Consider the following 72,089-nt stretch of genomic DNA (forward strand, 5'->3'; position numbering starts at 1 on the left):
ACATCTCCAAACAAACTTTACAGGAGATAAAATGGAGGTGGGGGAGGGGCGGGGGACCAGAACAATGCTTGAGAGCTTTAGAGTAATTTGAAAGGCAGCCTTTGGAACTGTATAACCTGCTTACAACAACAATTACGTTTTCTTGCATCATGGCTCAATTTAAAAAGTAAAGATTTGGGTCTCTTGCTGTAGGTGATACATTCATTTTATTTATTCTGGCATGGAATTTACTGTTTTAAATATTTTAGTGTCAAACACAACAAAGGAACCGGTGATCCAACAAACTTTTTCATAAAAGCTCTTCCGTCAAAACAGCAGATGTTTTGTACGTCATAGAAAGAATGACGAGGAAATGTTCTTGAGACTTGGCGTCCTCGATACAAAGAAAAGTCATTTAAAAACTCCCCGGAAGAAGCTGCGTTTCCGCAGTGAAACACCGGCCGCTGTCGGGGCGGACTAAAGTACACCAGTTGACGGGACATAATGCAAAAATATTAGAACACCGTTTGGGACGTACAGTTACAAATATTTGTTAAAGATTTTGGCATGTCGATTGGTTTACAAGTACTGTCATCCAGCCGCAAATGATTGGCAGTGCGGGCGGTTCTGCCTCAGAAGACGCCGCCAGGCTTGCTGATGCGGCGTCTTCAGGAAACTAAGAATGTCCTCGTCATTCCTTCTATGACTTACAAAACATCTGCCTTTTTGATGGAAGAGCTTTTATGAAAAGGTTTGTTGGATTACCGGTTCCTTTGTTGTGTTTGACATTTTGATTGTCTGGAATGTGGGGGTTTTTTGGACGTTAAGTATTTTAGTAACAGAAAAGCTGCTGTTAAAAGTGATCAAGCTTGTTCTCAGTGTTCTGTAGAAACCCAATATGCAGAGCCCCACCAAATGCAAAAAGGAGCTTGTTCTTCAATGTGTACTTTGTGCTATGAATATATCTAAAAACCTATTCAGTCGCACAACAATGGTCCCAGTTCTTCCCTCCAAACTTCCCTAACTGTTCCGCATGTCATTAAGGAACTGTTTCCTGTTTCATTAAAGCAAATATTTACAACTACCAGGAAAAACACACTTCTATTCACTCTTCCAGTGAAAAATAAATAGTAATAAAATCTCTGCAAAATACGGTACAGTGAATTACTGTAAACAGATCAGATTGCAAAACAATTCAGAATGCAGTGTCTCTTCGGATCAGGTCTGGATTCACCTAGGGCGGCAAAAATCGGGGGGGAGAGGGGCCGCAGGCCAGCTGAAGATTTGCTGCCTTCCTATTGTGCTTAATCTTGCTCAGTAGGGAACAGCCTTCTGCTTCCTGATCCAGCCCCTCTCCCTCCGTGCAGAGAATAAGAAGGATGGGGGTGAGGCTGGAAAGGACAGAAAAAAAACTGCTCTATCCCAGCTCCTCCCCTTCTGTACTGTGCAGGCTTGAGGCCAAAGCGCACAGCAGCCGGCAAAGAAAAGCCACCCTGCTCCCCAATTCAGCCCCTCTCCTCCTGTCATTCCGGGAAGCGAGACAAGGAGCTGATTCTGGAGCAGAACAAAGACGGCTGTTTTTACATCGTCCGCTCTGTTCTCACTTTTCTGGGGTGGGAAAGAGGGACGACAGCCCCATCAGTGCCCAAGCGAGCAAAATCCTAAATCCATCACTGCTTCAGGTAAGTACGAAATGTGAACAGTTTCCCCAAGAACAGCGAGCATGCCATAAGCAGGCGAAGTGGAAAGGAAGGATGTCAGCGTGATGGAAGGAGGTCATAAAGTTTATTATAGAACAGAGAGCAGATCGGAATGCAGCAACAACGAAAAGACCTTTAGCACAGTTAGGTATATCTAAAACTGATATTTGCATATACCTGACCTGTAACTTCGGATTAAAATTGTACTTCTAGCAAAACATATAAACAGTGTGCACAATCATTCTGTGTGAGCTTCATCGGGCTTGAAAACAGCAGATCATCCGAACTCTTTAAACTTTGCAACGTGCCATAACAGTTTTAACCTGCGATCATATCATTTATGCTTCGCCTTAGCTTTTCAGCTTTAGAAACGCTCCCCTAGCACAAGGCGATCTGCTAAGGTCCCGCAACGCGACCCTCCCATGCCAAAAGCCGCGGCGTATTAGCTGCATGAAATACCTGGCCGTGGATCGTACTTTGCTTCTTCATGTAGACGTGCGGTTCGGTCGCCAGGGCCAGGATGTTGCCGACCAGCGGCAAACCGGTTGGGCCCGGGGGGAAGCCCTTCGGGCGCCTTTGCTTCAGCAGCTGCCGGGCCATCGCCACGCAGAAAAGCAGCAGCAGCGCGCAGCCACCCAGAGCCGCGCACAGCTGCCCCGCGGACCACATACCACCGCCGCTGGCCCACGTGTGAAATACGTTCCAGGCGCTCTTCCTGGTCCGCACTCATTGGTCCACCAAGTGCCGCACCCTCTCCACAGCGGCGTCTGATTGGTGGAGCTGCCGCTCAGTTCCACCACCAAGGGCGATTGGGGCGGGGGAGAGGGTCTCAGAGCAGCTGCAGGTTCCATCGAATTTACGAAAAGGGATTTCTCGTTTCTGTCTATTGGAACGAAAATACTTGACAGGTGGCCTTTTAGCGCAAAGTACGATATCCAGCTTCCTTGCCCTTTCGCCTGCTATAATACAGCATGGACATCAAGTGATCCCCCCTTTAAGCAAGGAGATCATAGGCAATGTTGGATATCTGCAACCCCATCTTGGTACATTATCGTACCTGCTGCGCTGATTTGCACTTGTACCAGCAGAGAGTACAACAAATAACACCCTGCGCGGGGATGAAAGTTCAAAAACCAGGAATGGCTAGAAATGTCCCGCCTTGAACTGGAGCCTCTTGTTATATTGTTTTAAAACAACAAAGGACTTCGCTCCTGGTAGTGCAGACTTGGGCCTGGGAGAATCCCACTGGCAAGAAATTGGAAGTATGTCCCGTACAGCAAATAATTGCAGGAACTTAGCACCTAAAAGGTCTATTCCCGTTGCACTATATATATAGTTAATAAATATAGTGGTTAAGGATGTTTTCACAATTGACAAAATATTTACCAAAAAAGTCCTATTTATTTTTTTATTTAACTTCTTTTACTATACCGATACTCAAGACCAGGTCTTATCGTACCGGTTTACAATAGAACTGAGGGGAAACCAATTAACATCTAGGTAGAAAATAAAGTTACATTAAACAGGGAGCGAAAACATGGGAGATGGAAAATAGGACAGGTTTTACATTATAACAACTGGAGAGTGATAAATATAATCAACAAAAAACAATATCTACAAAAACAATATGTTAGAAGATACATAAGTGGAGATTTATCTTAGGCGATTATTAACATGGTAAGACCAATGTGAGAGGGAGAGGAGGAGAGGTGGGGAGGGGGGGAAGGGGGAGGGGGAATAGGAGGGGGGGGACAAGGGAGTGTGAGAGTCAGTGATGGTTGGAGGCCTCTTTCCTTTAATCAAGGAGACGTGTAGAATCAAATATTTGATTCTACACGTCTCCTTGATTAAATTTTGAAAAAGACGCTCTTGTGGCATCCTTTTGTTTGTTGCTTACCTACAAATTAAAATGAAGGACATCATATTGGCTCTGTATCGCTCCATGGTGAGTTCGCACCTTGAATACTGTGTGCAATTCTGGTTACCGCATCTCAAAAAAGATATAGCTCTATTGGAGAAAGTGCAGAGAAGGGCAAGCAAAATGATAAGAGGCGTGGAACGGCTGCCCTATGAGGAAAGGCTGAAGACAATAGGGTTGTTCAGTTCAGAGACGAGACTACTGAGGAAGGATAAAATGGAGTGGAGGAGTAGCCTAGTGGTTAGAGCAGTGGGCTACGAACCAGGAGACCAGAGTTCGTCCTACTGTCGCTCCTTGTGATCTTGGGCAAGTCACTTTACTTTCCATTGCCTCAGGTACAAACTTAGGCCTTATGAATCCCATGCTGATCAGCCCCGCTCTTCGGCGTCAGCCGTTTCCGACGCCGTCGTTGCCGCTGGCCCCTCTAGGCACATGCGTACAGCTCCCTTGGATATCGAAAGGGCCAGGTGGGGAGTCTTCCCACGGCCCGACCGATGACGTCAGGTCAGGGGACTATATAAACCCTGCCTGAGCGTCAGTTCCTTGCCTCAGCCACAGGTCCTGCTCTTTTAGAGTCGCTGATTGCTTCATGTGCCTGATCCTGCTCCGTGTGTTCCTGGTTCTGCCTGCTCCTGCTCCGTGTGTTCCTGGACCTTTTCCATGTGTTCCTGTTCCCGCCTTGTCTCTGGTTCCTGGTTCCCGCTCCTCTCCTTCTCCTCCGTCACTGCTCTTCTGAATTCTGACCTTGGTATGTCCCTGGATTCCATCTTGCATGCCGCCTGCCCCAACTATCTGCGTGTTCTCTGGTTCTTCCTGCTTGCTGCCTGCACCTGACCTCTGGTATGCCCGACTCCGCCTGCTGTCATCATGGGATTCGCCGTCTTCTGGAGACACGCACCTATGTCCAGCCGACCCCGGCCCTGCGGGGAACGAGGGCTGGTAATGGTGAAGGTCCAGTTGGGTCTCCACACCAAACGTACCTGCCTCCGACAACAAGGGCCTACAGGAGGTCTCCTTCTATAGGTAGCGCCAACCTTGTCTTGGCCAGGGTTCCACCGCATAACACTAAGGCCCTGGGAATGATACATCTATCTGTAATATCAGTCTATCTGTAATATCAGTCATCACAGGTTTCATGGAAAAACATGAAACTGACCTCTTCCCAGGAAAACTGTGATATCTCCCTGTTCCAGCACTTCTTTACTGCGAAGGCTTCCTGCGCATCTGCACAAAAATAAACTTATGAGACGTCAGACTGAGCGCCCAGTCTGGAGAACTTACTCTGGAAGCAGGACAATGGAGATCTGCTCCATCTGAGGCACACACCACTTTTACCAGTCTGCAAGTAGGACAGGCCATAGATTTAGTGGGAGTGAAAAGATTTTGTTTCTTTCTTTGGGCCTGGGTAGAAATCTCCAAAATGTTACAATTCTACAGCATCTTCTATTTTCTTCACTATTTCCAACATGGAAATAAAAGTCAGACAAACCAAACTTTTTAAATTGGACTTAATGAGGCTGATATTCATCACCATTTATTCAGCTAAGTTCAGACTTTGTTAGCCGGATAAAACTTAACTGGATATCTTGGTGACATTTCAGGGTAGAGTTCAGTTAGCCAGATAAGTTAGATAGCTAACTCTGATCATACTGTACAGCACTCCGAAATTTTGTTCTGGGCACTTCCAGCTGCAAGAATAAACACTGAATACATACAGTCAGCCAAGAGAAAAATCTTTATTAGTAAGATATCTTAAGAGCAATGTAGAATTGCCACAATAGTATGACATGCAGGACTCAAGAGTTCCTCGGCTACAAGAAGTTATATATATCACATCAATGGTCTAGTGTGTTTGTAAGCATAACATTTTTCTAGCTGGTAATATTCATCATATTTCTTATATGCTAATAATACTGCATTCATGTAAGTCATATGATTTCTTTAAGTTTATTTATTTAAAACATTATTATACCACCTATCAGAATTTCATAATTTATTGCAAAAATGAATAACATATTAAAACTAAATATTACATAGATAAAACAGTAATTAAAAATGGTCTGAATATGGAAAAAAAATACAATAAAACACAAAAGGTAACATTATAAAATACAATAAAACGAACTCGACTAAAACACAGTAACAATAGGACTGTCTCCAGGATTATAAATAACAGTTTAATATGGCCTACTAAACATTATTTGCTTGCTCAAATAATGATACTTCATTTTTAATGACCGGCAGGTTATGTGTTCCATAAAAGAGGACCCTGAATGCAAAAAAAGCTGCTTGTGAAATTCGTCAAGCCTAATCAACTTTAACAGAGGGGACAGAAAGTAAACTTTGGAATGCCGATCTCATGCTTTGCACAGGCTGATTAATTTTCAGGGCAGCCCAGAAGGCAGAAGCAAACTTAATGTTGACCTTTGACATACTTTAGCAGTCTAACCTTCAGTATACTTTATTAATCTTACAGCTTTGACTATTTCCACAAGTCTGATCAGTTTGATCGTATTATTTTTTTATGATCTTTCTGTTGTGAGCAGACTTGAGGCTCAATTATCAGGAAAGTGTGAACCCTTAGACCACAGCACAATCCCAAGCAAGGCTCCAAGGTACGCACCGTGGGTAGGCGAGTACATCTGAGCATGAGCTAAACAGAAGATTGGAAGGAACACTCGGAGACTGCTGAACCTGCACGCACAGGAATAAGACCCAGCAATGCAATGTTGGTCTCTGGAGCAGCCCTCCAGCCACTTGAAAGCTCTTTTGAACCTGCCACTTGGGAATGGCATATGCAGCAGGACAGGCGGAGGTCAAGGACAGAAGATGACTCTGACGACAAGGACTAGACGAAGGCTCTGAAGACTTGGAACTTAGATGAAGACTTAGGTTCAGATTCAGGTACAGGATTCAGACTCAGACCCAGGTTCAGGTTTCAGACTCAGGTTCAGGATTCAGGAAGAGTCCTGTGCCACAGCGTGCCCCACGCAGCCCGTGGGCTGGTTGTGGACCACACCAAGTGCGGAACAGACTCTGGACTTATTACATGACAAAGACTTGGCCCTGGAAACATGACAAAGACACTGGGAGAGTCCTGCGCCGCTGCATGCCTCTATCACCACCATTAGTCACCGACTCAAGGACACATCACCACAAATCAGAAAAACTGTGTTTAAATTCTATGCAATGACAGATCATGGGTGCTTCCAACTTGTTCTTCAAACAACTTGTGTTCAGCAAATCTTGTTCTTAATGCCCTCATGCCACATGTTAGAGCAAAAGGAATAGTTCCCACAGTGATAATGGCCATTCGACCGTGAACCTTTTAAAGTACACAGATTCTTTTGCTTGTGATTTGGTAAAAGAGCAGGACTGACAAGCTCTTTGATGTTTCTAGAGCCTGTATATGAAGTATGAATGCTGAGTTCTTCAAAACAAGGATGTAATTTCAGAGTAAACATTATTGCACGAGAAGATCAATTGCTTTTTTGATCTTCGAAAAAGAAAATCTTCCTAAGTCCGAACATAACAAATAAATACATCACCAAGTAAAACAAATGTTACAAAAGCCAAAAACGCGGATTGAGTTTTCCAACCGGAACACGGTGCTATCAGGTGGTTTAGCGACCTCGTTTGTTTTCTAACTGCAAAAGGTTTGTCACTAATTGATTCACTTGGTGAATGGGAAATTAGATTCAAGTGCTGACTTCAGGCGGGATCTAGCCATGCACAAGTAAAAACTGCTTTTCTGTACACCCTCCGACTTAATATCATGGCGCTATTAAGTTGGAGGTCCCAAAAGTTAAAAATAATTAAAAATTTAAAAAAAATGTAAAATCGGCCCGCGGCTTGAAAACCGGATGCTCAATTTTGCCAGCGTCTGTTTTCCAAATCCATGGCTGTCAGCAGGTTTGAGAACCGACGCTGGCAAAATTGAGCGTCGGCTGTCAAACTCGCTGACAGCTGCCGCTCCTGTCAAAAAAGAGGCGCTGAGGACGCGCTAGTGTCCCTAGTGCCTCTTTATACCGCGGGCCCTCATTTGCATGCGGGCCGATACTAAATCGCGTGCACAGGAGAGCGGGCGCTCGCCCGCTCTCCCGCTCCTTTTACTGTATCGGCCTGAAGGTTAGGTTTATCTTTCTCTGAATACTCCGCAGTTCCAATGCAAGTTAAAAGAACTGTGCTTTAAAGACCAGGCCAGCCAGCTGCCAAGGGCACTAAAGTGATCATTTTATTTATTGCCCTGCCTTTGATTACAGAAGAAGACACAGGCGCCTTTCAAGTCCTTCTCCCATAACCTGATGCACTGTAGGCCTCAGCTCATTGTGCACTGCCCTTGAGCAGGAAACGCCCGCCCAGGCAAAGTCTGGCCTGGCCCATTCTCAGCAAAACGACGTTTACAATTTTACCTTTGAATGATGTCCGAGGTATCAGGGCTAAGCATCGATTTGGAGGCTATGGACTTCTGCAGGGACTGAAACCTGCTGTAAGGAAAGACTGGGGCAGGGGTCTGTGGGAAAAGCTTTCCTGCTTCAGCGCGGAGAGGCAACCAGGCCCCTGCCAATGTGGCTCCCAGCAGCCCATTAAAAGGAGGGGAGGGTGGGGGACGACTTTGGCTTTAAAGCCTGATCTGCACCCCCCCCCCCCTCATGCAGAAGGAGGTGGGGGCCGCAGGCGCATCGTCGTCCTGGGAGCAGGATTACCTTGTGCAGCTCGCCCCTTGGAGCAAACGCTCAAGTTGTGGGAGAGCAGGACGTCCCTCCCCCGTGAAAAGGCTGCTGATCCCTACCTACTCTGGGGCTATGAGGAAGGAGAGCCCGAGCCGGGGGCTGTTACGGATCAGGAACCAGGCAGCCGCGCAGAAGTGTTTGCGCTTTGCTGGAAATGCTGTTTGCGCGCATTTGATGCGGTTCGCTGCTTCCTTCCTAGCCAGAGCCACTCAGGTATGAATTATCGTGGCGCAAACAGAAAGCCCTCCACTTAAGGCGACTTTGTCGGATGAGCTCTTTCAGGCAACATCTGCATGACAGAGGCAGTAAAAAAGAAAAAAAAAAACAAACCCAAACCTAAAACTGGCTTTGTCCTGAGCTCCTTTCCTGCCGGATTCGTTCCGAGAGCTCTCTTTTCCATAGGAAACTCAATCCGAGTCCAGGTGTGCAAACTTCCTCCCGGGCAGAGGCATCAGAGTCCCGCTCAAGGGCCATCGCAGGCGATTATTTATGGCGCTTGGGTCTATTAACAGCACCCGGCGGCAGAGGGGGGAGCACGTCAGCCGCCAAGAGGAGCCCCGTGAACCGTTTACTCTGCAGCTCCACGCTATTCGGACAAGTCCTCGTCCTCCCCCGCAATTAAGTGGCTCTTAAACCGACCGCATCTGTAAATCATGCTCCCCTGCCTTAAAAAGCGGCCCTTGCCAAGTCCAGTGTTTGCTCACTTGCTCTTAATTCGGAGAACAGAGATGAAACTTTTCAATGGCCTCTTATAAACTGAAAACCTTTAAGAAATAAAGTGTTGCTTCTGTTGCACTTCAATTCAGCGGGGGCTTGCATTCCAGAGACTAGTAACGTTTATTATTCCCTTTATTGATGATGGAATTAAACAAATTCGAATTGCTAGGGTGAATGCAATGTGACTGGCATGGAAGACAGCAACCGAAAGCGAGTCGGGATCCGAGATCCTTCTTCTGCTGGAGCAGTAATAATAACCAGAGTGTCTCAGAATGGGATGTAACCTTTAGGCAGACACACAACCTTTTATTTCATTTTATACCCCCGGCCCGGGACACAGTGCGTTTCATTGGGTGCATTAACCCTTGGCCTTCCGGCCATTTATTTCACAAGGTCTTACCACCATCCACCCCTAGTGAGGGGGGAAAAAAAAGCTTAGTGAACCAGGCCCTTAAAGTAAAAGTTTAAATGGATAATTAGTCCTAAAAGATGGATTTTTATTGTAGTTCTGGTGACCAAATATTGGCTGTGAGAAATGTATTCCTGAAGGAGAATTTTACAATCTATTTCCAGGGGGAAAGGTATCTATTTGGTAGTGGTGGCTCTATTCGCAATACTTTTTCAAATTAACTCGCATTTATGTGTTTTTACTGTGAACTTTGGTTTTATGTTTTATCTTTGGATTGTAAACTGCTTTGATTGGCATTGCTGCCGGAAAGCCGATTTCAAATACATACATTTAGTATTTTTTCAGAAAAATTCCAATTCTATTTCCTCCCGAACTCTGCTCAATGCTAGAAGAGCAGGGCGCCTTAGGCAGGGGACCAGGGAGGTTTTTTGCCTCCAGAAATTACAGAGCAGCAGGCGGTGTCCCGGGTTTGTGGGCACCCTCAGAATTTGGGGCCCCAGGCACCTGCGTGTGTTACCTTCCCCCTGAATCCATGCAGTACTTCTGTGGTTCTAGCAGGAAAGTGAACCCTGTAGTTCCCGAAAGTGGCTACAGCAGCAAATATGCACCGGGCATGGAGCTGTCGACTTACTGTGCCTCGGTTGTCAACTGCTAGACTGGCCTTCCCCTTCATCCTGGAAGATTCAAGTCCCTGTTGCTGTAGGAGAGAATAAAAACATCGTGGGAAACTTGCACAGCAGATCGGAACGGCAGCCCGGAAATGAGGAAGTGTGGGGACATTAATCGAATACACTAGTCTGAAATACCTTGGCATTTGTGGTGGTGAATCATGTTGTAGAAGGTTTTTTTTTATTTTAATGGAGTATCCCTTTGACTTTGGCATGCTTGAGTTAGATGATGTAATGTCCTAGTCCTGCTTGCACATAATGCAATGAAATGTAGGACTGACAGCAAGTTCTCTGTCATGCAAAGTTGAAGTTAAAAAAAATAGATTACCAGCTGATATCAAACGAATCTACATTTACCTGAGGATATACATGTGTGTGACGAATGTAAGTGCATTAAACATCAGAACTTCAGTATTACGCTTGAAAATCTGTTAAAAAAAACCAAATTGTAGATTATGATTTTTTTTTTTTGGTAAAGTTTTACCTGAGCTCATTCTTTCTCTGCTCCCGGGGTCCACCCATCCTCAGCTTCTCTATGCTCCGTGGGAGGGTATCCTCTCTCTCTCTCTGGGAAGAGAGTCCCTGCCTCTGCACTGGCTACCTGAGTGCATCACCAACTGGCCAGTTTTACAGCAGCGAGCTTTTCTTTTCTTTTCTTGGAATCGTGCTTCATTGCTTCCTTATAAACACTAGATTTTTGGCCAGACTGCCTTTTTCTTTTTCCAGACATGTCAGCTAGTGCTGTAGGGCGACGGAAGTGCCCGAACAGCCACCCAAATGCGATTGGTATACAGATAAGGTAACACAAACCTTAGGGATTATTATTCGCCGAAAGATATCAAAGCAACATGGTTGCTGTCAGTTTTCGCCTGCAATGCAGTACGTCCTGCAGCAGATGTAAAGCCACCCCTCATGGCACCAGCCCTAACCGAGCTTATTCCCTGCGAGGAGCTGAGGAACTAGGGCTGCCCCTCGGGCTCACTTTCTGGCTGCACATTTTCTATAACGGGCAGTTCAGCTATATAAAGGGAGCAAGAAAGGCAAACTCATGAAACGCGTCAAAAAATAGGAAGCAAAATGACATGAACAGAGTAGGTACAGGTTATATCATGGCACGTGTAGTGTAAGAACTGACCACAGCATGCACTCAGACAGACTGCTCCGAAAAGCGTTTGCAAAAAAGTGTAAAAGTTTCGACGTCTGCCAGAATATGTGATTGTCCTGCGTGCCTTGGGGAGAAGCAGGCTCTTCTTCCCGCTGACTGATCGCCTTCTGCTTCCGTTGAACTGGGGGCAGCCGTCCGGGACCTCAGATTTCCTCAAAGGGAGTCGTTCCCAATTGGGCTGCTTTTCAGGAGCCGAGCTCAGCTTCAGCTAACGCGGCTCAGCTCGAGGTGCCGGCACGCCGCCTTTGCTATTTCCCAAGGCGCAGCATTACCAGATGACTGCCTAGCCAGCTTTATATGCAGGGGTTTCCTTCATCGGATAGCGTTACAGAACAAAAAGTCTGAAGAGATTCCGATCTCACGGCAATTTGGCACGTCTCCTGCCAGTTAAGAGGCAGTGTTTAATCTGCGTCTGAGTGTACCCATACAAGGGAGCTGCTTTCCCGGTTGTTATTATACAAAACTAAATAATAGAGATTTTCCCCGGGTCCCATAGGAGCAGGTGTAGTGAACCGAGCTGAGCTGCAGCTGCAGCTTCACCTCTCTCTGTTCATGTGAATGAGGGCAGCTTGCTGAGTTTCCGTCCAGTTTCGGCGGCAGCAAGGCTGCACTCGTCTTAAAGGAGCACTAGCCTCAGTTAATGGATCACTAGGGAACCAAGGAGAAGGGTTACACAGATGTCGCTCCTAATCAGCACATAATCTTCCCTTTGAATTTGTCATCTGAAAAGTGACAGTTCATTTTTTGGGACGGATGCATTGTGGAAATTAGTAATGACTCAAGGCAGTTTCCCCTTACTTTTCATTAATCGTCTAATGTGATTTTTTTCTCCTCAATGACATCAATGCAAATAAACCTGTCGGATGGTCAAGTGACTGGCAAATTTTTTGTGAATGGGGACACTCAGGGACTGGAATATGACGTCATTGGGACGCTGTGGTTTCAGTCTCCCTTGCGGATTGGCTGCCGAGGGCCAATGGCGTCTTTTCATTGGCTAGCGCCTAGCGGTCGAGCGCTTCCACACTCTCCCCTGGTGGTAGATATAAGCGTTTCAGCAGGGGACAGCGGCACCATTAAGAAATACAAGGTGAGACCAATCCACCGCTCTTCACTATTACCTAAGCAGCACGGCAATTCAAGGTAAGCGTATTCTGAATTTTTAACCTGCAGATTTCTACATTTTTCTTACAGTAACTTTGCTTTCTTGATGTGCAGTTGCTTTCCAATAATGCTTTAGGGTGCAGTGCATTGTTTGAATTTGTATTCATTCAGCCATGAATGTCCTTTATTGAGGTCCGGTCCAGTTTTATGCTTGCATTTCATTGTACTAAAGAGCTTAAAGTTTTGTACAAGAAGTGAGTAACTAATCAGAAACAGAAACCCCCCCCCCCCCCCCCCCCCCAAAACATGTGGTACTATCCTGGTCAGTGCCTTATTCTTCAGTAATGAGAACCTAGGGTTTATAGTGTATTTCATCAACTTCAGCTTCCTACTAGAAAACCTTTGGTTTGTTTCGTTATAGGCACGCTGGCCCTTTCTTTCGTTTAACCATAACCATTTTCAGATTCAATACATCTTGATTTTAAGATATTTATACAGGCAATGCCGGACCCACATGCATTTGTTAGTAGGCATTTAGCAACATTAAGCTTTAATGCAATTTCACTGCATCTTCAAAAGGACAGAGCTCCTTTCTTTCCGAAGCACTTAGATTGATTTTATTGCTCTCGTCAATAAATCCTACCTGGAACCTCTGGCTTCGGGCAGCTCTCCCATTGCCGACGAAGCGAGGGCTGGGAGTTGTCACCGAGAGCCGGAGTCCGGACGATGCCAATGACCCTGGCACGCGGCCAATGCTTTTTCTCTCTTGCAGGGAGGGCATCATGGTTCTGCTGAAGATCTCGTCTTTGCTTGCTGTCTTTGCCTTGGTTGGCTGCCAGATGCCCAGCTCCCAGGCAGCACCAGTCAGGTAAAAAAAACCAAAAAAGGCAACCTCACCGAGCAGCTCCCTGCCTGCTGTGTGTGTTGTGTGCGTGGCCCTTCGGCTGTGCTGCTGCTTAGCCACGCTCGAGTCCCGGACCCTGGCACCTCCGGGCATCAGCCACGGGGTGTGCCAGCCTCGCTGCCCCTGCTAGCAGTTCCCTCTCCGCTTTTTCTTTCCACCCAGAGCGGGCTTGGCCAGAGACTCCTTGCCGGACAGGGTGGCGCTCAGCGACTACGAAGCTGGCCGCCTCCTGAACGCCCTGGTGAAAGAGCTGGTGCAGATGACGGCGGAGGAGCTCGAGCAAGCCAACGAGGGCAACAGGTAAGCGGGGCCGCAGCGGCCACCCAGAGGCGCCCCCCCCCCCCAGGTAGGTGGGAGAGCCCTGGTGCCCTGCCTTTCAAAATACACCTGCTTTGATTTCTTTTTTTTAACAGGGGAGGGGTTTTTTTTTTTTAAATAAATGTAGGCAACCTGCCTGTCTGCTTCTACAACTCTTAAGAGAAAGGAATAGAGCAGTGGAGGTGGTTATCATTCAGAGGCAGGGCAGGCAGTTGAAGTGCTGGGGGCAATAGAGTGCCCCGCATTCTGCATGGGGCTGGGAGGAGGGTATGCCCGCCCGCCTGTGTCCAGCGTGCAGCAGCTTTGCCTGCAGTGAAGACCATTAATAACCACGGGGCGGTTATACCCAATGCACTGAAGCAATGACGTCTTCCCCCACGCATGGTCTGCATCCGAATTGGGCACCGCATGAGAAAGGCAACACAATTGTCAGACGCATGTTGGGTACGGGAGACAGAGCATCCCAAAACGATCCGACTCCTCCTGCTTGACCTGCCTATGCCCGACCTGTATGTTTGTTGTGGTTTGTTTTTTGTTTTTTTGGACGCCCCTTACGGTCCCCTGAATGTGTCTGAGATGCAGTATATGTTTTCGTTTAACTTCCTTAGTCAATGGCTTTCAACCGTTGTGGAATGCACATGAAACCGATCTGACACCAGATCACCCATGCATTATGCGGACAAGTAAATCAGGACTGTGTTATGTATGAATGCCGGTGCATGAAACTAAAAGAAGAGAAATGTTTGCATTGCAAAAATCTAGCATTAATCTTTAGATTGTGCACGCCTATGCATGTGTGTGGTTTGGTTTTTTTTTTTTTTTTTTGGCATGTTTTTTTTTTTTCTTCTCCTGCAGCCTGGATAGACCTATTTCCAAGCGTTGCGCCAATCTGAGTACTTGTGTGCTGGGAAAACTGTCTCAGGACCTCCATAAGATGCATTACTCTCGTACAGATGTCGGGGCCGGAACTCCGGGCAAGAAAAGAAATGTGCTGAGTGACATGGAAAACGAACACTATTCAAACTATGGGGAACCCCTTGCAAACAACTAGACATGCTATTTTTTTTTTCTTTTTAAATTTTCGACTTGATGCATGTGGATCTAGCCTTGATCGCACTTGATATGCTCTTTTGATTCAGGTTTCGACAGGGAATACTTGAGGCGGACTTAAGATTACAGAAGAACCTAGCACATAATACTGAGTTAGAAAACATAAAATAAAATAAAAAAAACGTATACAGCAAATAAAATTAAAATACAATTTAACAGCACTACCTTGAGATTTCAATGATTTTCTTAGCAGTTTATTTACAAAGATATCTAAGGAAAGCTTCACATTTCTGGCTGTGACATGTATGAATAAAATTGCTTCGTTCATGCCTGGTCATGCACTTTTTCAATAAACCTATTTTTCTACAAGGACCAGCTCTTTTGTTTTAATTGTTTTGACATTAAGAGGGCTAGAGAACAGATGTGCAGATCTACATTATAAAGCTTCTGCTAAGGCAATAGGAAAAATATGGAACTATGTTTACATTTTAAAAAGGATAAGTCTAAATAAAAATATAAAAATGCTCTGGCTAGTAGCTCGAGCGTTAGAAAGGCATGTTTTATTTAACATTTTATTTTAACAGAATAAACAGCATCATTTGCCAATTTACTGCATGACCTTCAAAGCATCTTGTAAAGGTGGCAAAACTATCAAGCAAAGCACAGTATGGCATGATGGGCAAAGATAAAGAAAGGTTATAAACTTATAGTATTGTTAGGGTTTCAATGAAAACATTCAGGTAAGGGTTTTGTACCTATTCCTTTTCTATTGCATGATGTTTCCCAAATTCTCATTTAATAGATGCAATAATAAGTGGAACAACATGTGTTTGCCTTTAATGATTTTAAAAGCATTAGTCAAACCTTTCCTGTTTGCATTTAGTAAAGAAAGTCTTTTAAGATATGATTATTTGCATGGCTCAGATTTACAGAATACAGGTTGGCTCTTTTTCTCTCAAAAATTTATTCATAGCAGTTTAGCAAACCATTTATCTTTATGTCAGAAACACTCAGTTTGGACAAGGATTATGATTGCAACAGAACTATGTGCAACTTCTATTTGCCTCTATTCACAGAGACAGAGAGCGAGAGACAGACAGACAGACAGACATATCAATTAGATATAATTTTAATTCTCACTGGGCCATCACAGAAAAATGGAAAAATAAAACCCTTTCGTACATCTTCTCTATGGAAAGGAGTTTCCATTACAAAAAGTAGTGGTCACGAGCCCAAAGGTTTCAAATGAAACTAACTGAATCTGCATTTTATTAAAACCAAATCTTAAAACCCACCACTATTACTAAACAGTATCAATCCACCCTGCCCCTCTTCATTTCACTTCTGTTTACTTCAAATAAGCCCTGACACTGCCCCTTTTCTCTTCTCTTTCCAAAGCTTTGATTTTCCTGCTTCAAAATGCGTTTACTTTCAGTGAATGCAGCACCCAGCCTCTGACACTCTCTTTTTTTCCTCTTTGCTTTGGGAAAGCAGTGTCACAGCCCAGAAGAGATCGTGCAAGACGGCGACGTGTGCGACCCAGCGCCTGGCTGGCTTTCTAAGCAGGTCAGGGGGCATTGGCAAGAACGACTTTGTGCCAACTGACGTAGGATCGAAAACCTTTGGCAGGCGAAGACGGAGCATTCAGATTTAAACACTTGAATGACATTAGGAATATGGTAAATAAATATATCCAGATGCTATTGCTTATTAATACTTTTTGGGTTGTTAGTACTTCATTTTAACAAACCTCTTTATTTACATTTAAAGTTGTTTAACAAATGTTATTCAGTTGATTTCTGTCTGAAGGTCATAAAGCAAGGTGTAAAATAAACCACATAAATAGATTAGGACCTGTAATAGCTCTACAGAAATAAAGCCAGTACATTCTAATACAACATTAAGTGCCTTGCTCAATAAAGGCTTTTTTTTCCCCATAGGCATGGGAGCTCATCATAACTGCTTTGGCAGGGCATTCCGGTGGTGGAGGCCCTTGACTGAGAAACCCCAGATGTTGTGCACCCTAATCTAATGCACATTGTTGTTGTTCTCCCTCATGTACCTTCTTGGAAGGAATGAATAGGATGTAAAACACTGGGTGATTGTCTAAATCTGGGGTAAGCATCTCTGGTCCTTGAATGCCATGAACAGGTCTGATTTTCAGGATATCCACAATAAATATGCATGAGAGATATTGGCATACAATGGAGGCGGTGCATACAAATATACCTCACACATATTCATTATGCATTTCCTGAAAACCAGACCTGTTTGTGTCAACTCTAGGCCTGGAATTGCCTATCTCTGATCTGGATATGCAGGGCTGCCATGAGAACAAATCTTATTTATCAACTTAATAAACTGCATCTTCCCAATTATACTATTCATTTATTTAAATATTTAATCATCCATCTATAACAAAATCATGCTAGGCGAAGTACAGCATAATATAAAATATTTAATAAAATACAATACAATGCAATAAAAAGTAGCTAAAAAAAATCAACATAATAAAACAACAAACAATAGACGTATCTACCATAACCTTTGCCACATTTACCCCAGACAGTTAAGTAAAAGCCTCTTGAAAGAGAAGTGTTTTGAGATGTTTTTGAAACACAACTCTTTCATCCATCTTTTGCATGAAATCAGGAAGAACATCCAACATATGGGGCCAGAAATAAATGCACAATGTCTGGTTCCAGCTAGATGAGCAACTTTAAACAGAGGGCACTGATAGCAAGGTTTTACCTCTGGACCACAAGGGCCGGGCAAGGGCGTAAGACATCAAAAGAGATGTAAGATAATGAAGACCATCAAGCTTTAAAGTCTCATGGCTAAAATTTTGAATTTTGCTTGCTGTTTCATGGGCAACCAATGAACATCTCAAAATCAGCGTGATATGTTCATCTTGATGTCTACTTGCAGTCAAACCGGTAGCAGAATTCTGTAGAATTTGTATCGTAGACCACTAGAAAGTGATGAATAAAGGCACACAAATACAGTTAAAACAAATTGACATCCTGATTTCTAAATTAAATATTAACCAGTATTAATTTGATATGGCAGTCAAATTCTGTCAGTTGTATAAGGAGGGATTACAATGTTTCATGCTTAGTCAGTTAGTTGACTATGAGTTGGATTAATGTTCATTAATTCACACACGTAGTGATATGGGAACCTTTTCCACAGTATATATCATGTTTTAAATGCAGACCGATGGCACTGGAACCTGAATAAACAGATGCAGCATGGTCATAGCATGATAAGCATCCTCATAGTGCTTGGCCAATGTGCCCCCAGACCTTTCCTGTCAATGCTGGTGGTGGGAGGGGATTGTGGTTCATTCTCCATTTCTTTACTGATAATGTGAAGTAAGGTGGCATCAGTGTGTCATTGTTGCTGTGCATACTTGCTCGCTACCCACCCTAAACTGAAAATGCAGACTCCTTATATGGCCCTTATGTTGTCATTGTTTGGTGATAATTTTTCAATAACATAATTTTAAACTTTGCTTAGTGCTTTCTTCACTAAGGATTTTTCACTAAAATCAACCAAAGCACTAAACTTGGATCTTCTTTAAAAGTAGTTTTGGGATAGGTCATGACTCACGCACTAATTAACATTTTCTTTACCATGAATGCTAGTTCAGTTCTGGTTTATAAATTCATAAGCAAACTAATTGCTTTCTTAGGGCCTGATTTGCTAAGTTCCCCCCCCCTCCATATTCACAGAATGAGAAAAAAGCCTTAGTGAATCAGACTGTTAATTGCAGTTTTATGTAATGTTAATGAACCCTGTTGCCATAAGGGTTTCTCACATTTTGAGCTCATGTGAAAACTGAATCTTTGGAAAACAGTCCTCACTGATCTGCATGGAAAATAGGTTTAATGAACATGCATTGTTGCAACTAATAATTCTCCGTTAATGGAAGGTATTGGTATATTCATGACAGTGTTTCTTGTTTGTAGATTGCCATGAAAGTTAGATGTCAACAGCCTTTGGTTTTCATGGACAGCAGGCTCTTTCCTCAAAGAGCGAAGACTAAACTGAAGACAATTTTGCATCCTTCCAATAGTTAAAATCATTTCCTTCTGTTGAACAAACAAACCAGAAACTACTCTAGAGCACTGCTGTTATGTATACTACCAAAAAGAATGATATTATTACAATTAAATCATCGTATATTCTTTTTATATGCAATTCTATTTCAAATAAAATGTTGCAGCATCTATTATTTATTTATTTTCTAGCATATATGTGCGATGGGAACCATGCTAGTTACACTATGGCAACACTGCCAAGACTCGGGGATTACATTAAACCGTTGCCTATCAAGGCATCTCTGTAAACTATGGTGTGCTGTGCCTTTATCCAAGACATTTACCTAACATGATTGTACAGTATGTTAAAATAATGACTTCAATATTGTATCAATTGTGAATTTCCGCAAGATTAAAAAAGTATTTTAGATACATTTGGGCTGAGATAATTTGTTTTTACAGATACTTTTAGTGATAGCTTTTAATGTGCCACAGAAAAGATTGTTCAATGTGAAACTAGTGAGGCCACGTAACAAGGGACATACTGAAATACCGCCCCATCAAAAATCCTTCAGCTACTGGAGAAGGATGAGGGCTAATCTGGTGGAAGCATCTGTCCTGAAGTGTGGTATTAAGAATAGCTTTTCGAGGTTCTTCTTTTCACAGAGAAAGGTTGAAGAATTCTAAGCGGTATATTCACACTATCCCAATTGCACAGTTTGACCTGGTCATTAAACAAGCAGATTGTTTAATTAAATCTGAGCTATTTTATAACATGATTATGGAAATAGGTTGTTTTGCATTCCAAATCAGCAAACAAATCTTTCATCACATTTCTACCAAAATATTTCTATATAAAGTAAATTCTGGAGTAGACACATAAACAACCCATGACAAGACTTAATACCTATACTGGTTAATTTTAGTAAGACAGTGAGTGTAAACTTAAATCATTGGTCAATGTGCCCATTGCCCACCTAAAGAGCCTTCATATACTGGATAAGTCAGAATTGGTCAATAGAATCAGGTCTTTGCTAGTGTATAAGGTCTGAACTAAAAGACTGAGCTGGACCCAGGGTGCATAAAGCAGAGTTCTTGCTGGATTGTATTACAGATAAGAATGAGGTCATGCTCCTTGGCACATTGACTATTCTTTGTACAATGAAACACAAAGATGAAATATTATGGCAGATAAGGATCTCGAGGTCTAATCTAATCTGCCCAATTTACTTTGCGATGCCATGGACCCCAGCTGATCTCTAGCTTTCCCTTCTCGCTTTCAGATTTTCTCAGGTCCCATTGATAAGGAATACTGCTTATAATTGTGAACACATTCTAATGCGTACATAACAATAATATGGTTTAATCGGGCCCAGTTTCAAACTAGTGAACGCACAGAAGTAGCAATCATCAAGGCTTTAACCTTAGCTACTGGCCATTCATATATTTGGTAAACATTCATAATTTAGTTACCTTAATAAAATACAAATTAATCTTTCATTTACTCATCTCATTCTAAGACTGATAAAAGAAGCTGGAGAATGCTAGCTTTGGAGTTTTAAGGACCTTAGTAGGAATTTTTTGAAATTTATATAGGAAAAATGGGAATTATGCCTGGATTAGTGGCAATGTACTACTCCTTTATTATTTTTGCGTTTTAGCATATTTCCCCCAAGACAGCTTTTCCAGCTACTAAAAAAACATGCTTTTCCTCAAACCCTGCATACTCTCTCTCTCTTAGGGATTTATTCTTCAAATTGCGATGGGTCGTTATCATGTGCGTTTGGGCATCACATGCGATAACGCCCTAACACACGTGATAACTACTGCTTCGTAAATCAAAAATGTAAATTAGGGAAGGGGGAAGAGTTTGGGCAGGGTTTAGGAAAATTTGGGTCCTGTAGCGTTGCGGGCGATAATGTATCGCATATTATCGTCCGCATTAGCACCAGAAATAGCTATAGCTATTTCATTGGTGCTACAGGGGCGATAGTGAGCAGTGTGGTTGCAACCCTGGTGAGAGAAAATGCACCACCGCGATGCGGCCGCCTGCTCACTATCGCCCTGCCCCCTTTTTTTTTGTGGCTCATCATTCCACCGAATGATGAATCCAGGAGTTAGATTGTCAAATGTGCTCTTCCCCATCCTCTGGACCAGTGGTTCTCGACCAGTGTGTCGCCAAGAACACGCAGATGTGTCGCCACACTTCCCGTTCCCCCGCTGACCCAGCTGCTCCCCCTCCCGAGCAAAATAGGTCCTCCGCCCAGGCTTAAAATGCTGATAGCCCGGGCGGAACACGGCAGGACACCTGGAGTCAGCGGCACCGGCATGCTCTCTTCTTCCCGCTATACACCCCCCACCCCGCGGCCCGGAAGCGGAAGTGGTGAGCAGCGGGTGCGTGCGCGGGAAGAAGAGACCATGCTAGTGCAGGCAGCGTCGGCCCGAAGAAAAGAAGAGAGGTGCAGCCTGAGGAATGAGCTGCGCGCTTCAGAGAAAACCAAAGAACGTCGTCAACCCCCGCGGCCGATAGGACACCTTTCTCTGCGACGGCTGAAAATGAAGTAGGTTGCTGCTGCCTTTAGGGTTAGAAGTGGAGGAGGCTGCTGCTGCTGCTAGTTCAGGGGAGGGGGGGAGAGTGAGTGAATGAGCAAGCATGTGTGTTTGAGATCCTGTGTGTGTGTATGTGTATGTGTGTGTGTGAGTGAGAGAGCATGTATTTGAATGATTGAGAGCCTGTACATGTATGTGTGTGATTGAGAGCTGGTTTGGGTGAGAGAGCATGTGAGTATGTGACTGAGAGCATTTGTGAAAGTGAGAGAAAGATAGAGCATGTGTGTCTGTGTGATTGAGAGCTGGTTTAGGTGAGGGAGCATGTGAGTATGTGATTGAGAGCCTGTGTGTAAATGAGAGAAAGATAGACAGCATGTGTGTAAATGTGTAATTAAGAGCCTATATAAGTGACAGAGAAAAAGCACATGTTTATGTGAGCAATTGAGAGCCAGTGTGAGAGAGAGAGAGAGGAGAAAGGTGCAAGCAAACCGTCCCTCCTCCTGCTAATTCAAAACAATCTCAGGGCACCTGGATATCAAACGTTCTCAGGTATGCAGAGCAAAAAATTGTTTGTATCCTTATTATTTTTCATTACTGGGTCTTTGTGTCTGCTATTTTGAAATATTTTATTGGTATCTAGAAATTTTTTATATGCGTTTTTAATTATTGGATATTTCATTCATCCGCTGTTTTGAAATAATCTATTCTTTTTGTTAGTATGGTTTTACTGCTACTGATTTTATATTTTTTGATTTGTTTTATAAGGATAGGTGATGTTTCTTTTTTTCCTTTGTTGCACTGCATACAGAGACTCTGGCTTGTTGCAGTTTCCAGTTCAGTTTTTGTCTGCATGCTTCTAGTTATGCGTTTTGGTCTCTTTATTCTTTGTTAGGTGAGGGTCAGCACAAGTGATTCAGGTGAGGTTTTCTGCTGGGGTGTAGTTTCTGTGTAGGGCTCTATAGCAGCCTGACTTGGTCTGTTTTCCTAATAGGAGGTGTATTTATGTCTTAAGGCCTGGTATAATATTTTTAGTGTTGCCTTTTCTTAGGTAAGGTGGTTACTGTTAAGTGCTGGAAATTGGTGCTGTTTTGGTGTGGGATGTTTACCGTTTATGCAATTTCTGTTCAGACAGAATATGTATCTTTTTCTTGTGTCATTCTTAACAATAAAAATAATACTGGACCTTTATTTTTTATTTCCACTGTAAATTGTTATGAGCAGTGTGTCACACATATGAGCGTGGTCTGTCAGGTGTGTCACGATGGGAAAAAGGTTGAGAACCACTGCTCTGGACTATCATCCTATCCTTCCTGCAAACTCTCTTTCCCTACAGATATTTACATTTCCAAGTTAGCCATTAGTAACCCGGGGCTAGCCTGCCCCCATCCAAGCAGGTAAGTGAATGATTTTTATTTAGTTAAGGTAATTGAATTATGAATGTTTAGGAAAGATGCACAGTCAGACTGAAGATCTAACAACAGAGTCTATTACTCATGAGAGTCAGACCCGTGTTAATTCAACTTGTTTTTTTCTGCATGTGGATAATGACAGGAACATTTTGAGTACAATTCTTACTACTTACCCTCAGACAATTTCATCATGTTACAGTTTGAAATGAATGAAGATACCCACACCAGTTGATGGACACTCCAAAGCACTGTCACAAAGCTGCCACCATTTCATTCTGTAAGCAAATGTATAAAAATCAATACAGGAAAAGAAACTAGGATACCATTATGAACAGTTTCTTTATGACGATGGCGCAACCTTAATGTTTATCTTTTAAAATCATTTTAGATGAAGAGTTCTTTCAGCAATTATTTTGTAGCATTTAACAAATGTAGTTATCCTGTCTGTACAGGAACACTGGCAGTCGTTTCATAGCTGCAAGTGCCATTGGGTGCCCTGTGTGAGGCTCCTCTTTGCAAAGTTACCATAATTAAAGTCTTGCATTTAAACACCACAGTGGAAAAGGCAGATGTGCTAAACTGCACAACATTGCACGTGTTAAAGGGGAAATAGTATGAGTTAGTTGCACTATTTGAGCTTTTAGCAGGCAAAAGTTTGCTAATGCTATTTCTCGCATGTGTAAAATGTTATATAACTTACCAGTCAATCAGCAGCCTCACTAACTATGAGCTCCAAGCCAAAACTACAAGTGAAAATAGCATTGCAAACTTGATTTCGCAAAAACTTTGACCATACCTCAATAAGGTAAAGTTTATGCAAAAATATTCGTATCAAAACTCTGTGAGTTATTTTTCTACTGGGCTTATTGGCATGGGAGTCCCAGTACAGAAGCAGCACAACACAAAGAAACAAACTAGTGCACTGGCCTCAGAGTGCACAGCTGGAGCCAGAAGGCCAGGTTGCAGATGTTGACAGACAAGGACCAGCCCACCCGGTCTCGTCAGTGGCCATTTCCCGTCTTCATTCTTACTATCACCCTCTTTATTTGTCCCAAGTTCACTTGAATCCTGTCACTGGTTAAGTTATTAGTACTTTATTTTAAGCATCAACGACCTTCTCAATTTATTTCTCTTTCTGGTTGAATGAAGTACTTGATGCTCGTGGTTGGCCTGGCTCACATCTTATTCCTATATCACTGCCCCCCCCCCCCCCTCAATAGCTGTTCTGCCCATTGCATGTTTTTATTTTCATATTTTTTAAGGGGGATTTTTCTATACAGTGTCATTTCTGGAAACTTAATTGGAAGATACTCGTTCCTACTCCATTTTATCTTAACTTCTTTTGTCACTGGTTGAAACAGCTCCCCTCCCCCATCTTTTCCTTTATATGTGCACTATCACTATTAGTATTTATAATATTTACTGCCTTGTATTATATTGTTCTATTACTCTGATAGTGCTATAAAATGAACATTGCTTTGTAAATGTTTCCAAATAAATAAATATGAAGTTTTTCTCAGTCAACATCGGAGAAAACCTCCATAAATCAAAGTAATTTACCTAATATGTTTGCCACCGTTACTAGGGACCTGACGGAAACCACAGGAACCAGGGACACATCTTTTGCGTAGATTGAAGGGTGACTTGAACAATCAGACTATTGTGTGGAAGGTCAGACGTGCATTTGTTTTCCAGCACAAATGAAAACAAATGCAGCGAAGAACCTAATTTTCTCTATTAGAAAATGAAACCAAACATGTAACTCACCAAAATTCAGGATTTATTTTTAGTTTTGTTTTGGGAATGAAAAACTCCCCCAGTGCTACAAGCGTTTAAAAATTGACACCCCCCACCCCCCAGACCTTCTCTTATATCTTCCCTCCCATCCCTGGTTGTCTCTTACCCCATCAGTGGAGTCTCTGAAGCTTAAGAAGGGCAGGAGTCTTGTTTTCAAAATGGTGACGGCTGGCTCCCTTTCGAAAATAAGATCCAGGATCACTCCTGTCCCATTTCAACTCTGCAGATCCCACACAATGAGAAAGAGGCACCTGTCATGAGAGAGGGGTGGCAGGGAGGGGAGCAGATAAGTTAAATTTGATGTGCACACCCCTTAGTGAAAAACACTTTGTATGGACCAATAATTCCATCTAGACTGAGCCAAAGAATTTTGGTCATATTCATATGCTAGGATTAAACATTTGCCATCAGATTCTTTGATCTGTGACTTCAGTTGACCCTGAATTATTTCCATCGTTTTAGTGAAAACAAATTATATCTGAGCCATGATGACCAAAGGGTGGCCCCCCCTCAAGCATTATTTGAGGGATCCTCAAATCGTTTTAGTAAGTTTCAGGTTGGCCCAGCCCAAGTTCAAATTCTGGACCCCAAAGCAACATTTTTGGAAAGGCTACCTCCTATGCTTCTTTCCCAGGCAGTGGGGGAGGTCCCCCTTTGAAGAGCCAGCTCTCCCCTTCTCAAGATTTCCAGTTGGCACAAAAGCCTAGGTACCCTTAAGAGCAGAAGTATCCCATCTCACCTCCTTAGAAGTGCAGGAAAATGCTGACCAGTGCCAGGAGAGCAAAGTTTGGGGTACATTGCAAGTGCCGTTTTCCTCCCCCTTACCTAACATGCCCACAGGTATGTCCTTTTTTTTCCCCTGTGGCTACGTGTACACACGCTATGGATCCCCACCATACTTTTATCCGTATTTCAAAGGCCAGGTTTCAGTCGGGTAAATGCCTATGAAAATTTCCTTCATTATGGTTAACACGAAGATGATGTCTACAAATAACCAATTAAATACATTTAATAAATGTGAATCCACCTGTGTAATCAGCACATTTAAATGAACTCTAGCTTAAACAATTGTGGAGGTGACAGACAAGCTTTGGTAATTATGGACCTTGGATTCATGGACACCATGGCATAATACAGTCAAGGCTGCTGTCTTCTGCTGCACACAGTATTTGATTTTCCTTGATGGTCTCCTATCCAAGGACCAGAGAGATCTGAGCCTGTTTAGCTTCCAATATGTGGTGGATTCAAAGTTACCCAATATGGTGTGGTTGGGGGTTAAACAAAAATAACGAGCAGAAAATATATCTACATTTATAATCTATATATTTAGAAAACCTTGAAAAGTCTTCTTAACTTTTGTGAATTCTAACCACAGAGCACCATGTTGACCGGACAAAATGTTCTCGTAACCAGACTGCTCTAGCAACAGATCTTTTAGGTCAAAAACCACTGCAGTAGATTATCAGGATATTTTTCAGTTGATTATCAGTTGTGATTGTTTGGCTTTCTGAGCTGAACTGAGATTGTTATAAATGTCTGAGCATACTGGGAATAACGAATGGTCCCTGATGAGTAACAGGTCCATTACAGGTCCAAGGAGCTCTGTTTATGTCAGTAACCTGAAAAACCCAAGCTTACCACTGATAACAGAAAACAAAGCAACTTTTAAAGGGGACCAATTAGATACAAGTGTGCATATGGGAGAATTTATTGTCTTTTGCAATGAGTGGATTTTTGTTCCTTAACTTCGCAGTTGTCTTAGCCCTGTGATTTCTAATGACTCTAGAGCATCTCAATCAGGTCTCTTTTTTTTTAATTTTTGTTGCCTCGCTAAACTGGTTGCCTGGGTGACTGCTTTTTTAGGTTATGTATGACTAGCGTAGGAAGGTAAACAACATGGCCTTGGATAAGAAGCAACAACAACAAAAAAAGAATATGCCCTAGCATGAAATGCAATGCCATGTCCTGTCTCTAAGACATTGTCTAACAGATGATAGGCAGACATCTAACTCTGAAAAATACGGTCAGAGAGGGTATTTTTCAATTGAAGCAAAATTCCAAGACGATGCAGTCATGTATATATGGAGTACTTGACAATTAGTTATTTTTGGAGAACCAGATGCAATCGCCTGTAAACAGACCTTCCAGCTAACTCCATGCTCCTCGATCCAGTCACGGTCATAAATAACTCCTAACCGTCAGCATGGCAAAATGAGTTCTCTTTAGCGGAAAGCAGAACTGTCTAAACGGACCGTGTCTGCAACACCTGCTCCCCGAACACCCGCCACAAAGAACAATTCGGGATCCAGGAACTTGTCTGTCCTCCTTCCACTGAATTGCTTCCCTTTGAAAATTAGCAGCAGTAACTTATTTCTGTGGGTGGTCAAGTGGGGACAAAGCAGTGCGCGTACAACTGAAAATCACCTGTACGTGCGCTATTTTATTCCCTAAGCTAAATTCATCTACAGGAATGCCACTTTCCAATGCGGATAAGAGTATGTATGTTATGGAAGCCCCCATGCACTTTTAGCTGGATTGACTGAGGGTGCTTTTCAGACTGTTTATCCAGGTAAATGCCTTGGAAAAATTCCCTCAACTTTATTATGGAAAAGAAAACAAAACAGATATATTTCAAGCATTAAAATTAAAGAACCAGATGCAGAAATCAATAATATATCAAGCACGATAAAAGGGGTAAGGTATGCAGAGACAGGAATCACCACTGCATTTCTTAAATTCTATATAACCTTTATTCTAAAGAAGGTACCATCTCCAAACAGCAGCAAACAGATTTCTTGAACAAGGGGAAAACTGACTGAAAGTCCAATTATGATGCAAAAGTTACGGGTCACTCTGAAGTCGTTTAAAATCAACAAGGCCCCTAAGTATGGATGGTGTCACTCACAGGTTTTATAAAATCTGTGATGAAGAGCTGGCTGAGCAGTTAGCCCTTTTTTCCAATGATTTATTATTAAATGGGGATGATCCAAAGTCTGTGATGGAGACGGGCAAAACTGTCATGCCTAAGCCAGAAAAAGATTCCACCGACTGCAGCACATGAAGATTGTTCTCACTTTTAAATACTGATTTCAAATTATTTGTTAGAACAGTGGGCTGTCAACCAGGGAAGCCAGGGTTCAAATCCTGCTGCTGTTTCTTGTGACCTTGGGCGAGTCACTTTGCTCTCTGTTGCCTCAGTTACAATCTTATTAGAGTCTCATTTACTAAGCATTTTTCCCCATAGATTGAGAGAAAAGCCTTAAGCAAATCAGGCCCTTAGATTGGGAGCCCTCTGGAGATAGGGAAATACCTACGGTACCTGAAGGTAATCCACTTTGGAATTTATTTATTTATTGCTTTTTTTTTGTATACCAGCATTCATGGGTACATATCACGTCGGTTTACAAGATTACACAAATACCGTATTTTTCGCTCCATAAGACGCACCTGACCATAAGACGCACCTAGGATTCAGAGGGGGAAAATTTAAAAAAAAAAAAAATTGTGCTAAACCGGCTCTGCGTCTGGGCGTCTTATGGAGCAAATTAGGGGAGTGCATAGTTTTTTTTTTTCTCCCCATTTTGTTTTCGGGTCTGGGGAGGGCCATTTCGGTCCACTCCCCAGATCAGAAAACTTTTCTTTCTGTGGGAACCCCCAAACCAATCCTTTAAATTAACAACCTCCACCCCCCTGACCCCCCCAAGACCTGCCGAATTAATTTCCTGCAACCCCCCACCCTCCTGACCCCCCCAAGACCTGCCGAATTAATTTCCTGCAACCCCCCACCCTCCTGACCCCCCCAAGACCTGCCAAACGTCCCTGGTGGTCCAGCGGGGGTCCAGGAGCGGTCCGGGAACGATCTCCTGGGCGTGAGCCGTCGGCTGCCAGTAAACAAAATGGCGCCGACGGCCCTATGCCCTCACCATGTCACTGAGACCGACCGCTGCTATTGGTCGGTCTCAGTGACATAGTGAGGGCATAGGGCCGTCGGCGCCATTTTGTTTACTGGCAGCCGACGGCCCAATGCCCTCACTATGTCACTGAGACCGACCAATAGCAGCGATCGGTCTCAGTGACATGGAGCGAAAAATACGGTAGTTTAAATATTTGCAAATTTAAAATAACAGTCTAAAATATAAATACATCATTTCAAATCATTATATAATACTTTAAAGTGCAACTAAAAACAAGTTAAAATAATCATAAACAAAATTAGAGTTAATATAAAAAATAGTCTGAAATATAAATATAAATATATATATTTATATATATATATTTTTATATTTCTACACTTAACTACAAGCCATCTCTGCACAAAAAGCTCTTATCCTTCTCTCCTCCCTCTAACCTCCAATCCCTAGTGCCAATCATGGTTTCCCCACTTGCACAATTTCTCTGCCTTACTTCACTAAATTATTCTCTTCAAAAAAAATCCATCCTGAATGACCTCCTGCTCAACAACCAGCCAGATATCTGTGCAATAACAGAAACATGGCTCAAACAAACTGACCTGGTACTCCTGAACCAACTTCCCACTGACCTTTATGATGTCTTCTCCCTCCCCAGGCACAAAAAAAGGGGGGGGGGAGGTCTCTTATTAGCTGCCAAAAAAGAGCTTAAGTTATTCTCCCAGACAGGTAACCCCCCCCCCCCTAAATTTGAAATTGGCTTTTTCAAATCCTCACAACTACAAATCTGCCTAGTATACACTCCTCCAGGCCTCCTCGACCACAACGCCTCCCCCCTCATTGAATTTATCATGGCAAATACAGATATGGACACTCCAGCTATCATCCTCGGAGACTTCAACCTTCTTGTTGACACTATCCCCCTTTTCCACCACTTGTGAATCTCTCCTGTCCTCCTTTTCAGCCATGGGCTTTAAACAAATCATGTCTGGCCCCACTCACAAAGCTGGCCACACCTTGGACTTGATTTTCACAAACTCTCAGCTCCTTCATATGGAAGCCCCTCTTGCACCCCGGTCCCCTGGTCAGACCACTTGCTCAAAAAAACCAAGCTCACCACAAATAAAACATTGAACCCCATCCAAAAACAAAACAACACCATACAATACAGGAAATCCTGCACCAAAGAGGAGCTAACCCTCGCCTTCAATAACAACCTCAAAAATCTCGACCTTACAGATGTAGAAACTGCCCGTAACTCATGGAGCCAAATAACCTCTAACATTGCTGACAAAATCTGCCCACTTATCTCCAAAGACCTAACGTCTAATAATAATACAAAAAAAACATGGTACACGGTTGAGCTAAAGACTCTTAAACAAGAATTAAGAACCAAAGAAAAGAAATGGCGCAAGGATCCATCCCCAACCCTTCTAGCTACGTATAAACACACTCACCACACCTACAGAACCACAATCCTCAAAACCAAAAAAGACTACTATGCACAAAAAATCCATAACTACCAATTTAATGCCAAGGCCGTCTTCGCTTATGTCTCGAGCCTTACAAAAACATCCCCTCCCCTAGTTACAGATCAATTTATTTATTTATTTAGAATTTTTCTATACCGGTGTTCATGTAAGGGCTACATATCACATCGGTTTACATTGAAACAAACGGTTTTGCGTAAAAAAGCATTACATAGAACAGGGGATACGTGAACTGGGAACCAAATGTACAAAACTGGGGTTAAAAGCAAATGCAACTGCTAGTAATACTGCTAGTAATACAAACTGCTAGTAATACAAAATTGATTGAGTACAAACGGCTATTAAGATACATGAATGTCGCAAGAAACAGAGAGAATGGGTTATACGTATAAAATGTACCAACTGCTGTTAGGATATTCTAGAAAAGCGCTGAAAACAATATATATAGTTAAGTGAGCATCATACAATTTAGTTAGATAACAATGCCTTAAACAAATGTAACGAATTAGCTCTCTTCTTCCACAAAAGCTTATGTCTCGATTCCCACCTCCTCCTCCCTCCCCCTCCGCCACCCAAAATAACCCAAACATCTCATTCAACTCATTCAAACCAACCTCCGCCTCCGAGATAATAACAATCCTAAAAAAAATTAAACCATCCTCACATCTGGAGGACGCTATCCCAATAAAATCTCTTCTTACCATCCCAGAAACTATTGCCAAGCCACTATCAGAAATCATTAACTGCACCCTTTCCCTCGGAAAAGTTCCCCCTGCCTGGAAACAAGCCACCCTCAAACCGAACCTAGACCCATCAGACCCTTCACGCTTCAGACCTATATCTAACATCCCATTCCTAGCTAAACGTTTGGAAAGGGTAGTCAACCTACAACTTACAGACCATCTGGAACAACACGACATCTTACTCCCATTACAATATGGCTTCCGTAAGTTCTTCAATACGGAAACCCTCTTAATATCCCTCACGGATACCCTACTCAAAGGACTCGACAAGGGCCAGTCATACATTCTAGCCATGCTAGACATCTCTGCTGCATTTGACATGGTCAATCATAACATACTAATTGATCGCCTCTCCAAAATAGGTATTTCTGGAATTGCCCTTAGCTGGTTTAAATCCTTCCTCAATAATAGACTCTATAAGGTCAAAATTGGCAAACATGAATCTAATCCCATTAACTTGTCCCATAGGGTCCCCCAAGGTTCCTCCCTCTCCCCGACACTCTTCAATGTCTACCTACTACCCCTATGCCAACTCCTAGTTGAACTCGGTCTAACCTACTATGGGGCAGATTTTCAAAGGGGTACGTGTGTAAGATATGCGCATACCCCCCAAAAACCTGCCCCAACCTTCCCCTGCACGTGCGCAAGCCCCGGGACGTGCTTAAGTCCCGGGGCTTTGCTAGGGGGGGCATGTCGGGGAGGGGCATGTCATGGCAGCGTGTCATTCGGGGGCAGGGCCACGGGCGTGGTTCCGGCCTGGGGGGCGTTTCGGGGGCATGGCCGAGGCCTCCGACACCGCTCCCAGGCCGGCTGGTCGGCAGGCGTAACTTTTCTAACAAAGGTAGGGGGGTTTAGATAGGGCTGGGGGGTGGGTTAGGTAGGGGAAGGGAGGGGAAGGTGCGGAGGGGGGTGGAAGGAAAGTTCCCTCCGAGGCCGCGCAGCTCGGCGCGCACAGGCTGCCGACCCCGGATTTTAAAGGATACGCAAGTATCTATGAAAATCCGGTGTACTTTTGTTTGCACCTGGTGCGCGAACAAAAGTATGCGCGGGAGTACTTTTATAAAATCTACCCCTATATCTACGCGGATGATGTCCAAATACTCATCCCCATCACGGAATCCCTACCTAAAGCTCTCAAGACTTGGGACAATTGTCTCACCTCCATCAACAAACTCCTAACTAACCTCAATCTTGCCCTGAACACCACAAAAACAGAGCTATTTCTCATTTCCCCAGACCACCACAACCTCCTCCCCCCTGACCAGCCCTCTCCCTTTCCCCTGCACATCAGGGAGTTAGGCGTCTCTCTGGACAACCACTCGAACTTAACAAAATGTATCAATAACACCACTAAAGACTGCTTCTACAAACTGCAGATCCTCAAGAAACTTAGACCCCCTCCTCCATCACCATGACTTCCGAATTGTCCTCCAAGCCACTATATTCAGCAAGATTGATTACTGTAACGCCTTACTATTAGGCCTTCCCGCAATTTCCATTAAACCTCTCCAAATGCTGCAAAACGCAGCTGCTAGAATCCTCACCAACTCTGGCAGAATAGATCACATTACTCCAATCCTCAGAGACCTCCATTGGCTTCCAGTCCCTGCCAGAATACTTCACAAGACCCTCTCTCAATCATCCACAAAAGGCTACATAACCAGAATGTTCATTGGCTTAATGACTCCCTGGCACTATCACACTTCCAACAGACCAACCAGAGCTGCCGACAAAGGAGTCCTATCTTTACCCTCCCACAAACTTACTCACCATATCTCCACTAAAGATTGCACCTTCTCCATAGCAGGACCTACTTTATGGAACTCAATGCCACCCGAACTACGCCAAGAAGTCTGCACAAAAACCTTCCAAAAAACCCAAAAAACTTGGCTATTTAAAAGGGCATATACAGAATAACACCCCATCACCACCCACTCCCTAAAAAGCTTCCGCCCCCTCCCCCTTCCCACCCCCAAAGAAACTTCAGACTTCAACCTATTTTACATTTAGTTAATTGCTTGAAGGTAGTTGCTATACAGAATCTTGTAAATAGTTATTTTATTTTAATCTATCTAACTGCCCTCTCAAGTCCTCTGGACCCTTTATACTTCCTCTTCATTCCCATCTTGTTCCTTCACCTCCCTGTTACATGTAACTTATTTTTTCCCGTTCTAAATTATGTTTTTATTAATCCCGTTATATGGAAACCGATGTGATATGCAAATGAATGTCAGTATATAAAAGTTTTTAAATAAATAAATAAAAAAAAATATAAAAAATGTCTGAAAGGTGGAATATAAGTAAATAAACAGATTTTAAGAAAATAGATTTTAACATAATATTATCCTGGGTCTTAGACATGTTGATCAAACAGATCAGACAAGCTTATGATCACATTAGGAAAAAGTTAAATATAATGCATATTGTTAAGCTTAAGAAAATTCCAGCAATGATTCTCTCCAAAGTTGACAGGGATTTTGTAAATCTCATTTGGTGAAAAATAGATATGGGAGATACATTTTGTACAGCCTAGGGCCAGGGTTAGGATCAATGCCATTTTGATTTGCAATGAGGTACAAGACAAGGAGGCCTCCTTTTCCCATTGATCTATGATTTGGTGACAGAACCCTTAGCCTTTCAAATTAGGAACTGTGCAGATGTTGAAGAAGTTAGTCTGGGGGTTACATAAGAACATGCCATACTGGGTCAGACTAAGAGTCTATCAAGCCCAGCATCCTGTTTCCAACAGTGGCCGATCCAAATCACAATTACCTGGCAAGTACCCAAACAGACAGATCACAAGCTACTATTGCTTATTAATTACCGTCATAGCAGTTTATGGATTTTTCCTCTAGGAACTTATCCAAACCTTTTTTAAACCCAATTACACTAGCTGCTATAACCACATCCTCTGGCAATGAATTCCAGAGCTTATCTATGTGCTGAATGAAAAAGAATTTTCTTTGATTTGTTTTAAATGAGCTACTTGCTAACTTCATGGAGTGTCCCCTGGTCATTCCATTATCTGAGAGAGTAAATAACCGATTTACATTAACTTGTTCAAGTCCTTTCATAATTTTGTAGACTTCTATCATATCCCCTCCCTCCCAGTCATCTCTTCTCCAAACTGAACAGCCCAAACTTCTGTAGCTTTTCCTCAAAGGGCAGCCGTTCCATGCCCCTTATCATTTTGGTTACCCTTCTCTGCACTTTCTCTAGTGCAGCTATATCCTTTTTGAGATGCAGTGACCAGAACTGCACACTGTATTCAAGGTGAGGTCTCACAATGGAGCGATACAGAGGCATTATGACATCCTCCGTTTTATTTTCCATTCCCTTATTAATAATTCCTAACATTCGGTTTGCTTTTTTGACTGCCGCAGCACACTGAACTGATGATTTCATGGTATTATTCACTATGATGCCTAGATCTCGTTCCTGGGTGGTAACTCCTAATACACAGATCGATACTCTAAGGCCGCGGTAGAAACAGTGCGGCAGTGCCAGGCGCACCCTCGTTCCCCGCACGCACAGTTCTCTTCACCTACCGCTCGATACTCTCTTCAAATTGCATGCAAATGCATGCCGCGGCTGCGAAGCGTTAGGCAAGCGTTAGGCCCGCGCAACCCATTTTACTGTATGGAGCGCCTATATAGTATCCTGGGTTCGCGGGCCTAACATTTCACGGCCGCGCTGGTATCTGTCATTTCAAATGACATTTGAAATGACAGATACCAGGAAGTGGACAGTTATGTTCTCCGATGCTCGGCAAACTTTCCCTCAGCCCCCACTCACCTGCCCTGGCCGCGTCCGGTCTCCGGTGCAGCCCCAGTCCTGTCCCCTCCTCCCGAAGCAAAAAAAAACAACCCGAAAAAGTAGCAAGAGAGCGAGGGGAGAGACGGGCAATCCTAGGCTCGGGCCTGCTAGTCCCTTCTCCTCTCCTCCCGATTTCGGCGCTCAAGGCGGCCGGGTGGGCGTGCATTCATCCAGGCAGAGGGAGCCGGAAGCCGCTTTTGCCGCCGGCTCCCTCTGCCTGGATGAATGCACGCCCACCAGGCCACCTTGAGCGCCGAAATCGCACTGGCATTCATTCACTGCCGGCGGGGGCCGTGCATTCATCCAGGCAGAGGGAGCCGGCGGCGAAAGCGCGCCGGCTCCCTCTGCCTGGATGAATGCACGCCCACCCGGCCGCGGCCTGGATCGAACACGCGCCCACCCGCCCGCCGGCTCCCACCACCGCTGCCGCCTGGATGAACGGGCGCCCATCCGCCCGCCGGCTCCCGCCGCCACCTCGATGACCGCACGCCTGGGGGATTCGGAAAGTGACAGGTATTTATACATATATATAAACAACTTACGCTTCAATGTTAATATGGAGGTCGTCCTTGGTTTTTTACACTTTACTCCCTTTGGTTTTACCCCCATTTTTTACACTTTATTCCCGTTTTAATTTTCGAACACCACACTAACACCAAGTAGAGGGTAGGCGGTAAACTAACAGGTTAAGGACGCGGCAAAATAGTGGGTTACAAAGGAGATAATCTGAGCGCGCGTCACAGTATCGGAGGGAATAGCTAATTCCTTCATTATACAGCTAATTCGTTCATTTACATATCATATACATGCTGCGTGCGGAAAGGGTTATGCGTCTGTTTTAAGAAGCGCTAAGGACGCGTGAAACTGGAGACTGTATCGCTGGATCGCCTTACGCGTCCGAATTGTGCGCTCCCAGCACGTTACAGACGGGAAATCTTCAACCGCACGTTACAGTATCGACCTGACAGAAACTAACATTATGTAACTATAGCAAGGTTTATTTTTCCCTATATGCATTACGTTGCACTTGTCCACATTAAATTTCATCTGCCATTTGGATGCCAATCTTCCAGTCTTGCAAGATCCTCCTGCAATTCATCACAATCCGTTTGAGATTGAACTACTCTGCATAATTTTGTGTCATCCGCAAATTTGATCACCTCACTGTAGCGAGGTTTGCTATGTTCTATTGTCCATTACAAATCCTTGGAAGAATTTGGGGGCGGAGTCAGAGTTGAAAGTTAATTATAATGACACTGTGACCCTTACCCTATCAATGAATAAAGATGAGGGTAGAATTATCTAAGAGAATTTTTCATTCAAATGGCCATTCCATTCTCTTAAGTATTTGGAGGTGAATCTGGCAAATGTCATACAAAAAATTAGTAAAACTAATTACCTTGAGCTACTTGTTATATTTTCCAAAAGACTGAGAATGTTGGTATAAGCACTCTGCCTCCTAGTTTGGGGAAACTATAGTATACCTTCAGTTTTTATTTTTTTTCCCTGCCAATTTATTAGTATTTCTTGTAACTAAAATTGGAGAAATCAGTGGAAAAAGAGATATCCTTTTTCTAGGTAATTATCATTTTTTGTTTGAATTTTAACAAACACTGATAACTTGCCAGGGAAAATAAAAATTAAAAATGAAGGGCCCTATATATCTTTAAAAATAACCATCTTGTCCAAAGTCTAGCAATTGAGATTCTAGGTTGCAAAACAAATTCCGCGAGTCTATTTAGAATTGGAGACATTTGAGAATTAAAAAACAATTATCTAAACATAGATTAAAATGGTCTAGATGTTTAATGAAGTGCTATCATGCATGCCAGTTAAAAATTATTTATGATTGATAAAAATGACACCAAGATCGGCAACAAAGTGGACATCCAAGGAGTGGCCAAATGTTTGGCAGTTAAGATTCACTGCAAAAAATCGCAGTCATACATTTGTGGTGCAGAAATCTGAAGGAGGAGGAGTGGAAGACAGTGAGAAGCTGATATGCAGCAACCAGGAGAGACACCTTGGGTCAACAGTGTCTGATGATCTCAAGGTAGCAAAACAGGGTTATAATCCAGTGTCCAGAGCCAGAGAGATGCTAGATCTCATAGGGAGAGGCATATTTAGCAAAAAAAAAGTCTCAATATCTCTGTACAGATTGTTGGTGAGACTTCACCCAGAATATTGTGTCCAGTTTTGGAGGACGTAACTCTGAAAGGATATAAACAGATTAGAGGAACTTAAGAGAAAGGCAATCAAAAATGGTGCAGGGTCTGTACCAAAAGCCAAGTGAGATAAGGTTCATGGATCTAAGTATGTATGGCCTAGAGAAAATGAGAGATGGAGGACATGATAGAGACATCCATAGAAACATGACAACAGAGAAGACCATATGGCTTATCTAGTCTTCCAATCCACACCAACTGCTCAGCTCTACAATTCCTACACTCCCTCAGAGATTCCCTGTACTGTCTTTGTCTCCTCTATTTCCACCTTGAGCCTGTTCCAAATAATCATTACCCTTTCTGATAAGAAATAGATTACTCCCGAGTCTACCCCTTTTCATCTTAATTCCAAGACATTCTTGTTCCAGAGCTTCCTTTCCATTAAGAGGCCCACCTACTATGCATTGATACCTTGGAGGTGTTTAAATGTGTCTATCATATCTCCCCTATCTCGCTTTTCCTCTAGGGAATATGTTTAGATCTTTAAGTCTGACTCTATATGCTTTACAATGAGGACTACTGACTATTTTAATAGCCACCCTCTGATTTATATCTTTTTGAAGGTGCAGTCTCTAGAATTGTCCATATCATTCCATCGGAGGTCTCACCAGGGTCTTATAGACGGACAATATCACTTCCTTTTTTTCTGCTGACTATTCCTTCCCCTATGCACCCAAACATTGTTTCTAAGCTGCCGCAAGGGAGGCAGAGAAAGATGACAGCACCATAGTCAGTGGAAAATCAGCAATTTAATCTAAAAAAAACTTGTTGTCCACCATTCTACAATTCACAGCAGGGTACAATAAAACATTCATATTATTCATAGATAAACATACATAAAAAACATCATCTTGAAATTACTATTATTATTTATCACATTTAATATACTGCTTGTGGTCTGAAGCAACCAAGTGGTTAACAAATCAAAAGAGAATATACAGAATTAGGAAAGCACATGTAAAACAAAATACTGAGACAAAACCAATTATTTTGTTTCTTAGCTACATTTTAACAGGCGCCCTTAACCTCAGAGCTCAAAATTATTCTTTGTCCAACCCAATGCAAACACATCCCATCTTCCTCCATTCTGTGATCCAGTTCTTAAAATTGTGCAAAACATTTAGGGCAGGCAGGACTACGAGAAAAGATGGGCTTTATCTGAAATGAGAGCAGACCACAGAAGTTTTTCTTCCTCCTCGTTATACTTGCAGGAGCCTGCTTAGTACTTAACGCATGTTCTCAAAATGTCCCAGAACTTTGAAAGGAAGCCTGTCTCTTTCATTTTGTCTGACCCTGTCTGCTATCATTCATCTCAGATGAATAGGTGATGTTGCTGAATTTTATAGAATGTGCTTAGTATCCTCAGTGAAGTGATGGTTGATTAGCTGCCATCACTATGTATTGGACATTTTTCCCGTAAACAATGGGGACAATTTTTAATACTCGCAGTGCTGCAAGGGTCATGTGCACTTTAGCACAGCCAGGCCTTATAGATAATTTTCAATAAAGGGAAATACCCAGATAGTTTCTCTTCTGGAAATTACAATACCTACAAGCTACTTGTGCACAAAGAGGTCTTGAACTTTGCAACTGAGAATTCTGCAAGTGGCCCAAAGAGGGGTCAAGCAGCTCACACTCACACACTCAGACCTCGAATCAGCACAACTGTAGATGCCAGAATAAGCAGTGTTTATTACTAATGCTAAGTTATGCTCCAGAAAGCACTACAGCAAAAGTGATATACAGTTTATAGCAAAGACAATAGTTACATTTATTAGGAGGGTGGCTGAAGGATTGGATTCTCTGTCTGTCCCTCCCCCTCTATGCCTCTGTTAACTGTATCCTTTTTGTCTGCATATCTGAAACCATGTTTTGAGAGATGCATGTGATTTCTGAAAACATGGTTCATGGAGAGAAAGCAACTGGTTTTATCTTGTGACTCTAAATCCCTCACCCTAGAGCCTGTATTTCTGTTTACTTATTCCTTTCCCACACTTGTTGTACAATCAAGCAGGGGTCAGTGGTAAGAATGCTGAGGCCAATGAGACCTATTCTTCTGAATATATCCTAAACTAGCTTGTCAGACGTAAGTCAAGCAATCCCATTACAGATGCCCACTCATTCCTTCCAGCCAGTATCCTTTGGAAAACTGTGACCTGCACCATAGTGATGTCAAAATGGTGCTGGTCTTGGGGCCAACTGGCGCAATTTTGTTATACAGCCATACAATGTCAAGTACCTGGAATTAGGGGGGAGGGGAAGCATTTGAAGGCCATTTAAAAAGAATGAACAGAAAATACTTGAAAAATTTCAGGTAGGTTCCATCAGGGCATTTTTGGTTCATGTGCGATTCATTTTAAACAAATGCACATCCCTACTATTCAGTAGAACTTATGCAGATAAGGTTTCCTCTGAATATCCAGTTATAAGATATCCAGGTACCTTTATCTGGATACCTTTAGACCAGCTGTTTGTACAGACTGACTTGTCCATACAAATTTAGACAGCTAGCACTCAATACGGCACAATCCAGCTAAATATTTTAGTCTGCCCTCGCCATATCTTCCCCACCCCCTTTTTGTCTGTGTAACTTTGTGCACATAAAGTTTTTTTTTTACATGAAGCTACCTAGAGAAGACTGGGGGGGGGGGGGGTGGAGGGGGAGAAGGACATTTTTAAAGAGGATGACTTATGTGGTTAAAACCTGCTTTTATTCACATAAGACTTCTGAGTATCAACCTCTAAATCTGTCATTGTCACTCCTCACAATAGTTTTGAGCAGTTTTACCTGAGAGCTAACATGTATTTGGCTTTGTTCAGTTCCCTGGGTAGAGTAACCACCTGAATGACAATGATTTTGTTAAGGAGATGAGATTGCTTTAACTGAAGCCATAAAATTAGATTTTTAGATCCTGGCTTGGACATTTTCTACAACTAAGCTCTAATTTCCATTCAAGTATGTTAACAGTTGCATAAATTCTGGCAGAATTAATACAATCTTATTGTGCGGAGAACAGTCAAGTCAGCAAATATGGTATAAGAGTAGTTGGCAAGACAAGTGAGTCCCCATTCTGAAATTAAATATTCCTGGCACAAGCAGCACAAGCTGATAGGGGTGTTCTTAATTATTCATTGACAGGATATCTTTGGAATCTTTTTATGTGATCTAATTTCCCATTTTTAGTAGGTTTCTAAGGCTGAGTCAGAGACATCTATCTAATTTCTCTTGGCGGGCTTTCCCAGGGACTGTAAATCATGGTGGAGCCTTATATAAGCACACTGTCAGTGACAAAGCTACTTACACAGAGAACAAGAGGAGACCTCTCTGAGAATCCCAGCAATCAGAAAAGGATACACGGAAAAATATTCTTAGGGCTTACGCCCACAAATGAAGAGGCCAATGGCAAAAGCCAGAAATGGATGTTGGGATGCCAACAAAAGCAAAGAATGCCTAAAAATAGTCACATGCATTACATATACCACAAAAATGGATAAAATATATCAAAACTTTCTTTACTAAAGTAACAAAAATTCTAGGGAATTTTTGCTGAAATCCTTAAATTGTTGGTTTCAAAACTATATGCGGCTTTTTCAATGGATGGACAAAACCATGGGGCCATATGAGATGCGTCCTTTGATATTAAGGAAGTTCAGAGAGGTTCTTGTGGATAGGCCGAAAGACCTCTTCAATAAATCTTTGGAGACGGGCGTGGTTCTACAAGATTTAATAAGGGTAGAAGTGGTCCCTCTTCATAAAACAAAGAGGAGATTGGAAACTCTAGGCTGGTAATACTTATTTAACGTTGTGCATTTTAAATGAATAGCACATCCAATCTGAAAATGGCCCTGCACAAAAATACTCAAATATTTTGGGGTATTTTGTTTCATTGTTTTAAAAAAATGGACCTCCCTGAAACACTCCCAACCCCTCCTGCTCCCAGGCCTAGACTAGCTAAGGCCTCCCCAGGCTCCTCTGATATCCTTCCCACCTGACAAAAAAAATCCTGTGAGGCCCAAGCCTAACCAACCAGGCTAAGCCAAACCCAGCTGAGGTCTCCCCAGGCCCAATCCTCCTCTCAACCCCTAAAACTTTGCTGGGGCCAGGGTCCTCCCTGGCCTCTCTTATCCCTTTCCATGGGGTCACCCAGATGAAAAGGGCAGAAGTGATTCCTAGGCCCACGCTTGGGCCTGAGTTGGGGCAGGTGCCAAGGATGGGCCCAGCACTGGTTGCTCCTGTCTGGGTCCTGGCTCTTTAAAATGACACCATCCATCTGAAGGACAGCACCAAAGTGACGTCACTTTGGCATCTTCCTTCAGTAAGCTGGTGCCAAATTCATGTATGGTTGTAGAAATGTACGGTTGTTGATTACAATGGTACCTGATACCAGTAAAAGGCACAGAAGTTAATTCACATTCGCTCCATCCTCCAGGCAGTCAGCGCATTTTTTAAATTTCAGAACCAGGTTAGGAACGACCAGTCCTTGCTCCTGCTTATTTTCAGAAGATCCAGGAAGGGGGTGCTGGGGTGGAAGCTCCTTGGCTCCAGAAACTTTACAGAGTGGGGCAGGCCTGGGTATATTTTTTGGTTGGAAAGGCCCAGCCAAGGCCCGTTTTGAAAAAACTGCGAAAAATATGAAAATACCTGAAAATATTTGGTAGTTTTGTAGAAGGCTATTTTTGTTCATTCCGTTTGGTATGAACCGAAAATGGTCCCATTTGTTGCATTTTTGGCATTTGTTAAAAGCAAAAACACTTCCCTCCCTCGGTGCCACCTAACCGTTTTGTTCAACTGTGTTAGTAGAAGTGTCTTATGTGTTTCCCTCTGGTCTGAATAAGAATGGTCAGGATTACACGCCGTGGCAGGGTGCTCTTGAACAAAGATGCCCCTACCTACATTACTATGACACCTCTTGTTTTGCAAAATGTGGTGTTTAGGTTGTGAAAAAGCCCTTGTTTAGTCTGAGTTTTCATGCAATTTTGTGCTGACTGCGCTTTGGTTTGGTTACATCTTAGGACCAATAAGCCTGTCCCAGTGTACTTGGCTTTTCTGCATTGACCCTCTAGAACTTGGAGAAGCTAAGTTTTAGGTGGAGGACATATTTCCTAGTAGGAATACGGGCAGAATACCAAAATAACCCAGGGTCCTTTACTTCTATTGTACATCCTAACATACTGCTGCAGAAGTCAGGCTTCAGATAGGGCAGGGGTCACTTGGAATATTAAGCCATCATGTCAGCTTTCATGAAGACGGTGTGGAAAGCTGGTAATATGTACCCTGATTTGTGCTGCCTCGTTTAGATGGGAGTTGGGTTTCAATCAGGCACAGGACTGGTTCTTCCATTAGGCAAATTAGGTCCCCTGCCAAGTCCAACATCTTTACTTCTCGTTCCTCAGCATCCTCCCTTTTTTTTCTTATCTTTACAGCCTGCTAAGAACAGCAGCATCACCCCAATCTCTTTGTCCCCCCCCGGGGGAGGGGGGGCAGCAAAGAAAACTCCAGGCACGGAAATCAAGAGAAAAGTGAATGGATGCTAGTTAGCCATGGAGAGTGGGGAGAGAGAGAGGAAGCTGGCTGGGTGGGTGGAGAGAGAGAGAGAGGGCGCTGGGCAGGTGAGGTGCTGCAGAGAGAAGATACTGGGTGGGCAGGGCAAAATGAGAACAAAGAGATTGGGGTGATGCTGCTGTACTTGTCAGGGGGTAAAGGGGAGAAAGAAGAGGATGCTGGGGGAGGAGATGCTGGACGGCAGAGGGTGAGAGGAGAACGAGAGATCTATGCTAAGTGGCTCAAGAGGGTGATGTTGTGCAAGATGTGGGTCACTTAGGGGGTTATGCATGTGGCCGGGCCTTGTGCACACTGCACGCATCTTCAAAGGCGCCCGGTGAAGACAACCAGGTTGTTGCACCGGCCACGCGCGTAACCCCCGTTACACGCCGAGGTGCCGGGCCCAGATAAAGGGGTGGTCCGGGAGAAGGGAGGGGCAGGGCTGGAGGTGCTGGTACAGCGGCCATTTCCCGCTGTGCTGGCATGCACTACTTGCTACTGCTCCCGTTGAGGAGCAAAAGGTAAATTAAAAAAAAACAGGGTTTGCTAGGATCGGGATAAGGGGCGGTGAGGAGAGGGGAAGGGGGAGGTTAGGGTAGGTGGTAGGGAACTGGGGAAGGCCAGGGTGCGTTGCCACTCAATTTTTGCATAATTCTACCCCCCTTGCGCGTGCAGATTAAAAAATCCGGCGCACATGTGCGTGCGGCCTACCGATTTTGTAACATGTGCGCGCATGTTATAAAATCGGCGCACGCATATTAAAACCTACCCCATAGTAAACTGAATCAGATATAAAAGGCCATAGATGGATCTCACCTTAACGTATGCAATTCGGAATGGAAGTTAAAAGCATATCTGAGTGCCCGTCCGGTGAGCATGATTAAATACCAAACTGCAAAAGGCGCCAAGTGGAGGATCACATGATCAAGTCCTGCCAATCTTCTGGACAGCAAACGGACAAATCCTGACAACCTAAGTCAACAGAAAGAAGAGGGGACATGATCAAACAGTCTGAGCAATACAAATAAACATCTCTGGTTTTCTTTCATATTTGTCCTTTTATTGGAACATCTCGGATTTACTTTCATATTTTTTTTCTGCTTTTTAGATTTAAGTTGCCTTCTACATTATTTGTCTATTTCTGATGCCAATTTACATTGCATTCACAACTGATTTGCATGTGCAGAGTATTTGATGCATGCCACTAACCTAGGAAGGCAAGACGTATGCTTGGCTCTTTCTTTCCTCACTCTCAATAAAACAACACACACTTTTGTGGCATTACAAAAGGCCGCAGTTTATTTTTCATAACCGGAGCCCGCACAACAACATTTGTGATCGTAACACTTATAACAATTATAACCAAGCCATCCCCCCCTTTTACCTCCATCCTTGGTGCCTCTACCACCACGTCCCAGTGATAAAGCATGCAATCCCTCCTCTTCCTTTCTTACCCCAACTACACGAGGTGCACCCCCCCCCCCCCAAGCCCTTATAACAATGCATTATTGACAAATACAACTTGGGCTCGGGTTTCCCCCACTGCGGCCCTTTAGAGTCCTACAATCACTTTTTCCAATCCTTCCTGCAAGGCATTGTTGAACAGATCCATGCCTACCTCCAACAGGTGCACCCCATCTCCCCTAAACAGCCCCTCGTCTACGTCCCACGCCCACTCGTGCCTGACCCAAAACCCCCCTTACGACATTACCCACCTACCTATTTGTCTGTTTAATTTCTTTACACCCCTCTTCCACAAGGGCTCTTCCCTGCATTTCAATCGAACAATTATGTCCGACCATCCGACCCTAACGCTAGGCCACGTAATCATGACCCTCGCTAGGTTCTTCCCTCATACATGCTACCAATTCTCTACACGACCCCTTCCCTATATCGTTACCCCCTAAATGTATTAATATGATTTTTGGTACCCCCCAAACTTCCACCCGCTCATGCAGGAAGTATAGCAATTCTGCCCATCTCATTCCCCATTTGCCAAACCATGAAATCCTCCAATTCCACCACTCCAGGTGCAGATGCTCCCCGTAAGGTCTTCGCGATGCCTGTCTTCATGCCCAGTGGATAAAGGAGTGACCCACAACCCAGGCACACCCCTGCACTCTAAGAACCCCCCGTAGCTCTGCAAGAGAAGAGAATCCAATTAATAACCCGAATGGCCCGCACATCCCCTCTACCCCCGGTTGCTTATTTTCTAACGTAGTATGTGAAGGCTTTGGACTTCCATCTCCCAATAGCTTTGATCCCAGCTTCTGACATGCCGCTTTCTGCCGCTATAGTTTTCGCCCCTATACGAAAGGAATGAGAGCTATAACATTCCATCTCTCAACCAAGTTTGCCCAGTACCATTTCAAAACTTTTGTAAATTGAAAACTGGTTAGCGGAGCATGACACTTTGGGGCACACCCTTACATATTCTTGTGAGGTCCACACCGGGCACACCAATGCATTCTCAGCCGGGATTAACTTGATGACTAATGACTAGGAAGCAGCTAATCTGCTGCTTCCTGCTGCCGTTGGAAGCTCTCTCTCTCTCTCTCTACCCTCCGGGGTTCTACTAACTTGGGTACCCGCTCCTCAGGGGCCCTATGCAGTATCCAGGTACTCGCTCCTCGAGGGCCTGAGTTGTCTATCGTGGCACCTGCTACTATTACTTCTACCTGCTGGGAATTCCACCATTACAGCTACAAGAGTGTGAGTAATCTAACATCTACCAGTCTGTCTCACCTACAGCTCCTCATTGGAAACCTGTATCGGAGCTCCCTATACCACCATTGTGGGATGGGTCTCCTCAGCCGAGGACCCAAGACTGTTGCAGGAATTTACTCACTACTGCCACCTCTGGTGAACTCTACAAGCTGTACAATAAAGACTATCTCTGTGTTTGTGCATCTGAGTCTAGCCTGGTACTGCAGTTCTCCATGGGGCTCCTTCCTGTGGGAGTGGCCATCACTGCAGGCCCTAAGAATCCACCAAACACCTCAAAACCTTAACAGCACCACCCCCAGATTATCGCACCAGAATACCTCGCTTGTTGCTTAGCTTTTCCTCCCAAATCGCTAATGCTGCTACAATGGGGAATAACTCCAAAAAGGTAATGTTTTTGGTAATGCCCTCCAACACCCAATCCTCTGGCCATGGCTCCGCACACCACTGTCCCTGGAAATGGACTCCGAAACCGTTGGACCCCGCTGCATCGGAGAATAGCTCAATATCTCGCTGTCCAGTACCATATATATATCCCATTAAAAGTCTCCAAGAAAACCTCCCAGACCCCTAATTCATCCTTAATCCTGCGAGTCACCCTTATAAAAAGATGCCCCGCATGAATTCCCTCTGTAGCTGCTGCTAACCTCCAAATGAGCTAGAGTCCAACTCAATGCCTAAAAAGGAAAATTGCATGGATGGCCCTTCCGTTTTATCTGGAGCGATTGGTACACCTATCCATCTTGCCACCTCCATAAAACCGTCTAACTGCTCCCGGCACTGATTGGACTGACTGGTCCCCACAAACATAAAATCGTCCAGATAATGTAGCATGCTGTTGCAATGCATGTGTTGCTCAGTGACCCATAGCAAAAAGGAGCTGAAGGCTTCAAAGTAAGCAGACGATATAGCGCAACCCATCGGTAAACAGTGATCTAAGAAATACTGCTCTTTGAATGAAAACACCAGTAACGGCATGCTCGCCGGATGTATGGGCAACAGCCGGAATGTGGACTCAATGTCTGCCTTCGCCATCCATGCTCCCCGACCTGCTGTCCGCACCAAGTCTAATGTGGCGTCAAATGAGGCGTACCGTACCAAACATTCGCTCTTGGGAATGAAATCATTCACTGACACGCCTCGCGGGTACGAAAGATTAAGGATTACCCTGTATTTACCCGGTGTCTTTTTTTGGGATGACAGCCAGCAGAGGTAGGTGCATCCTACGAAACAGCGGCTCCTCGAAAGGCCCCACTATCCTTCCTAAGCTCAGCTCCGCCTATAATTTTGTCCTTGCTACTTCTGCTAACTTCACCACTGACCTTGCGTTTACCTTCCCCCTGCTCCCTGGCCCCGTGTAAGGGATCCTGAAGCTCTCCCTAAAACCGTAATACAGTAAAATTGCCGACCTTTCATCTGGATAATGCCTTAACCAAACCCACAACTACTCAACCACCGCTGGGGAATCATCCTTTGCCAACTGAACATCACTCTTGCCCCTCCCCCCCACGTGGGGCTGCACTCTGACTTTGTGAGCACTTGGATGCTGGATGGGCTCCGCCACATGTGGCGCATGCATGTCGGAACTTGCAATCTGGGAACAAACAAGTAGCCTTGTTAAATCTCCAGCATACATCCGACCCTCCGATCGCTGCTTTGACCCCCCTCCCTGCCTTAATACTACTCCCCGTGGCCCGAAAGGAGCTTGTCCCTCCCTCCCCCGCTACCTGCACTTGCCGTCCCGATGAACCCTGTATCACCACCCCCTACTCCTTTTGGGCCACCTGCGCTCTTGTTGGCCATCTGCGTGGACCACAGATGAATGTCCTGCGTACCCCACGATATATTGCGATTCACCGCCATTTTGTCCCTGAATTTCTCATCATAGTTGAGCCACGCCCAACCTTCTTAGTCCTTAAAAGCTCCCAGTATACTATCCCCGTACGCATAAAGGCCCGTACTGTGCTGGGTCGAATTGCCTCACTACGCTAGCCAAACGCAGAACCTCCTGACCCAATTCAAAATATTCTTAGACACCTTGGGACCCGCTGTTCCCTCTTTCCCTACTCTTCTTTTTGTCCTTCCTTCCTCCCCGTCTGCCCTCCAGTAATCTGAAAATATTAATGTACTTCCTCTTTCAAATATGTCTCCGCAACTTCCTAGGTACTTCTTCCCATAGTTCCGTCAACGACGCTAATGCAGGATGCCCCATGTCCTGCCTAGGGCCCTCTCCTAGCCTCGCTCGCCTATCCGCCCCCAACTCGCTGGAGGTGGATGTTGAAGGCGAAACCAAGCTGGTATCTGACTCAGAGCTAGGCTGACATGCCCTTTTCCTCTTTTTGCCCCTACGCGCCCTCATCGGCTCCAACTCACCAGCTCCTGCTCCCAAACAACTGCCGCTCGCCACCTCGGGTGCTCTGTCCAAAGCCGCCGAACCTCGATGCTCCCATCCCTTCCATGGGCTGTGAGAAAACCCTCTCTCTCCAGGCCTCCTGCTGGGATGTGCTGGGACAAACTGGAGCCGCCGAATCTGTAGGAACAAACATACAGCCAGCAGAACTGTCCCTGGACCTGTCATTCGGGTGTCCTCGTGCACCCCGATCCCTGCCACTGGCCGCTGACACCCCTTTCCGGGGCTTCCCCACCCTCGCCCTCTCCATCCCACCAGTCCGGGCCATGCGCGCTTGCCCTAGCGCTGCTCTCGTAGAACCCATCTCCATACCACATAGGCCAACCACCAAAACCTCCCCATCCCCAGTAACCCCCTGCCCACCGCCGGGAAGGGAGGGCACCCTCTGGGCTGCCTACCTGGACAACTGAAGGAATCCCCTGTCGGTGGAGGAGGGAAACCGCTGAAACCCTTCTGTGACGCCCTGCTGCGTGCAGCACTATGTCCCTTCCACACCACTCCTCACAAAGTCGCTGGGCCCGCTGCCCGTCATCCCAGATGCCCACCTTTTGCTTTTTTGGGAGGTGCTGCTTGCACCCGTGCTGCGGTGTGGAGTGTCACTGCGAGGGGGGATGCCTGCCGGTTTACCGTCCTGGGCCTAACCTTTCCCTGCGGATACGACCTGCCCCCTGCTGCTTTTCCTGGGAACTGGGGCTTTTCCCTTGCTCCTGCCGTGACTGGGGGCCCTGCCAGCGGGACCCGCTACTGCCTCCCGGGTGGGTGGCGGAAGGCCAGGAGGGGGAGGGGGAATGGAGTGAAAGGGGGATGGAAGGTGATAGGAAAATTCCACTCCTGAGACATCCAGGGAAAGATCTGGGTAGAATTCATCCCCAGGGCACGGAGGGGAGGCTGGGGAGGGAGACCAACCTCGGGGCCACTCTCTCCTGAGCTGGGAGAAATGAGGCTTGTAACACTGGACGGGGAGGTCTGCGGAGGCTGGAGGAGGCAGAGACCTGCCCTGGGAACCGGGTCTGCGGCTTCCTGCAGGGGGTAGAGCCAGGAGGGCTGGGCCAAACAGGGCCCCACGATCATGTCCTCGCCTCTGCATGCTCGGACGAGCTTGCAGTTTCCTGCTACCCCAATTTTGTTGTTGTTGTTTTTATCCTGTATATATATATATATATCTATATCTAGATATATATATATCAAAAAAAAATTTTTTTGAAACCTAAAAGCGATTGTTTTCCTTTTTTTTTTTTTTGGGAAAGCACCCAATCACAGAAAGCAATCGCAGCCTGCCTCTGCAGGTAGCTGGGTCCGTCTGACAGGGAACCTGCCACGTCACAGGCGAGCTGCCTGCCGCGGCCAATAGCGGTTTAGCGATTTGAATCGCTGCACTGGCCAGCCGTTGTGCGCCCTCCCCCGCTCCGCCCCCTCCCCCAACCCTGTTTCCGCCGTCGCGTGCTTTACCCTGGTTAGATTCGGCGGCGCAAGACGAGCCTGCGCCGCCGTTCAATTCTGATCATTTGTGTGTCAGAACTGCGCCTCCAAGTCTCAGTGTTAACCTTATGCCGTTTGCCTTGCTCATGTAACCAGGGCTGAAAGGCTCCAAAATCCTGGGGTTGCCTGATTGCCCGGGTAGGGGGAACCGGGAAAGCAGGGCTGGTCCGGGAGGGTCTGAAGAGTTTCCCGCAGAGTTGGGAAGTGCAGTTTGCAGAAGCTAGAGGGCACAGAAAGCACAGGCTGTACCGCTCACGGAATTTGCGGGGGCAGGAATCTGAGAAATCAGCGACTCCTTTCCTTTGCTTTGTGTCTTTCCTTCGCCACAAAAGCAGCAGCTCCGAGGGGATTCAATGTTTTTTCCCCCCCACTCTCTCTCTATTGGGGGGTGGGAAGGAACGTTTAGTAAATCAGGCCTGTAGTGAGGGACATGCATGGTAAAATACCATTTTCATTGAGTTACAGGCATGCAGCCTGCCTTCGATATGGGGAGATTTGTGAAGCAACTGGCAGAGAAGATCGTACGGAGGGCAGTCGTCAACTGTTGAAATGAGTGGTTTGAAAATGTTCCCCTCTCAATGCGGGTAAAATTTGGGGCATTCTGCAATGCCCGTAATTTTACCTGCAATATTTACAGGAGTTCCCTAGGGTGTATTTAGGTTAGGGGAGGGAATTAACTCGCACAGATGACGTTTTCAAACCTATGCACATTATTTCCGAAGGGCAAAGGTGCCTTCGTGGTAAGAACAGGCACAAATCTCTGCGGATACGTTTTCCTCATGCAGTAATCAAAATACAAGTGCATGCATGGTTTTGCTTTGATTATTGGTGCAAAGCCCGCAGGTAAAAACAAGCAAACAAAGACAAAAAAAATACCTGTGGACTTTGCATCATTGTGGGCAGTTTGATTATTGCCCCAAAGTATAAAGTTTCCTTTGCACCGCAAACAAAGCACCCTATGCAAACACCTGGAAAGGACGCCTAGGATTTCCACTGTTCAACAAGCTGTCAATTAAAAAACAACAGGACCATGCATTGGAAGAATATGTCTGCCAAGATAAGAGAGGGTGGGAATCATTTTACACCAGGAAGTGGATTTTTAACTAGGGAGTTAGGTAGTTATATCCGAATTTGGGGCGGGGGGGGGGGGGGGGCAGGATCTTCCCCACTAAACATAAGCACTGAAAAACTGGGCTGCCTTCGGGGCAGAATTAAGCTTGAAGGTGGGAATTTAAGCTCCTATTGCTGCTTTTCTGTGCCAGTTTGGAGCCCAAACTTAGGAGTTTCAACAGCAACTATGTGGTCAACTATGCTATTGAAGGTAAATATTAGATTCCAACATTCATATATATATATATCCCATCTAATAAAGGAATCTATATGTAATTAACATTCATTAAAATAAAATACTACAAAACATTTTAATACTGCTTTTTTGTGACATGACTTACACGTCGCCCGTGGCAGAAGTAAAGATACGTGGTAAGGGATCCTGGCGCACGCTTGTGCATGTAAATACTTATGCGCAGCTTTCGTGGTGCAGGCTCGGCCCACCCACGTCTCGCCCATGCCCTGCCAAGACCACGCCCAGGCACCCCCCTCCCTTTTTGTGAAAAATGTTTATGCGCATGCCTGGACAGGCCGGTGGCCTCTGGGCCACGACCAAATCGAGTCAGCCGCTGGCACCGCCGTGCCGCAGAGAGGAGGAGAAGCCGCAGGCCGCCGTGGTGAAGAGGAGGGAGCTGCGGGGGCCGTGTGTCGGCTCCCAACCCGCCACGCAGTGAAGATGAGACGGTGGTGGAGGGCCACACGGCGAAGAGGAGGCGGAGCCGTAGTGCTGCTCGGTAAAGAAGAGCTCTAGGGCCACGTGGCGGTTTCACAACCGACCACTCGGCAAAGATGAGAGATTTCCAGTACCGTGCAGGCGAAGCAGAGAAGGAGCTGTGGCACGGCGCGGTGAACAAGAGGAGCCCTAGGGCCTCGTGGCAGATCTCAACCTGCTGCAGAGCTGCAAAGTCAGGATGAGCTGCAGGGCCACGTGCTAGGTGGCCAGAAGGGAAAAACAAGCCACAAGGCAGCTCCCAACCTGTTGCGCCAAAGAAGTGAAGGGCCAGAGCTCCTGGGATAGGCCTTGGTGTATATATGAGCAGGAACAAACCTGTGAGTGCCTAAGCTTGTGTGTATCTGTGCAAGTATGTATGAGTGTGTGTGTCTGAGCATGTGTATGAGTGTGTCTCTATCTGAGCATGTATGTATGAGAGAGGGATCGTGTGTGTATGTGAGGATGTACATGGAAGAGGAACATGTGTGAGCATGTGTGTTTCTGAGCATGTGTGAGAAGAGAGAGTGTGTGTGGGAGCATGTGCGTATATGAGAGAGCATATTATGAATGTGTGTGGGAGAAGGAGCGTATGTGTATATGTATAGATATATAACTATATCTATGAGAGAGGGAAGAGAGTTTGTATATCCCTCTCCCACTGATCCATGACAATCTCAGAGGGGCTGGAAATCAAGAGAGCATGAATTATTTTATCCTTATTTGTTTTACTATTTGGGTGTTATTTCCTGTTTTGAAATATTTTAAAAGTGTTTGTGAAATTTAAAACAAATTGTATATTTTAATTATTGGATCTTCCATCCATCAGCCGTTTTGAAAATTTCTTTTTATTAGTATGTTTTATTGCTCCTGCCATCCGTGGTCAGGTTCACGAGCAGCTCTTACCTCTGACACCGGCTCTGACTTCAGCATGGCCTGGGCACTGCCAACGCTGCCACTGGTCTTCACAGCTGGAGTGCCGCTGCTGAGCCTGTCTTTGCGGCACTGAGCTGCCGCCGCTCCTGCCATCTTCTTTGTGGTGGTGAGACGCTGCCGCTACTGCATCATGGCCTGAGGGCCGCCGACTTCCATATTTCTTCTGCCGGCATTCTTCCTAGGCATGCTCACGTGCCACAGACCAGAATTTAAAGGGCCTGTGGCGCGAAAAGCCCTGTAGCTCTTTCTGATGATGCCTGTGCTACATCCTCCTGCCAGCCCTATAAAAGAGCTCTTCTACTACCTTCCTGGTTGACTTTGCATCAGTCTTCACTGTCTTCATGTTCCTCTTTGGACGGCCATCCTGTTTCATGTTCCTGGTGTCTCGTTGGTTCCTGCATCCAAGTCTTCTAAGTCTTCGCCTCGTCCAAGTCTCCTGAGTCTTCCAAGTCCTCGGAGCCCTGCACCCAAGTCCTGTGAGCTCGTGGTCTGAGACCAGCCCACAGCAGACTGTGTAGGTCATTTTGCTGCCCAAGTCCTGGGGCCAAGTCTCCCACATCTGTCTAATCAAGTCCCTGAGTTTCCTCGTGTGCCAGTGCGTGGTCTGTGACCAGCCATGGTGGCTGTGTAGGACGCATTGCAGCACAAATCCTGCATCCAAGTTCCCACAGGTGTGCCATCGTCATGGTCCGTGACCAACCCTTAGCAGGCTGTGTAGGGCACCTCATAGCACTAGGCCTGCTTCCAAGTCCATCTTCGCTTGTCAAGTCCTTGGAGTCCATCCTTGTTTTAAAGTTCCAAGTTTAAATTCAAATTCCGAGATCCAAGTTCCTAGTCTTGTTCCTACTTTCAGTCTCATGGAGCTTGTCCAGCCAGTGGATCTCCTTTTTCCTTGTTCTAAATGATATTCCTTGTTCCAAGTCATGTTCAAGTGTTCTGTGCCTTTGACTGTTCCAAATCATGTCTGTGCCTTCTGAGTCACTTTGTTTGTTCTGACGCACAAGCTGTTCCCAAGCAGCAGGTCCGCAAGGGCTATCGATTAGCTGAAGGGCTACCCTCGAGACCAGAATTGCGTTGATGGGTCTCGCTCCTGTGTGTGCAGGTTCAGCGGAGTCTCCGAGTGTCCAAGGGTTCTTAGTCTCCAAGCGCTTCCGAGCTTCTGTCCAACCTATGCCCGGATACGCTCGCCTCCCACAGCATGTACCTTGGAGCCTCGCCCTGGGGTTGTGCCATGGTCCAAGGGCTCATGCTATGCCCAACGATCGGGCCTCGTACCTGCTCACAACACATTTATACTATTATGATTAATATATTTATTTATTTAGGCATTTTATATACCATCATTCCATAAGAAGACCACAACAGTTTACAAAAAACAATATTCATATTCTAGGTCGATATTCATAATCTAGGTCTCTACAACAACAATTACATGTTCTAGGTCAACATAACATCAGATACAAGTTAATTAGAGGTCATGACAGCAGTTTGTAATATGTAAGATCCACTACATTGATCTTCAACGGATGTATTTAATATTTATTATATTTCTTGACTTTATTGTTTAATGGCTGAGGATTAATGATAGTTCTGTTTTTCCACTGATGCACTGCATACAGAGTCTGATGTAGTGGTTTCCAGTTCAATTTTTGCCTGCATGTTTCTATTATACTTTATGGTTTCTATTTCTCTGTATTTGATGAGGGTCTGCCTGTGTTCTGCATGTGTGACCGAGGAGAGGTCTTCTGCTAGCGTGTAGAAATCTATAGCAGCTTGGTTTGCTCTGTTTTCGTAGTAGAGGGTGTATTGGTCTTTTAGGGCCTGGTGCAATATTTGCGGTGTTGCCTTTTTCATAGGTAAGTTTGTTACTTTTTAAGTGCTGGTAGTTAGTGCTGTTTTGGTGTGGTAGGTTTGTTATATTTTAATTGTAATTTACTCTTTGCTTTCTGAGGGTGCCCCTACCTATCACGCATTACAATAACCTTAATGCCATATCTGTTCTGTGTCTTTTTTGCAGGTTTTTCTGGTTGGCAGCATAGTAGTATATGTAAATTAATATACAAGTTGTGATATTTTATCTCAGAAGACTGTACTTTGAATATTCTTTTTCATAATGTTGATAGCGAAAAAAAGGCTTGGCGTGAAAATTACTTCTATAACTCAAATACCCAATCACGAAATAGCAGTTTTTGAATCTAATGCTCTGCAAATTTGTTTATTATACTGCCCTCCCGGCCTTTTAGAATTAAATATTTCCCTGATTGTTGAATTTTTTATCCATCATTTTAGGAGATTTTAATCTTCACATGGATAAAGATCCTTGTTCTGTAGCCTGTGAAATTCTGTTAGGTGTGCTATCTGCTCTTGGATTCAACTTACTAACAGGCTGACACAGAAAAACGCACGGGAGAGCGGGCAAGTGCCCGTGTGCATAGGCCACTCTCCTGGGCACGCGATTCAGGAGGGTGCCCTATGCAAATTAGGGACAGGAGCACATTTTGACAGGAGCGGCGGCTGTCAGCGGGTTTGACAGCCGACGTTCAATTTTTCCAGCGTCGGTTTTCAAACCCGCTGACAGCCACGAGTTCAGAAACCAACGCCGACAAAATTGAGCGTCTGGTTTTCAACCCGTGAGCCGCGGGCCGATTTAACATTATTTTTTTTTTTTACTTTTGGGGCCTCCGACTTAATATTGCTATGATATTAAATCGGAGGGTGTACAGAAAAGCAGTTTTTTCTGCTTTTCTGTACACTTCTCCGGTGCCGGCCAAAATTAATGCCTACCTTTGGGTAGGCGCTAATTTCTGAAAGTAAAATGTGCGGCTTGGCTGCACATTTTACTTTCTGTATCGCGCGGGAATAACTAATAGGGCCATCAACATGCATTTGCATGTTGCGGGCGCTATTAGTTTTGGGGGGGAGGGGGTTGGACGCGCGTTTTCGACGCGCTATTACCCCTTACTGAATAAGGGGTAAAGCTAGCTTTACCCCTTACTGAATAAGGGGTAAAGCTAGCGCGTCGAAAACGCGCGTCCAAACCTGGGCGCACTGTACTGTATCGGCCTGTAAGTAAAGAACCCACATATAAACTAGGCCATGCCCTGGACTTAATCTTTTTTTAACAATTTGATTAAGTCTGAAGCTCCTGCTAAGATCATGCCAGTTCACTGGTCAGACCACTTCTTAATTCATGCAGATTTGTGTATTTGTAATCCAGGGGATCATAAAGATATAGAGCTCCTTCAATTTAAATATCGACCACCCTTTAATTCAGAGGAACTGCAAAATGAATTGATAGGAAAATTAGACAATATTAATCTTTCCTCCACACAAGACGCAGTAGACTCATGGATTGAAATAACTGAAGAGGTAGCTAATAGAATCAATCCAATGCATACTAAGACTATTACATCAGACAAGAAATCAAATCCTTGGTATACTGATGAAATCAGATCAAATAAGAAAATGTTAAGTAAGAAAGAAACAATTTGGAGAAGCACTAGATCTATTAAAGCACTAACTAATTATCGGGTATTCTTAGCACATTGTTAAAAGAACATGGACTCAGCGAAAAAAGAATACTATGGTAAGAAAATTCATAAATTTTCTAACAATAATAAGGCACTTTTCAATATAGTAGAGAAACTAACTTCTGATGTAACCCAGCCCACTGCATATTTAGAAGAGTCGCGATGTGACGAAACTGCTAGGTTTTTTCAAAGAAAAAATTGAGAAAATTCTAATGAGTTTTGATAAATCTATTCAACAGAACATCACTTTGAAAGCAAAAGACCATAAAAAAAATGGGATAATTTTGATGAGATCTCTGAGATCACTAAATCCAGCTAATCCATTAGAACAACAGATCTGAAACTGATCTCTGAAGCTATTGTCCCAGTTATTACTAACATCAAAAATAAGTCCCTATAGAAGGAACCTTACCTGACATCCTTAAAGGTACAGTAGTATGACCCATCCTTAAGAAAAAAAATTTAGATCCCACGACGTTGAACAATTATTGACCGGTGTCAAATCTTTCGTTTTTAACAAAGCTAATTGAAAAATCAGTTTTTAAACAATTATCTTTATTTTTGGATATTAATGATATTTTATACCCCTCGCAATTTGGTTTTAGATGTCATTTTAGTACTGAGACTACTTTTATCACTTTCAGATACAATTTTACGAGGGATGGACCATGGGAAGTCATATCTTCTAGTTCTCCTGGACTTGTCGGTGGCTTTTGACACTATAAATCATCAAATTCTATTCCAGAGACTAATAGAAATTGCTATCACTGAGACAGTGTTTAAGTGGTTTGAATCTTTTTTAATGAATCATTTCTTTCAAGTTCAAATTAATAGGACATGTTCCGCCACTCGTGAGTTAAATACTGGTGCTCTGCAGGGTTCCTCTCTCTCTGCCTCATTATTCAATATATATATATATGTTGCCGGTATGCCATCTGCTGTCAGGTTTGGGTCTGACTTATTTTTTATACGCAGATGACATACAGTTTTTGGTCCCAATCGATGAGTCGGTGGAAAAAACTAGTAAATTCGTGTCCTTATATTTGAATGCCATAAAATAGGTATTGACCCAGTTGAGATTAATTCTGAACGTCGAGAAGACTGAGATTATTTTCCTTGAAAGGAAAATTTCTCCAAGAAGCAACAACCAGTTAGTGTTGCAGGACAATACCATGCTTCAATTAGCTGCGAGTATTAGAGACCTTGGTATTGATTTAGATCCTAAATTTAATTTAAAGAAACATTGCCACGAAAGTAAAGGAAGGGTATACAAAGCTCCTAGTATTACGATGCCTGAAGCCTTTACTTAATCAGGGTGATTTCCTTACTGTGTTGCAGTCCCTACTGTTTGGTAGGTTAGACTACTGTAATTCTTTGTTTTTAGGATTACCTGCGTCCACCTCTCGATCTTTACAAGTTTTACAGAATGTAGCAGCTCGCATTCTGACCGGAAAAAAGAAATCCGATCATATCACCCCAACTTTGATCAACTTACACTGGCTGCCTATTGCATTTGGAGTTAAATTTAAATTAATTTGCATTTTGCACAAATTAATTTATGGTGACCAGGTGGACTGGCTAAATCCTGCCATCAAATTACATGTCCCCCAGAGAAATTTATGTTCTGCCAATAAAGGTTTACTTACTATTCCAGCAATACAATCAGCAGGGCTGAATGAAGTGAGGGGCAGGGCTCTGTTCCTGGCAGGTCCTAAAATATGGAACATGCTTCCTGTAGAGATTTGAATGGAGAAGAATTTTAAACAATTTAAGAGGGCTCTAAAAACTTGGCTTTTTAAGGAGGCCTACCCCAACCCACCTTAAATTTTGTTCTTATGTCATGATTTTACAGTTTTAACTATTTTATCTTGTTTATAGAAGATGGTTTGGATGTCACTGTTTCCACCATACATTGGTCATAAGATTGGAGGAGGGAGGGATAGTCGTATGATAAGTTTATTTAATTGTTTTATGAGTTGTTTTTATTTGAATGGTTGTAATTTGTTTTATTTTTTAGTCCTAGGAAGTTGATTTTAGTATATTTATTATGCATTATTATTTATTGTTGTGAACCGTTACGATGGAACCTGAGTGACAGTATACAAAAACCAATAAATAAATAAATGTAAAATCTTTTATTATAAATGCATAATTCTTAATTGTGTGCATGGGGGAGGAGGTGAGTGCGGTGCCAAGGGTATAAGGTTTGCCTAAGGCACCTAATACTCTTGCATTGGCCATGGACTCCAGGGGAGGGGGTGGGTGACAGTTTTTTAAAGTTTAGGTCTCTGGAAGGAGCTGGGTTTTTTTGGCGGCCAGAGACAGAGACTGAATGAATGTGGAGGGGAGGGGGCAGCAGAATAATTGTTCACACAGGGCAGCAAAAAAGCTAATACTGGCCCTGTGTTCAGTAAGAGACATATTAATAAGTTACTGTACTCGATATATTAGAAATCATGAAGATTCAAACAAGTATGTCACACAAGGACAATAAAATGTAGATTAGTAAAATGGAATATGTTAATAGAATTGGGTAAGTTAGCATGCTGGATCGACTTCCCAAAGCTGGGCCCACTAAACCTTCCAGAGTATCTTGAAGGTTGGGTAGAGAATTTATCATCATTATTTTTCAGGTCATGGGTTCCCAAATCCCCAGGGACAACTAAGCTGAGGGCATTCTGAACCTTTCCTGGTTACTCCAGTGTCAGTTGGGGTTGTCAGGATAACCAGAATTGAATATGCATGAACAGAGCTGGAGCCAGGCAATTTGGCACCTATGGCCCAGTGAAAAACTGGGCCCTCACCCATTACACAAGACACGACACCACGAGTTGGGAGACTCTGTCAAATATTTGTACAGCAATGCCCATGGCCAGTACAAGGGTACTGGGTGCCCTAGGAAAACTTTACAGCTTTGCAGCCCCCCACCCCATCACACCCTCCTCACACACAATTAAAAATTATGCATTTATAATTACAGATTTTACATGAAAAAGGACATTCAAAGCACAGTCTTCTGAGGTAAAAGTATCACTTACAATACGTATATTATATGTACATGCACTGCTGAGGTGCCAACCAGAAAACCCTGCAAAAAAGAAAGAGATACTTGGAACCTATATGGTATGAAGCCTACTGTAATGCATCTTGGGCATGACCCTCTGAGAGCCACGAAAAAACAGAATTTCTATATAAAAATAGCACTAACTGCCAGCACTCAAACAGCAACAATGCTACCTATGAACGTTAATACTACAAATATTACACCAGGCCTAAAATAGTAATACACCCCCCTATTAGGAAAACAGAACAAGCCAAGCTGCTCTAGATCCTTACATAGAAACTACACACTAATGGAATAACTCGCGTCAGTCACACATGCAAAACACAGACGGACCCTCAAATACAGAACAAAGAGACAATACAGTATAAATAGAAATGTACAAACAAAAACTGAACTGGAAACTGCAAAACGCCAAATTCTGTATGCACTGCAACAATGTAAAAAACAAACGTTACCATTCTTAGGTATACTTAGGTATACTCTGCTCCTAGCTCTGTACTGCTGCCGCAGAGACCTACTGGCCCTCAGAACCCAAGGGCTCAACCTGCAGCGAGGGGGCTGGATAGGCAGAAGACTGACCTTGGCTTGTCTCGAGTCCTGCCCTGCAGTCCCATGCCACTCCCCAGGTGGGTTTCCCGGAGTCCAGGGCCCATAACATAGGGTCCGCCAGTGGCCCCGGTGCCTCTCCCACTCTTCAACCACTGGAAGGATGTAGTCCTCCAGTCATCCTGAGAATTTTTCCACTCTTCATCGGCTATCAGTGCTCAGGACCTCTTGTGATCTTTAACACCAGCGGGATGGGGTCTGCTAGCAGGCCTGGGTCCTTTTTCAAATCTGTAGCTGATGGCAGGATGGGATATGCTGGAAGCCACTGGGTCCACCATCCCCTTTGAGCTGCCACCCTTTACAATCGCATGGCTTTCACGTTGGTTGCACTGCCCTGCAAAAGAAGGCTTTATGAATTTAGCTAGAAGCTGACACAAATAAAATATATTTAGTCCCTCTATTCATCCTTTTTTTAAAATTTTATTTCTAAGGAGAAAAAAAGCACTGTTTTCAAAAGCTCCTCCATCCATAATAGATCTGAGCTGTTCTGTTGATCATTATCCTAAAAGTACGACAGGGCTCCAAGAATAAATATAGCATGAAAAGTTTACCAGCAGCCCCGGAAGAAGAGATTCTTAAAATCAGTATGCGTGCATGGCCACAGCACAATCTACTGAAGAGATGCACCTTGGCACATGAGAAAATGCAAACTTACATGTTTTGTTGCTTTCCCTGACAGAAAAAAACAATTATAAGGTAGAATTGCTAATCAGAACCAAGATGTCAAATATTTACAGCTGGGCAGGACTCTTCAGTTGTACCCCCTGCTCCCCTGCCCAAAAAAGAAAGAATCACTTTACTTCTGAAACAATACTTGTCATTTTCCCAAATTCCAGCAAATGCTGTTTTCAAAATCAAATGTAATTTATTCTAAAAATATTGTCATTAAATCAGGACCTTAACACATGCAAAAAAGCTTATTTTCAATCCAATCGGGACCGGGCTTGTGAAAAACAGACAAACCTTTCTTTTGTTCTATCTCAAGCCATTTTTCAGCAACTTCCAGTTTTTCAAAAAATCTCCTGTAACCAGGACTCTCGTAACAATGAGGAGAGCCAATGAGATGTAGAGAGCTATCTCCATATTTGAGTGCAATTCCATCAGAGACCATGCGTGGCTTGAGTTCAGCAAGGTCGGTCTTGGACTGATTGTCGCGGCCTTGGACTGATTGTCGCTGCCTGAACCTTCCAACTCTCCGTCTCGCTGGCAATTTCAGACATGTCTAAAATCCTGATTGCCGGATCAGCAGCACACTTCCTCAACTGCCTGACGGGCAAGGAAAGCATGAAAGCAAAAGGAAAAATTAGTGCTAATATATTTGATTCGGATTCCATGTAATATTCTTCTGAAACGCCAGCCTCTCTTACCTCTGAGTGCACCACACTAAAGAGATTTTTTCTGTTAAGAAAGTGACTCCAGTGGGGGGGAAATAACTATAGAAATTGGGGTGAATAGAGGCCTCATAATCTGCCATCATATGCTTCTATGCCTTATCTATTAATCCATAATAGACTTTTCTTCCTCCCCTGCCATGCTAAAGGCTTTATTCAATAAAGATTTGTTTTTCTATTGGCATTGAATAGAAAAAGTATTTTGTGAACAAAGCATTAAGTCCTCTACGGACTTATGGTTCCAATGTCTTTCCTGCTTTAAAATAAAAACTATAAAGACATTTAAAAATGTTTTACAAGAAAGGATTACTTATTTCTCATCTGAATATGAAACTGCACAGTTTCATTCAAAGGTGACATCTCCCCAAACCTATTCTGGTGTCCCCACAGCCAGTCGGATTTTCAGAATATCCAGAATGAATATGTATGAGATTAAGACCTAGTGTAAGCAAACTGATTTCATGCACAGAACCATAGCGTGCCTTATGGCCAATATGGCCACGGCCATAAGGTACCGCTACCAAAAGATGCTGCTGCCGTGTGACGAGGAGAACAGTGCGGCTGGTGGGTCCTCAGCAAAAGAAAAGGCAGCACGGCCCCCTCACTGGCAATGCTGGCGGGGCCGGGCAGCTTTTCCACTTACTGAGGCTGCACTTACCACGCCGTTGATTTCGGCAGGGCCGCGCTGCTGAGGAAGGAGGAAGAGGAGCGTGCCCTACCGGAAGCAGTCCAGTGTCCTGTGACTGGAAGTCATTTCCTTGGCCATGGGGCTGAGGAAGGAGATTGCTGTTGCTGCTAAGTCAAGGAGGAAGTGAGTGAGAGAGAAAGCATGTGCTTGTGTGTGGGAGAGGGAATGTGTGTGGGAGAGTGACAAAAAGCATGTGTGTGTATGAAAGAGAGCTGCCCCTGCCTTATCGCCACCTCCTATCCCCTCCAGTAATTCCCCTATCCTGAACACAGTTATGCTAACACTGTATATAGTTATGTTAGCACTGCACTTGCTCGTGCTTTACCTGTCCTCGAGTTGCCCGTTGCGATTCTGCCCCTTTCTTTGCTTCTCTTTGGTTTAATGTATCCCCTCCCCACTACCTGTTTTTTGTAATTTCCATTCTATAGTTTCTCTGTAAACTGATATGATATTTCTACGAATATCGGTATATAAGACCGTTTAAATAAAGAAAGAAAGAAAGTAAAAATGTTGAAAAGTTCAGTTACTTATCTTGGAAAGGTGTTAAAGTAATGTGATTTGGTTTGATTAGGTACCAACATTTGTTAATCAAGACAGCAGTGAGTCACTCAGGCTGACTAAATGAAGTGATAAGGTTGTGTGATTGATTTGTTTAGGTACAGGAACATGGCAAGACTGGACAGGTACAGCTGGACAGGCAAGGCTGAAGAAAAGGCAGACTTGGCAGGTAGGACAAGGCAGACAAGGTGGGAAAGGCTGGACCAAGCAGACGTGGTTGGCAGGACAAGGCGAAGTTGGATACTAAGCAGGACCTTGAACTAGACAAGATAAGGATGCGATAAGGCAAGGATAGGACTCTGGTGCAGACAGGACTGAATACTGGAAAAGACAAGACCAACAAGGCAGACTAAGGCAGGACTTAGACAAGGCAGACAAGAGAAACACTGAACAAAGAACACAGAAGCCCGAAGGCTTGGAACAGGCAGAATAGGCTCAAAGGCCCCAAGGCAGGATGCAAGAGAGAATAGGCCAGAGGCTTCAAGACAGAGAAAAAAGCAGGATAGGCCTGAGGGCCTCAAGGCAAGGCAAGACAAAACTAGAAGGCCCCTTAGGCCGTAAGGCAAGAACAAGGGTCAGGGTCACAGAGCCAGGAGTGACACCATGGGAAGATATGGTGTGAAGATGGGTTTACATAGTGCTGGTATTTGGGTGTGGCAAGGCCAGTAAAGAGGAAATTGTCAAGACTAGAGATGAGACATCCTGAAGGCCTCTGGTGGGGAGGTATTATGAAGGTAAGATAAGGCTGCAAACAGGTGAAATCCTACCACCATCCTTCAGGTGATCAAAGATTGCAATAGGTCTTGGGGCTGCCATTGGTCCCCAGCCTGCTGGTGACTGAATATCAGAAGCCTGCAGTTGAAGATCACAAGAAGTCCCAGGGTTGCTGGTGGACCCCATCCTACTAGTGTTCTAACACTGCAGGAGGACCCAGGGCTGATGGCAGACCCAATCACTCTATCGACTGAAAATGGCAAAATGTCCCAGGGATACCAGTAGACCCAAACCTACCAGCAGCTGAAGGAGAGGAGAAGGTCGGGTTGGCCTGACACCGAGCATGTCATGGTTGAGTGAGAGAGGGAGCTTGTATATGTGTATGAGTGAATGAGAGAGAGAAAGAGTGTGTGTGTGAAAGGGAGTGTGTATGAATGTGTGTGTGTGTTTGTGAGCATGAGAGGCAGCCTCTTTGTGTGTGTATGAGTATTTCTGTGTGAGAGAGGATGCATGTGTGTATATGTGTGAGAGAAGGAACCTATGTATGAGCATGGGTGTATATGTGAGAAAGAGAGAGAGTGTGTGTGTGTGTGTGAGTGTATGTCAGAGAGGGAGGGAGCCTGTATGAATGAGATTGAGAGCAAGTGTGCATGCAAAAGAGATGGAGCATGTGTGTGAGTATGTGTGGGTGTGTGTGAAAGAATGAGCATGTACCTTATGTGTTCGAGAGTATGTGCAAATGATAGAAAGGAGAATGCTTGCGTGCCCCTCTCCCCACTTTCCCCCCCAACTAATCCATGACAATCTCAGGGTGACTAGAAATCAAATGTTGACAGGTATAGAGAGCAGGGGATTTTAAAAAATCTTTTCAGTTGTAATTATTCGGTATTATCTAATGTGTCTGCTGCTTTGAAAGATTTTGTTGGTGCTTGGAAATTTAAAAAAATATTTTAAATGAGTTTTTAATTATTGGATATTCTATTCATCAGCTGTTTTCAAATATGTATTCTTTCTTTTGGTATGGCTTTACTATTATGTTTTATATTTCTTGATTTTGTTTGATGCTTTCTATTGTTGCATTGCACACACAGTCCAGATTTTTGCGGTTTCCAGTGCAGTTTTTACCTGCACATTTCTATTTATACTTTATTTTATATATGTTGAGGGTCTGCCTGGGTTTTGCATGTGTGACTGAGGTGAAGAATTCTGCTAGCATGTAATTTCTGTATAGGGAGCTACAGCAGCGTGGCTTGTTGTGTTTTTCTGATAGGAGGTGCATTGGTGTTTTACATCCTGGTGTAATATTTGTAGTGTTGCCTTTTCATTAGTATGGTTATTACTATTTGGGTGCTGCCAGTTAGTGCTATATTGTAATTGAAATTCAGTTTACTCATAGCTTTTCGAGGACCAAGCCCTCTTTCAACACATAGGCCCAATACCATATGGGTTTTGCTTTTTTTTTTTTGCAGGGTTTTCTGGCTGGCACCACAGCAAAGCTTGCAAATGTAATATACATGTTGTTTTGAGTGACATTTTTACCAATTTCAAAGACTAAGTTCAAAGTCTTTTTTCATGTAAAACCTATTATAAATTCTTAATTGTGTGTGAAAAGGGCTATGGAGGTGGGTGGGTAGGGCGGGGATTGAGGTTGTAAGGTTCACTTAGGGTACCTAATACCCTTGTTCTGGCCCTGGTATAAAATATCCTGGGACCCGTTCAAAAGTTTGAGAACTGTAATAGCAGGTTAAATCTAAGATAGTCAAAGTTTCCTAGATGTCCTATTATTTCCCCTTCGGATATGCTTAAAAAGTTCAATTCTGACTTTTTGAGGGTTTCTAAAGATGCTATTCCTTCCTTGAATAAGGTTTGCTATTTGCCTGTTTTCTCTAAAGATGTTTCCTGTGCTCATTCAGGTTTCCTTTGATCTTTCAGATTTCTTAGGGCAATCAAATTCTATGGTTGAAGACAGGGCCCACTGTGTGTTAGTTGAATATCAACGAGAGTCCATTAAACTGTGGACACTAGATTGTTTTTTCAACTTAGAGATAAAATTTCGGGGGGGGGGGCATAACATTTCTTTGCTCCCAGACGTCGTAAAGGAAACTCGGTAACATGGAAAATTGTTTCCGCAGAAAAGAGGTTGAGCCCAATGTTGAAAGATATCCGGTTATCTAAGTTATCCGGATATTAATTACGCATGGCTAAGCTGCTGAATAGAAATGGATAAGTGCTAGTTAACCGGATAAATTATATCCAGATAATGCTATACCTGCTATTGAGCTGGTCTATCTTATTCGGTTAACTTAACCGGATAAGGCTGAATATAGGCACTTAGCCAGTTATGAAAACCAGATAAGTTTCCCTGCCTTGATCCACTCATTGCCTGCCCCCAAGATATCCGGCTATCTACTTAACTCTGAACATAGCTGGATATTCAGCGGCTGCCACTCAGCCGGATAAGTCCCACTTTTTTGGCTAAGTAGCGTTTCAATATCTATCCCAACGTGTCTTGGGGCTTTGGAAGCCACCTCTCAATTAAGATTTCCGTGTCCGTGTGTTATTAGGTATCAGGGGGTGAAATATTTGGTTTTTTTTATCCTCTTCAACTTGAGGGATTCCTCCAGAATAGACCAGTCCCGACTGGATAAAATATGTGGCTCAATTATTAGATGTAAATTTCTTCCCCATGGGTGGTTTGAAACAGGATCCTTTTCCCCTTGTTAAACATTTACTTATGTTTGTAATGTGGGACTATCTGCGTTTTCTTATCACAAGAGCTAATTTTGAAAGTATATTGAAATTAGTAAATAAAGGTTAAAAAAAGATGCATAATTTTTATTTGTGTGTGGAGAGGGGTGGGGAGGGAGAGAGGGCGGGAGAGCAAGGCCGTAAGGTTCATTTAGGGCACCAAATATTGTTGCTCCGACCCTGAGACCCAGTTGAAAGTCTCTAACTGGGATGTGCCTCCCAAGCAGAATTTAAATTGTTTGTTTCTTTTGTCAGTTTTTATTTATCAATTGTATTTTCTAGTATTTACATGTAGAAAACAGCTGGATTTATTTTGGCTATTTTCAATTTTTCTGGTGCATAATTATTTCCCTTGCATGTAGGGCAATACCTGCCAGCCCTGAGGTTTTGTACTGAGGCTGAAATATTTAGTTGTTTCGAAATTAAAAAAAACAACCCTGTGCTTTTAGGAATATTTTAAGGGCAGATTTCCACAGTTATTCATGGGGACAGCCCATCAGATAACCACTCCTCTCTGCAAATGACAAAACAGGGAAGACATGTCCCAGATTTACCCACCAGAAATCTGGTTGCCATACCCTAAGCTATAAATAATGCTCAGATACAAAAAGTTATTTTTAGGAAAAAAAGAGAGGGCCATGAATGGCTCCCTTACAATCCACAGGGTGGTGAGGGCTTGGGAGGGAGAGGACCCACATAGTAATTATTTGCACAGGACAGCAAAACAGGTAGCACCGGCCCTGTGCTTCTGATAGTACGAGTGCATTAAGGCTTAGAAGACATAAGGTAGTGAATGACGACGGATAAAGACCAAAATGGTCCTGTCTGTCTACCTAGTAAGAGTTGGGTTTTTTTGTTTTTTTTTAAAGAGTAGGAGCAACTGCCGCTCCATGCAAGCTACCCCCAAGCCTTCTGTTAAAGGTAATAGCAACTGATGCTCCATGCAGGCTACCCCCAAGCCTTCTGTTAAAGGTAATAGCAACTGATGCTCCATGCAGGCTACCCCCAAGCCTTCTGTTAAGGGTAGTAGCAACTGCCGCTCCATGCAAGCTACCCCCAAGCCTTCTGTTAAGGGTAGTAGCAACTGCCACTCCATGCAGGCTACCCCCAAGCCTTCTGTTAAGGGTAGTAGCAACTGCCACTCCATGCAGGCTACCCCCAAGCCTTCTGTTAAGGGTAGTAGCAACTGCCACTCCATGCAGGCTACCCCCAAGCCTTCTGTTAAGGGTAGAAGCAACTGCCGCTCCATGAAGGCTATCCCCAAGCCTTCTGTTAAGGGTAGAAGCAACTGCCGCTCCATGCAGGCTACCTCCAAGCCTTCAGTTAAAGGTAGAAGCAACTGCCGCTCCATGAAGGCTATCCCCAAGCCTTCTGTTAAGGGTAGAAGCAACTGCCGCTCCATGAAGGCTATCCCCAAGCCTTCTGTTAAGGGTAGTAGCAACTGCCGCTCCATGCAGGCTATCCCCAAACCTTCTGTTAAGGGTAGTAGCAACTGCCGCTCCATGCAGGCTATCCCCAAACCTTCTGTTATGGGTAGCAGCAACTGCTGCTCCATGAAGGCTACCCCCAGGCAGAAAAGTAAACATTAGGTGTAATTTTAAAGTGTTTTACTATAAGTTTCAACTTGAAACATCTTGAGCTAGATTGTGCTTTTAAGTCTGTACTTTGCTAAAGATCAGTTGGAAATCAAAATTATAGCAGACAGATTCTGTCATAAACCCTTGTCTGGAACAATATTAAAAGAATCAAGACTTTTAATTGTACTTGTAAGCAAAGGAAATCACTAGTTCTGTACCAAAAACTACAGACCTACAGTTCAGTAGATTAATGGTCTGTAACTCGTGCTTGGTGAGCTCTGAGAATACAATGTACCGTTTGGGAATTATCGAGTTAAATATAACTTCTGCGCACAGCTATATTTTTCCCTGAAACTTGGCTGCTTTTAAGGAGTAGCATTGGGTGTGTGAGGATCTTAGCCCATTTTTGGAAACAGGAACCTTGTTTGCATGTGTTATCATTTAGTTCTTTCAAAGGCTGCAAGAGCCTAATGTGCTCTTTGAAAACCATCACAGGAAAGGAAGTCCCAGGGAGAGAGGAGAGACGCTTTATCTGCAGGTGAGTCAAGAGTCTGGCATTTCTCTTATTCCTGCCAGTTTGGGCTCGGGCGCATTGATTGCTGTGACTGGTTATTCTGTTGCTTTGGATTTTCTGCATTTTCTAATCAGACATACACAGGGTGACCCATACAGCTTCATGACAAAAGGTACAAACTGATCCGGAACTGCTTGTACTAGGCTTATTTTTAAATCAAAAGCATTAGATACTGAAATGGAATGCAAACTTGTTAGAGGAAAGAGTTAATGAGAATAGCACAATGGAATATGTGGAACACACATTCTTTTATATCTGGAACACTTATAAATTCATTTCAACAAGGGTGCACAAACTATTTGTCTCATGTCCTTGAGTGTCTGATAACAGAGGTCAGAGGTTCTAATGACAGGACACAAAAAAAGTAAAGGCGAGGGACCCTTGACCTTGTATGCAGTCTGAAACTATTTATTAACAGGGTCGAAACGGAAGGCTGATAAGCAATCCACAAAATCTGTACCAAAATAAAATCCCACTTTTTAAACAAAAATTGCCACTTAACACCAGCGGTCCCTGGAATCTGTGCAGGGGTCTACTGCCCCCCCGCGTACTGACTGCTCAGCTCGTTGCAACCATCTTACGCTTTGAATGGAACAGGGTGAGCAGGTCCCACGGGACTCGCCTGCTCCACCCAATTCAAACCGTGAGAGCACTTCAGCAGGCATGGCGATTAGAAAGTGGGTGATGGACTCCGGCACAGCTTTCAGGGAACATTGCTCAAGTTTTACAGCTATATTGCTTTATAGCTCAAATGGTTTACAGCTGTAAAGCTGCTTAGTGCTGGCTGGCCCCTGAGACTGGTGCTGTTTTTCAAATGGAATGGTAAAGCAGGAGCAACTGGGGGATCGCTCCTGCCCTTTCATCCTTGGAGACCTGTGGAAGGGGAAAAGATGACCAGAGGGGGGGTAGAAGGGGCTGGTGGGGACATTTTTTTTTTTTTAAGTGTTTGCAATTAGTGTATACAATTTGCTAATAGCATGCATTATTTGATCAAATGAAAAAAAAACAGAACATTTTTAGAATTTTTCAGCTGCATCAGCTATTCTATTCATTTGCAATGAACTGAACAAAAAATGGGCATATTTGGTTCAGATTACTCATTTGTTTCAAACAAATGGACATCCCTACTGAATACTGACCTCTCTGTAAATGAACGAGATTGTTGGCTGGCATATATATATAGATAGACCCTGGCAATGTATGCCAGCTAAGAATTTCTTGATATAATTTTGCCAAAAAGAGTACTTTTACAGTAATAAGGGTTTCCAGCATATTTCTCTCACTGTCTGAAAGATATGGCAGGTGAATGTTAGGCACAAGGTCTGATGTCTGGTTAGATGTAGCCAAACCTTATGTTTGAAAATAATGCACAGTTTAGAAACTTCCCTTTGGTCAATCTTACGTGCTCACGGAAATTTATAAAGAAGTATTTCCTTGAAATTCTCAAAATACATGCTGATTCTATGCTGTCTTTAAGTAAGTTCTACAGCTTCCTGGGCTTAGATGAGAGGATGATAATGGTGGAGATGTCATAGACTCTTCGGTCTCTGCACACAGCTTGAATTTAGCTGAGGTGCTGGAAACTACTCATGAAAAAGAGATTAAAGGGGAACTTGACTGGTGTCCTTTTTTTTTTTTTTTTTTAACTTGACAAGGATTTAGTACTCTTTTCTTTCTTTTGTAGCCCTGGTAACTATAGGCATACCTTTGTTTGTCCTTTGCCTCTACCATTATTCTTATGGGTAGTTGGTTCTACAGCACAGGATAATACTTGACTGTATATTCCTTTAAGTAAGTGTAGGGGAAGAGAAACACTTCCAGAGATTTTTCTGAGTGGGAGTGGAGATCTGAGAGATCCTGAGAAAGTTTCTAAGATACTCTGAGGTTCTGGTAGAGGGATGGCCTCAAGCTTACCCTAGATGCTGGTATGAAACCATAGCTTCTTACCAAGAGCATTAGGAGGAAGAAAGATGCCAAATGATTTCCAGAATTATTTCCTTCTCGGGAGAAATTTTGAGCTGATGGACTGAGGGCTACTAGTGAATAAGACTGAATTATCAATGGAGGCAACTGAAGGCTTTTTTTTTTTCTGTATGTTCCAGGAGCTACAAAAGCTCTAATTGTTTTGTTTGCTGCTATCAAGATTTGGGGTCAGTGTTAGCATTTCTGCAGTTAGCATCCTGTGGCACACCCGTTTGTTTTTTTTATTACTGCTGGTACCCAAGAAAAAGTAAATAAAAGTATGATAAGTTGTAACCATAAAGCCCTTGTGTGAGACATCTTTTGTGGTAACCAAAGGTTGTAGGTTCGAAACAGTGGTGGTGATCGAGGCAAGCTAGAGTCCCACTAGTGGAGCAGTTAGATGGTCAGAGATGGGAAAGAGAGTTGGGTTTTCTTTTTCTCTGTTCTGCAGAGAAATACAGACCAATTCTTCAGAGTCTGATCTAATCCAACATCTTACCTGACCAGTATTTGAATCCACTCACCAGTACTAAGGAAAGACAGAAAAGAAATGCTCCTTTCTTTGATCAAAAGGTATGAGTTTTCCTTGATGTCGCCATGTCATGTAGGAGATTAGAAAGACATTTCTAGAAGTATGCCTGTAGGTGCTGGCCCGTGCAGCTGGCTCAAACACCTTGTAAGTATTTGGTTAAGCACCATGGCAACAAATACATACTCTTTGAACCAGAGCAACTACCAATGTTTTGTCAGATAAATCTCCCAAGAGTCTTCAGGGACCCAATACGACAGGTGGAGGGGGCGGAACATTTGACGTTATCTTTTTGGTTAAGGTGATGATGGGTTCTCTGTGTACATGGGCAGTAATATGGTTTTTTTTTTATTTGTTTTTTTATTATATCTGCTTCATCTAGCATTTTCTCAGGGCCATTGGAAGCACTAGGCAAACTAGGTGGCTGCCTAGAGCACCACAAGCTTGGGGGCAGCAGCCTAGTGCTTCTGCTGGTCCTCTTCAAATGTGGAAGCAACAGTCTGGACTTTTCTGGTGGCAGGACCACTGTGACTGGGCCTTCTTCCTGCCCGCGGGATGGAAGAAGAAGTACATCTTGGGCCCGTGCATGTGGGAAGAACGAGGAGGCCCAATTTGTGGCTGGAGGCAGGGGCCCTATAGGGCCAGGACTCGGAGTCCGTGGTACAGTGGCTTCGGCGGGGCCCCACTTGGTTTGGAGGAGCCAGAGCTGCAGTAGTCAGGCCCTCCAGGCCAAAGAAAAATGTGTGTGTGTGTGTGTGTGTGAGTGTGAGAATGTGTGTGTGTGTGAGTGTGATATTTACCTCATTAATTACCTGGGTACCTTCCGAAATTAGCTGGAGAAATCTTTTGAAAATGCTCCCCATTATGTCCTGTTTACCGAGGTTCTGTATTACTTTTCAGCGGTAAGTATTGTTGTCAAGAGTTTTTGTTTTGTATACATGGGAAAACTAAGAGATCACTGAATTCCCGATGGGGTTGTCAGCAAAGTTATTAGTAGGTATGCTCAAAATTACTACATAAAGCAACTCGGTTAAAATAAAAACAGTAGCATTCCAGACCCAGTAGGCTGTATAACACAAATGTTTAAATTTCTTAGTAAAACACGCAGAAAAAGCTTAACTCCTCTTAGCAGCCGCACAGCCACTCCAGTAACAATCCTGTAACATTACACGTGCTACCCCAGCCAGAGACGCACTCCTCTGCGGAAAGCACATCTGGACCTGACCCTGTTCTCGCTCATTTGTTTTCCTGTTTCCATGTCAGGCGAGGCAGTCGAGAGAGGCCCGTTATAAATCTTCGGCTTCAGACTTCTTACATTTCTCCTCTTTGTAATGACTACAGTCTTAACAGGGTCCCTTTAATTACGGTTCCCACCATCTGACCGCCACAGAATTCAGGTCTTAACCGCAGATCTGTGAAAATATTTCCACTGCGATGGCAGACAGAAATAGAATAATTCCAAGCTGTTTTGGACGGGTGCCTAGCCGAAACTATGCAGCATTTGACTGACAAGAGGATGTAGTTCTTTATGGAAAGTGAATTTCTGAGGTCCTTTTCCAGCCTTTTAACAACACTCTAGTAAGTAGACGAGGGGGAAAGATCCCTGCTCGCAGCACTTCAGTTTGCAGTTGCTGGCTTTTCATTGTTTTTTTTCCTCCCTGCAGCTCCTTCTATTTAGCAAGGAATAAACATCTGTCTTCGGTCTACCATCTCTGCTGGCTTTGCATAGCTGGTTCAGGAGCTGGTGAGTATTAGCGACTTCATTTGAATGAAAGCATGGGATGGGGAGGGGGGATGGAGCTACAACGGGAGAAAGCAGAGTACCTCAGCCAGATGTTTGAAAGCTGTGCTTCATAAAAGGCCAAGGGCCTCTGCTTTGGATGAGTTTTGAGTGCTCTGGGATGCTGTCTCTGGTGGGTTACTTGTGCACATCTTGGAGAGGCTGCAGTGATGTTTAATCAGTTTCAGTGGTTCAAATAGGGCAAAGAGTGCAGTGAGAGTTCCCCTTATTCCTCTCAGCTGAAGGATGGAGAATGACTGTATTGCACTCTTATTTCTGCACTTCCACCATCCCCTAAACAGCACTGGCTTTTTAATTTATGAAGTTTAGGAAGGTACTAGCTATCTAGTTATTATTTCTTGGATTTCTTTTAGCAAAGAATGAAACACTGCATGCAGAATGCTTCTTAATGTTACCGGAGAATCGTGCACCAAGTCAGCATTTGGCTAGCCGCTGTCAGAAACGCCCAGCAACAATGCCTAGGGATGTGCTGCCATTCGTTTCATTTCATTTCAATTAGTACTCACTAAAAAAAAAAAAATAAAAAAAAAAAAATTAGTGCACTAAAACAGAAGAAAATGAAGAAAGAAAAAAAAAACCCAAACAAACCTCCAAACACGAACCCTCACCCAAACAAACCAAAAAAAGAAAAATTAAAACTTTTTGGCTGCACACCCTATATGCAAACCTCAGAAAGAGTAAGAAACCACCGGGGCACGGTAGGTTGTCGTCTTTACTGGAGAACCTTGCTGACTCAGAACTACGCATTGGGTTGAACAGTAATCCCCTTAGCCAAGTTGGGTTGTAGCTAGTTT

At 43.9% G+C, this 72,089-nt stretch overlaps 2 protein-coding genes and 2 long non-coding RNA genes across 4 annotated transcripts in view; 3 read left to right on the top strand and 1 right to left on the bottom strand.

The window, feature by feature from the left end:
- Positions 1 to 425: 425 nt before the first annotated feature.
- LOC115079200 lies at positions 426 to 19,112 on the top strand. The gene is made up of 3 exons (XR_003853221.1): positions 426 to 730; positions 16,157 to 16,341; positions 18,634 to 19,112. It is a non-coding gene; the product is annotated as an uncharacterized LOC115079200 (long non-coding RNA).
- On the top strand, positions 12,350 to 15,034 carry CALCA (calcitonin related polypeptide alpha). Its single transcript, XM_029582454.1, has 4 exons — positions 12,350 to 12,429; positions 13,163 to 13,258; positions 13,457 to 13,594; positions 14,468 to 15,034. The coding sequence occupies exons 2-4, from the start codon at positions 13,173 to 13,175 to the stop codon at positions 14,661 to 14,663; spliced, it is 420 nt and encodes a 139-aa protein (XP_029438314.1). The 5' UTR covers positions 12,350 to 12,429; positions 13,163 to 13,172; the 3' UTR covers positions 14,664 to 15,034.
- On the bottom strand, positions 16,856 to 48,501 carry LOC115079201. The gene is made up of 5 exons (XR_003853222.1): positions 47,283 to 48,501; positions 43,002 to 43,157; positions 24,568 to 24,712; positions 22,838 to 22,939; positions 16,856 to 17,633 (listed from the first exon to the last, which is right to left on the bottom strand). It is a non-coding gene; the product is annotated as an uncharacterized LOC115079201 (long non-coding RNA).
- A 22,580-nt stretch (positions 48,502 to 71,081) lies between these two features.
- The window catches only part of LOC115079473 (protein inscuteable homolog), a 131,025-nt gene continuing 130,017 nt past the window's right edge, over positions 71,082 to 72,089 (top strand). Inside the window, exon 1 of the mRNA XM_029583090.1 lies at positions 71,082 to 71,238. The gene's annotated coding sequence lies outside the window, so the exon portion shown is untranslated. The remainder of the gene's footprint in view (positions 71,239 to 72,089) is intronic.

The sequence above is a fragment of the Rhinatrema bivittatum genome, chromosome 17 (genome assembly GCF_901001135.1).
Source record: "Rhinatrema bivittatum chromosome 17, aRhiBiv1.1, whole genome shotgun sequence".
NCBI lineage: Eukaryota > Metazoa > Chordata > Amphibia > Gymnophiona > Rhinatrematidae > Rhinatrema > Rhinatrema bivittatum.

Coding starts and splice junctions, on each gene's coding strand:
- CALCA (XM_029582454.1), top strand. CDS start 13,173: ATGGTTCTGCTGAAGATCTCGTCTTTGCTTGCTGTCTTTGCCTTGGTT. Junction 13,259..13,456: donor TCCCAGGCAGCACCAGTCAG/GTAAAAAAAACC, acceptor CTTTCCACCCAG/AGCGGGCTTGGCCAGAGACT. Junction 13,595..14,467: donor CAAGCCAACGAGGGCAACAG/GTAAGCGGGGCC, acceptor CTTCTCCTGCAG/CCTGGATAGACCTATTTCCA.